Genomic DNA, 69,179 nt, shown 5'->3' on the forward strand with positions numbered 1-69,179 from the left:
CCCGACCCATCATCCCCGGCCGCGCGCCGACCCGGGCCGGTCCCGCAGCCCATCCCTTCGCTCCCGTCCGGCCCGGCGCCCCCGAGACGCCCCGGGGGAATCCCCCGCCGTTTGGGGAGGGACCGAGGTGCTCGGTGGCCCCCAGATGGAGCACCCCAGCCCGATCCAACGCCCTTCTTCCTGGGTTCGACCCTCCAGAGGGGAGACTGCGGCACCACGGGATTGTTGGGGTGCCTTCTCGGAAGTTCCCAGTCAGTGCCCCTCCCACCCCCCACTCAGGCTTCCCAGTGTCCCAGCCTGATGTGTGGCCACCAGGGCCCGGGATCTGCTTCACTGGTATCCCAACAACGCGCAGAAGCTTCTTGGACCCCAGAAAAAGTTGGGAGTTTGTAGAAGGTGGTGAGGTGGAGAAAGGGGCTGCGTTGCGCCGGGCGAGTGGTGAGACTGAAGCCGCATGCAGCTAGCTTGTCTTCCTTAGGCATACAGGACTCGAAAAGGGGGGCAAGTGGGATCCAGCAAGCCTTTAGCAGTCTTGCCTATATAATTAGACGCCTTCTTAGGGCATCAAGTAAGTCTTTTAGTTCTGGTCAGCATATGCATAGATCCCAAAAAGGGTGGTTTAAAAAAAAAAAAAAGCATATTTAAGTAATAGTAAATGCTACAGTGTATTCTAGTTTGCTTTATTTCTCTGGGTCCTGAGTGTTTTAGCTTCATCCACAGCATACAGAGAAGGTGACAGAGAAGTATCTGGATGGCTCTGGGTTATGGGAGGGAGACATCAGAACTCATGAATGAGCAAGAGGTTTATTTAGGGACTGGAAGGACGGAGCCTTGATAAGAAAATAAAAGAACAAACTTATCTTGCCCTCAGCAGCTAATGGAACTTTGCTAATGGTGTTCAAGTGCCGATATGGCATTTGGCATTGCAAGAGAAGTGAATGTACACAGTGAGATAGGAAAGCTTGTTTGGGGGAAGAAATTAGGAGATTAATGTGAGCCCGCCGTGTGGTGATGAAGTGAAGGATTGTGTCCGAGAGGTTGCCTCTGGCTTGGCGCTAAAGCACTAGCTTCTGTCCAGCCAGGCCTGCCACCTCTCTTACTGAGTCTTACAAACGGCCCTATCAGGTTTTTCTCAATACTTTCGGGTTTCGTTGTGAGGACTCTGTCTTTGGGAATATGCAGGGAGAGAGGTCACCGTCCCATCATTTGTCCTTGCCCCCGGCAGCTTGGAGCAGCTCCCCCTGTCCCTGGGCTCCTGCTCCCCACCCAGGGCTTCGAAACACTCAGACTGGCGGTGTTTTCTTCTGTACGGCTCCTCGCTTGCAGGAATGTGTTTGGCCATCCATCTCTTCCTTTTACCGTCCACAGATGAACCGTGCTGATACAGAGGCAACTTCGTAGGAGCTGCTAAGATGGGCATGAGGATCAAACTGCAAAGCACCAACCACCCCAACAACCTGCTGAAGGAACTCAACAAGTGCCGGCTCTCAGAGACCATGTGCGATGTCACCATCGTGGTGGGGAGCCGCTCGTTCCCGGCCCACAAAGCCGTGCTGGCCTGCGCGGCTGGCTACTTCCAGAACCTCTTCCTGAATACCGGGCTGGATGCTGCCAGGACCTACGTGGTGGACTTCATCACCCCCGCCAACTTTGAGAAGATTCTGAGCTTTGTCTATACTTCAGAGCTCTTCACAGACCTGATCAATGTTGGGGTCATCTATGAGGTAGCCGAGCGCCTGGGCATGGAGGATCTCCTTCGGGCCTGTCACTCCACCTTTCCTGACTTGGAGACCAGTGCCGTGGCCAAGCCCCTGGCCAGCGGCGGGGAGAGCCACTCGGGTACCCAGAGCTGTAGCTCAGCAGAGCCTGCCTATCCCCTCGGAGACCTCCGGGGGGGTGGGGAGCACTTTGGTCCCGAGAGGAACTATGTATTACCTAGTGATGCTGGAGGAAGCTGTAAAGAGGAAGAGAGAAATGTCACCGGTGACACTAATCATAGCCTGTCTTCCCTGCCACCAAAGGCGGAAGACCATGATGCCCCTCCTCCTTTCACCTCCGTTCCTAGTATGGTGACTCAGCCGGTCCTCGGCACCGTCAGCATGGGCATCCAAACCAGCACGAGCTCCTGCCAGCCGTACAAAGTTCAGAGCAACGGAGACTTCAGTAAAAGCAGCTTCTTCCCCCCTGACCATGCAATTGACATTACCACTGGGACCAACTCCTGTCTGAGCAATAGCGACCACTCCAAAGATCCGGGCTTTGGGCAGATGGATGAGCTCCAGCTGGACGACCTGGGGGATGATGACTTGCAGTTTGAAGACCCCACCGAGGAGATCGGCACAGCCGAGGAGGTGATTGAGTTGAGTGATGACAGCGAGGATGAGCTGACTTTTGGAGAGAATGACAACCGAGAGAATAAGGCCATGCCCTGCCAGGTGTGCAAGAAAGTTCTAGAGCCCAACATTCAGCTCATCCGACAGCATGCTCGGGACCACGTGGACCTGCTGACGGGCAACTGCAAGGTCTGCGAGACCCACTTCCAGGACCGAAACTCCCGGGTGACCCATGTTCTGTCCCACATTGGCATTTTCCTCTTCTCCTGCGACATGTGTGAAACTAAGTTCTTTACCCAGTGGCAGCTGACCCTCCACCGACGGGATGGGATATTTGAGAACAACATCATTGTCCACCCCAACGATCCCCTTTCGGGGAAGCTGGGTTTGTTTTCCGGGGCAGCCTCCCCAGAGTTGAAATGCGCTGCCTGTGGGAAGGCCCTGGCCAAAGATTTCCATGTGGTCCGGGGGCACATCCTTGACCATCTGAACCTGAAGGGCCAGGCGTGCAGCGTCTGCGACCAGCGCCACCTCAACCTGTGCAGCCTCATGTGGCACACGCTGTCCCACCTGGGCATTTCGGTCTTCTCGTGCTCCGTCTGCGCCAGCAGCTTTGTGGACTGGCACCTCCTAGAGAAGCACATGGCCGTGCACCAGAGCCTGGAGGACGCGCTCTTCCGCTGCCATGTGTGCAGCCAGGGCTTCAGGTCGGAGGCCGCCTACCGCTACCACGTCAGCCAGCCCCGGTGCGCCCGTGGCCCTGACGGCCGGCCCGCTTCGGGGCCGCGGCACCCCGCCCTCCAGAAGCGGAAGCTGCCCGCGGAGGAGTTCCTGAGCGACGAGCTGGCTCTGCAGGGCCAGCCCGGGAACAGCAAGTACAGCTGCAAGGTCTGCGGCAAAAGGTTTGCCCACACGAGCGAGTTCAACTACCACCGGCGGATCCACACGGGCGAGAAGCCGTACCAGTGTAAGGTGTGCCACAAGTTCTTCCGAGGCCGCTCAACCATCAAGTGCCACCTGAAGACACACTCGGGGGCCCTCATGTACCGCTGCACGGTCTGTGGCCACTACAGCTCCACGCTCAACCTCATGAGCAAGCACGTGGGCGTGCACAAAGGCAGCCTCCCGCCCGACTTCACCATCGAGCAGACCTTCATGTACATTATCCATTCCAAAGAGGCGGAAAAGACCCCGGACAGCTGACTGGGTCCCGGCAGAGCTACGGGGAGCTCCCAGGCGGCAGCCAGGACGTTGCTTTTCTAATGGCTCTTGGTCCCTCTCCAGCCGAAGTTTCAATTTGGCCTTGCTAGGAATTCCGTTCTGTCTTGCGGTTAAAGAAGAGAAAAGAAGAAAGAGCACACGAGCTGTTACTGTTTTGGAGAAGCAACGGCCCTATCACGTTTACCTCCTTCCCTGTTCTTGCCCACGAAGGGCTGCGGTTTTGATCCTTCGGAGGCTGGTCTTGGAATCTGGTCAGGCAGGCGGTGTCGACTAGATCCCCTTTCCGAGCCTCTCAAGTTTTAGTTTACGGATAGGTTTTTATGCTGCTAAGAATCCAACCAACAGCCTCACTGAATAGAGGAGGTGGAGAGAGGTTTTCACCGTGGGTATTGTTGCCAGCTTGCCAACTGGGACACCCGGCTGTGAGAGAGATTTGGGGAATGTGGCCGCTCAGAAAAGACTGGTCCGCAGGGCAGCTCACCACAGGTGCCAGGCCTGGCCCTCAGCAGGGCAAAGGCCGATGGGATGGGGGCGCCTGCCCGTTTCCACGCTCTGATCTGCCGATGGGACAGTAGACTCTCTTGGCAGCTAGATCCAGACTGGGGGCAGAGCTTTCTGTGTAGGTCAGAAAGCTTTGGGATGGATCCTTGCCGGTCGGAAGAGGTGTCCGACCGGCAGTGCCACCAGGAGGGGCGGCCCGGATGGACAGCAAGGGAGGCCCCTCTTTTCTCCTCGATTCCAAAGAAATACGATTTTATGGAGTTGTAGCCCAGGTGGCCAGGTAGGCCTTCTCTGTGGGGCAGAGAGGACAGGGAGCCGCTGTGATATAGTCATCTGTCACCTGGCTACCTCCGTCGACCTTGAGTGTCCTGGTGGAGAGGTGGGGATGTCTCAGACAGCAGCAGCCTTGCCTTAATTTACATCCAGTCTCCCACCTAGAAGCGTGTTTGACCTGTGGTGTAGATGAGAAGACCCCGTGGGGTGGCGGAGTGATGGACTGTGAGCCCTTCAGGATCGAAGGGACCCGAGTAACTGGTGGTGTGTAGCGGGATGTGCGGTCTGTCTGTCCCAGTCGGGTAACCTTTTGTTTACTTTGGGGTAACTGGCCAGGAGCTTTGGCAGCTCGCTTTTGACCTGCTGGAATTTATCCTGATCTGTCATTGCATCGCCACCAGGGGGCGCAATTGGAGGGCAGCTGATGCAGACCCACCCTAGGTGGCTGGGATGGAGTCTGCCCAGTCCTTGGGGCCGGTTGGCTCCGTTCTTAGTGGCTTTTGAGGGGCTTCTTGCCCAAAGAAGGCTTGAGGGAGAGGGCCCTCGGATCTCGCATACTCACAAGGTAGCCCCTCAGTAAGCTCCTACTACCTCACCCTGCTCAGGCGAGCTCTGGGAGTCCCTGGCCTCGGCCCTGACACTGCGCCTGGTGGGACTCAGCAGCACCCCGGGCTGTTTCACAAGCGAGTGGTTTTAATGAACTCACAGAGCCTTTTCGGACATTGATATTTATTTATTTTTGCTTTTATATACATACTACCCAGCATCTCTTTTGGATAAGTGACTTCAGGAAAATGAGTTTCTCCCCAGCAAGTAGCCATGTTCCAGGGGACAGTCCTGGCCAGAGATTTGAGAAACGGGGGCTAGGACGAGGGAAGGTGTCAGGCCTTTAAACAAACAAGTCCTTTTCTTTCTCTCCAGAGAGTCTCTTGCAGAATAAGCCCAGGGAACCTTTAGGTAATGAATGTGAGTTCTAGAAAGTTGGGGCTTATTAAATTCCTAGGCCTTTCCTGCCTGCGCTTGAGTAGACTGGGGACTGGGTTGAGGGGAACAAGTTAAATGAAGGACCTTTTTGCACATTTTCTCATCCTTCCTAAACTTGGAAAGCTATATTAAGATATACAGGCAAGCCAAAGCTCCATCCCTGTTGGACTTGCTGCCTCTCTCCCTAGCCCTAAATTGATAAAGCCTCCCAGTTGGGGTGCCTGGCTCTCCGGTAGGGTGGCTGTTACATGAAGGGATTTGTACAAGTGGCCATTTTTCGCCATCTAAACTCAAACTTGTTACATGTTCCCTCAGGTCATTCTTGTCAGGAAAGCAGTGCTGAGACTTTTCATCCCTGACTGGCTTCCCCCTTTCTTTCCCACAACTGACCGTTGGAAATTTAAGAAGGAAAATGTGTAAAAAAACGCAGTCGAGTATCTGCTAAGCTTTTCAAGGCTGAGTGATCCCTCCCAGTCTGTTGATGAGGACTGATTTTGGAATGGGCAGATTTGAGAGAGGTGGTACTTACTAGAAGCCAGCCAAGGTGGCCGAGCATGGATCAGTGTGCTGGAGAAACCCTTTTCCTTAACGGAGGCCATCACGGATGCTGGGTAGTCTGTATACTTAACCTGAAACTGTGAAGTTTTCCCTTTTTTGCCAGTAAACCAAAAAGCAAATCCTTGAACCTTTGCCCCTGAAACACTAAACAAAAAACTGCACCCCCTGATCCTCCTGAGGCCAAGTGGTTGATCGGGGTGGCCTGGTTGGTTGCAGTCAGACATGTAGCAGGGTCAATAGCTCATGAGGCTTATTGACCAAACCCTGTTCCTCTGCTTGTCCCCATATTTGCCCCCCCCCCCGCCCCGTTTAGAGTCATGTTTGCTGTCTCTGCCTCCAGCCCCCCCTTTTCCGAACTGTTTTACTTGAAACTCTTGTGTTGTGGCAAAGGGCACTCTGGGATACCTGGTTGAAGGTATTCATTTTATTTTGAGTTTTTAAAAATTCTTTTTCAGCCTTCTGTTCTGTTGCCCGCTCTGCCTTGGAGCCCAGGTTAGCAGTCTGCTGTATTGTTCTGAGGTTCTGTCTGACCCCTGAATGTCTTTTCTCCTCCCTTCCTCCTCTTTCTTGTTCTGTACTCAGGACCAGCTACATAATCTGCAGAGCCCTTTGTTTAACAATGAAGAATTTCAAGATGGCGACTGTAGAGCATTAAACCAAGCACGAGGCTATTCCCAACCTGTTTCTTAAGGGAAAAAAGTAATACTTGTATGGCACATTGGAATAAACAGCCCAGGCTGCTTATGGCCACAGGAGGGGCTCCGTCTCCCGCTTCTCCTGTGACCCGCTGCTGGCCCACTGATGCCACAGTGCCCGCTGGGAAGCTCTGCTGGGTTGTGGTATTTGGTCCTACGTTTTAAGACCCCAGCGAGTCTCTATAATTCATGGCTAGGTGGAAAGAACGGAGGTGGGGGTTGGGCCCGGGTGACCCCTAAGAACCAGGAAGTGGGTAAAAGTTCTTTTTGACTGTCTTCCCTTCTGATCCATCAGCACCCCTTTGTCTCCAGGACAAATCTTTGGGCCTAAATACCTTCTCCCCAGTCAAGTTTAGCTACTGATGAATTTTCTTCGTCTTCTGGCCTCTTGCTGTGCCCTATTCCAGAGACTACTCAACTTTGGAAGTGAATTTAAATCCCTTTCTAGGTGGACACTGATTTTGTGGGCGTGGGAGTGGGCTGTGTGGAGAAGTCTGCCCATCTGGAGGTCCCCACACATCCTTTGGCCTCAGTCCTGCCCTGAGTGAGTCGGGAAGCACAGTGCACACAGCATTCATTTCACTGTGATCACTCATTGTCAAGCTTAACATCAGAATGAAAATGAAACTTTTGATTTCGATGTTTCTTTAACACCCTTCCCCTGTCCAGTCCAACCTCCCCTCCCACCTCCGCTAGCGAAAGTCTCTTATGAAACCGAGAAGAGTTGTTGACGTCTAACTTCCTTGCATTAAATTAATAAGTACTGACCTCCTAATATTTAAGTGTTTACTATCTATTGCTGTAAAGTTTTGTATATTTTGTAAACTTCTTTTCCCAAATAGTAGATGTCTAAAATCGTTGTACATCTGATTCTTTTATATTCCATTGTTCGGCACAAAGTGTGGTTTTTATTTAGAATAAAAAAAGGAAACTTGAAACGGGAATTCTTTTCCTATTGACTGGGGTTGCGCTGTCCCTTGAGTTCAGAAGATCGGGGCCCAACACTCGGTAGTAGAAGCATTCTGCTCAGCAGATGCCAGGATTCCTTTTTTTTTTTTTTTTTAAGGTTTTAGTTATTTTAGAAGAGAGAGAGTAAGCGAGAGAGAGAGCACAAGCTGGGGGAGAGGCCGAGGGAGATTTTATTTTTAAGATTTTTTAAAGATTTTATTCATTTATTTGAGAGAGGGAGAGCAAGCATGAGCGGGGGAAGGGAGAGGCAGAGGGAGAAGCAGGCTCCCCTCCAAGCCCGACCCGGGGCTCCATCCCAGGACCCTGGGATCATGACCTGAGCCGAAGCCAGACACTTAACCAACTGAGCCACCCAGACGCCCCCATAGTTTCCTTTCCTGTAGCTGGAATTCCCCGGGGTTAACCTGCTGACCTGTTTTTAGTGGCAAATTAAGTCAATAACCCACCCTTTCCAGGGGAAACCTCCCTGAGGGGATCTGTCGTGCCAGCGCCATCTGATTCACTGATGTGGTATGTCGGAGAGGAGAGAGGCGGTTCAGGGAGGAGGTGGAGGTTTGGCACGGTCTCATGGGGTTGCTGACAAATGTACCTGCACAGAGAAGGAGGTAGACCTCAGAGGTTGGGGCGCAATGTGGTCCATGTGGTCTTAGCACACAGGCCAGGCGTGGCGCCCGTCGTGCTCAGTGAATGCTGAGCGGAGCAGCCTTGCTGCGGTCGGCATAGCCGGGGCTCTGTCCTCCCCGGGCCCCAAGGAGGTGTTCATGCTGCTCAGGGTGATAACTGGTTGCCAGAGAAATCCGTGAGAAGAGTGAGCTCCTGGGGGGCTGGTCTCTGAGGTCACCCACGATGTGACAGCTGTGACGCTGGGTTCCCTTCAGGAAACTTCTGGAGCCTAAGTCAGCAGAGGCAGTGATAAGGGCATCAGACTTTGGCTTGGTTTTTATGTGGGCACAAAAGAGGAAAGTCTTTTTAATGCACTTTCTGTATTGCTGGGTTAAGCCCTTACTGCAACCCAAGTCACAGCCTGGACTCTCCTGGTTGGAAAAGCCTTCAGCTCTGTGCCACGGAGCATCTGTCTGTCGCTTCAGACCCTTTCAGATTTGGGTCCGGCGAGCAGGATTGTCAGGGCATTTCCCTCTGGGCTCCGAACAAACAGGGGTACATACACTGTTGGAGCACGTGTTTAATGCATCTGATGAATAAAAGTTCAGATTTCTAAGAACAGAGGGGATGGTGCTCCAGGTCAGTAAATGGTGATTCCAAGTTAAACATTCCAGAAATACTGAGCACTCGAGCAGGACAGAGGCTCTCAGTGATTTAAGTTCACAAGCCCTTCATTCTGCCCAGGCAGGATTAGGATGCCAAGGATTTGGAACTAGTGGGCCGGGACCGGTTCTTAGGCTTTTTCTTCATGGACATGGTCCTAGATTCCCAAACTGATAAATTTATGAGTCTTTTCCAGGAGACCTACTTGTTAACAAGAAGGCTTCTTTTCCTATTTATAGGGCAAGCGTGAATAGAAGTAAGTTGCTGGACAGGAAAATTAAGGAAGAGACCCGGCCAGGGAGAAGGAAGTTTAAGGGCGAGGACCGACTTAGAACACCCGAGTTCTGCCCTGTGACGGAATCGGAAATTGGGGGACAAGGGCTGAGGGACAGCCTTTGGGAGTGTCTGCCGCTGCCTGTCCCAAGGTCTGCTCTCAGAATGGATGTCCCTTGATATTTTCCCATGATCTAGAGAGAAAGGGAGGGATGGCGGTGGGTTTCTGATAGCATCTCTTCCTAGAAGTCTGGAAATGTCCTAGACCTGAAGGGGGGAGCGGGTGGGCTCTGAGGAGCATTGACTCTGGGATGGCTGCTCTGCCTCGTGGGGAGGGAAGCGGGATGGATGAGGGGAGCGTATCAGCAAGGAAATGGAGCCACTTCCTGGATGGTGGGGGGCGGCAGCAGACCTCTGCTTCACCCCCTCCATCTATCATATCACCGAGGATGCTAGGAAACGTCCTGCTGAGGCCTCCTGGTTCCTTGGCCTCTGACCTCTTGTCCTCACAGCCTGCACAGCGTGCGGGGGGGATCAGCAAGCACACAAGCACAAAAGGAAAGTTGTGTGAGGTCCCTGCGGAGCACACTCTTTCCGGCCAGGGTGATTGTTGAAATGAGTGTGTCAAGTTTCTGCTGAGCATCTCTTTAGCCCATCCCAGCTGGAAGTACGGATTTTGGAAAGAGCCAGAGTCATGGCTGCCTCTGTTATTTATTTCACCATTTTTCCTGAGTGTCTTCTTTAGTCCTGAGGACCGAGACAAACAGGACAACACCAAAGACCTGTTCTCTGCTCCTCCCTGCCCCCTCTCCTCCTCCCCATCTCCGTTTTTTAAGACATACTCAAAATTGACCGTGCGTGTTTTGACCCTTTCTCCCTACTCCCCCCAGAATCTCTCACCTACACCTGCAGCTTTCTACTTCACCGATGGAGAGTGGGATCTACCTCAGCCTCCTAGGAGACACTGAGGGGCGGAGATGGGTGAGGTAGTGGCGCCTGAAAGTTCAGGCTTGGTGGTTCTGGGGGCCTGCTGCAGCGGGCTGGGTGCCCTCCTTGGTGATGATGATGGAATGCTGAGTGGAGGAGGACGAAGACGAGGAAGCACGTCTGTCCGCCCTGGCCCGGGCCTTGGGAAGGTAATGGACCACAGCACTCAGCAGCTGGTCCCGGAATCTCGGGCTGAGAAAGTTGTAAAGGAGAGGGTTGACGACACAGTGGAGCATGGCAAAGCAGTCGATGACGTCGTAGAAGAAGTACAGCAGGTGGACCAGGTAGCAGTGGAGGGAGATGTGGGTCCCGTGCAGTGTGAGCAGGAGCAGGGTCACGTGGTAGGGCAGCCAGCAGACGGCGAAGATGACGACATAGGCACACACCAGAAGGCAGTGGCGCCGGCCCTCGGGCCAGCCTGCCTGCCGAAGGCGGCAGGCCGTCAGCACGTTGAAGACCACCATGAGTGGGAAGGGCAGCAGGAAGCCCAGGACGGTGGTGGACAGGGCCACCGCCAGGGCCCACGTGCTGTAGGTTTCAAAGGGCGCCATGAAGAGGCACATGGGCTCGGAGCTCTCCACCAGCTGGATGTGCACCACCTCGGGCAGTGGGATGATGGCCGAGAGGACCCAGACGCCTGCACACACGGCCCGCCGCATTCGGTGCTGCTGGCGCTGCCAGGAGGGCGACGTGTTGGTGAGGGTGATGTAGCGGTCGACGCTGAGGCACACCAGGAAGAAGATGCTGCTGTACATGTTGGCAAAGTAGAAGTAGTGAGTGAAGCGGCAGGAGAAGCTGCCCCAGAGCCAGGTGTAGTCCAGCATGACCTCCAGCATCCACACGGGCAGAGACAGGACGATGCCCAGGTCTGCGATGGCCATGTTGAGGATGTAGAGGTTTAGCAGCCCCGCCCGGCCCAAGCAGCGCCAGTTGACGCAGATCACCAGGAGGTTCTCCACCAGCCCCAGCACAAAGATGGCCAGGTAGAGGACAAAGAGGACCACCTGCTTGGTGTCCTCTCTGAGCTCCATGTGGCACTCGGGCAGAGTGTGGTTGAAGAAGTAGAGCAGTTCGTTCCAGTTGTGGATCTCTCCGAAGTCGCTGGCAGGTGCCGTGGTGAAGCCTTGTGTGGGCGCAGGCCCCATGTTGTCCTCGACTGACATTAGGACCAGCGAACGCCTAGTGGGGAGAAGAGAGGGTTGGAAGAGAACGGAGACCTTGAGAGCAGCCTTACGTCTCAAGTTAGCGGGCCCCAGGGACCAGGAGGCTTTGGGAAAGGACTCTGGGTCTGAAGAGGCAAGAGAGAGAGTTTAAACACTCAAACTGTGGAGAACTAGTACACAGCTCACTTGCCGGCCTTGACCTGAGAGCAGAGACATTTTGTTAGGGCTCAGGGGCGCGAGAGAACCTAACTGTGCCCAAACAGACTCCTTCCCAGCCTGGGGGCTGGGGTCCCACCGTAGCTCCGGCCACAGGCTGCCTCCGACCTCCATTTCTCTTCTGGCACCTCACCCCTTGGCCCTTTCACGTGGGAAGTCTTACTCTGTCTCGCCTTTGGGCTATGGATGTGGGACACACACGCACACGCACACACACCCCCCCCCCACTTATCCCCAGGGACATCTGTGGATCATGCATGAAAGCCAGTTTGTCTTCTCGCCCTGATTCCTTTCTTTCCTGAAACGGAGACACCCACCTGCGTTTGTGTCAGGAGCGCTTCTAGCCCTGGAGGACCGGTGGGTCTGGGCTGTTGCGGAGCCACAAGGAGACTGGAGGGACGGTGGCCGTGGGGCTGGCTTCGCTGTGGGCTTCAGGGCCGTCCTTCTCATCCGGGAAGCAGTATCACTGGCTGAGGCTCTGTGGGAGAGGGTCAGGGTTTTTCCTGCCTTCCCCCAATCCAGATAGAGGGGAAGTCACAACAGATGACCCAGTGTGCCAGTGGCAGGGAGGAGTCAGGCTGGAAGAGTGAAGATCCCGACTCGACTCACTAGCTGTGTGAAGTTACCTCTTTACGCCTCAGTTCTCTCCTCTGCAAAATGGGACAATACTATTTACTGTTAGGGGTGTTGTGAGAATTAAGTGAGCCCACAGGGTGAAGTGCTTAGCACAGGGCCAGGCCTGTGGTAAATGCTTTCCACAGGTATGTGTTTTCCGCTCTACGTGGGCTTGGAATCCCACTCTCCCGTGTCTGTCGATTCCTACTAGAGCAGAACTGGATGGGGGTGGGCAGGCTAAAATAAATCCGAAAACCAGCCAGACTTTCAGGCATGCTGCCCTTCCCCACTGGCTCGCACTCACCCTGCATTTTGGCTCTGAGGGGAGAATCTGGAGAGAGAGGGAAGACTGGGGGGCGGTATGGAAAGGGGGCTGTGTTGAGCTCCAGGGAGTTTCCTGGATGGGGAGGGGGAGAACAGCATCCTTCCCCTCCTGCTTCATACTTCTCATGAAGTGTGGCCAAGGGTGGCCCAGAGAGAGACAGGCAGACACCAAGCTTCTCTCTCCTTTCAAGCCCTAGGCTAAGGCTCAGAGCCCGTGGATTTGTGTCGTCCCGTGACAGCAGAGCTTCCAGCTTCTCAGAGCACTTTCGCCGCAGTTAATCATTTGATCCCTGAGATATCCTGTGGGGACAAAGGATGGGCTTTCTTATCCTCTGTTAAGCCCAGAGAGGTCACCCGTCTCACACAGGCCACCCGGTGCCGATGGCAGAGCCACCTGGAGCCGGGCCCATGTTCTGTGGGCTGTAGGGCCGAGGGGGTGTTGGCCGGAGGGGACTAGGAATGCCTATTTAATCAAAGTGAAGGTCCCATACCAGTATCAACCAGTCTGAAGTGTCCAGGTCAGTGACATTTAGCACATTCAGGTTGTTGGGTAGCCACCACCTCGATGCAGAGCCTCACATGTTCATCACCCCAAAAGAAAACTCCATATCCATCAAGTACTCCCTATTTCCCTCTTCCCCCAGCCCCTGGCAACAACCATTCTGCTTTCTGTTTCTGTGGATTTACCTGTTACGGATATTGAATATAAATGTGTGACCTTTGTGTCTGTTTTCTTTTTCACTTTTTCATCCACACTGTAGCACATATCTGTACTTCATTACTCTTTAAGGCTGAGTAATATTCCACTGCGAGGCTATGCCACATTTTGTTTATCCATTCAAGGAGGGGAATTCTTTTTAAGTTTGCTAATTGATTTTTTTATTGTGGTGAAATAAACATAACATCAAATTTACCATTTTAGCTATTTTTTTTTAAGATTTTATTTATTTATTTGAGAGAGAGAACACGAGTGGGAAGCAGACTCTCCGCTGAGCAGGGAGCCCAACGTGGGGCTTGATCCCAGGACCCTGGGATCATGACCTGAGCTGAAGGCAGATGCTTACCCGATTGAGCTCCCCAGGCACCCCCCCCATTTTAGCTATTTTTAATTACACAGTTCAGTAACATTAAGTAAGGGGTGCCTGGCTGGCTCATTCGGTAGAACATGCAACTTTTGATCTTGGGGTGTGATGAACTCGAGCCCCATGCTGGGCATAGAGATTACTTAAATAAATAGTAAAATAAGTATGTTCACATTGTTGTGCAAACATCACCACCAATCGTCTCCATGAGAGGGGATATTTTTAATTTTGCAGTTTTCTTAAGCCTCCTATAGAAAAACCGGTTCTCTACTCACACTTCTGACACCAAACATGTAGGTGTTTTTTCCCCCATACTAACCAATCTTCCAACCCCCCAGACACCAAGTGGGTGTCCTAAAATCTATCATTTCTTTTTTTTTTTAAGATTTTTTTTTTTTTGACAGAGAGAGAGATAGCAAGAGAGGGAACACAAGCAGGGGGAGTGGGAGAGGGAGAAGCAGGCTTCCCGCGGAGCAGGGAGCCCGATGCGGGGCTCGATCCCAGGACCCTGGGATCATGACCTGAGCTGAAGGCAGACGCTTAACGACTGAGCCACCCAGGTGCCCCTAAAATCTATCATTTCTGACACCAACCTGAAATTAGTGTCAGACTCCCCAGGTTTAAGGGCTCAGTCCCACAGGACTGTTTTCACTTTAGACACTGGTCACAAATAATGGTTCCCCAAGATACCCACACTTCTGTCCAACACGGTTACAAAGCTCCCACAATCCCACCACCTCAGTTTCAATAATTTGCCGGAGTGGTTCACAAAACTCAGGTTACAGTCACTTTCGTTACTGGTTTATTATAAAGGATACAAATGAACAGCCAGATAAAGAGGTATATAATGTGAGGTTGGGAAGGGTCCTGAGTTTTGTCCCCATGGAGTTGGGGTACAGTGCCCTCCTGGCATGTAGATATGTTCACCAACCCAGAAGCTCTCTGAACCTCATAGTTTAGGAATTTTTATGGCTGCTGAAACACATAGGCATGATCTATTATTAGTTTTATCTCTAGTCTCTGACCTATCCCCAGAGGATGGGAGGTGAGGTTGGAAGTTCCAAGCTTCTAATCAAGGCTTGGTATTTCTGGGAACCAGTCCCCATCCTGAAGCTATCTAGGAAATTTTCTAAGGGATTTAGGAGCTCAGGAATTGGGGACTGATATCTTTCTTATTATGTCACATTTCTACTCACACATCAGACCTCCCTTAGATCAAGAAATCTGTCATGAAAAAAAAAAGAAATCTGTCATGATGAGCTGTGACAATGTAAAATGTGGTTTACTTTGATTTTTTTCCAGACTCTTCTACTCTCTCTCTCTCTTTAGGATCTCAGTTTCTATCCTATGGATATCGTTTTTCAATAGGGAGCCTTCTGAGAATTCTCACTTCCTCCCTTGTACTTTTGACCCATGCAGACGGAGGCTCTACTAGACCATCCCTCCAGGAAGACCCTAGTTCTGGTCTCTGTTCTCTCTACACATTCTGACTCATTGCCATTTCCATTCCTCTCAAGACTGCATTTTAGTGGCTCACGTCTCCTGGGTCTCCGATTCTTTCATTGAGGACCTTCCCCCTGCCATGTGGAGACATCATCCCCTGCAGCCTCGCCTCCACCTGCCCCCGGGCCCCCTGCCCCCACATCACTGAATGTGTATTTGCAGCAGGAGGAAATGCTGGTGGTGCCTTCTGGCTGAGGCACAGAGGGAAAGCTGCTCCCTCAGGAAGAAATAAGCGACAGCTCTGCAGTTTTCATGTGGCTGTTTTTCTTCGGAGGGAGGAGGTGTGCAGTTGGAAAGAGAGAGATTGGAGGGAAGGGAAAGGCAGAGGGGGCAGGACCCAGGCTTCTTGCCAGCCTGAGCGGGGCGGGAAGGGGGGGGGGGCAAAGAGCTTTGCTCCAAGTAACAGAAACCATCAGCAGCAAAACAATTCCTGGAAATTTGCTCTTTCTCCTTCCTACTCCCCCCAACTTTTTTTCCAAAAAATGTAGACAAGACATTGTAATCAACAATCAGAAAGGAAGGAAGGTACCAGGGAGGAGTTATTGGAGACACAGATAAAAGCAGGCAGCTTCCCAGGGTCAGGTGGGGGCCAAGGGCTCGTGCCTGGACCCTGGAGGAAGGGGCTGCACAGGCCAGCCCAGGAATCCCCCCATTTGGCTGGCCTGTGTGACCGAGGACCCTACATCATGTGTGGAGGGCAGATGGACTGTGGACCTGTCCAGGCTGAGGACTTTGACAACGATCGTATTTCCATCACCAGCCTAGCTTCCAGGAGGTCACTGAGGGCAGAAGCCAAGCCCAGCCACAGAAGTCATTCTGCCCTGCTGCCACAGCTTCTCCATGCCAGGGAGGCGGACTTGTCTGCCCAACAGCACCAGATAAGGAGCTCCCCAAGGCTCCCCAAAGAAGGAGGTGGTCCAGCGACCCTGTCCTTGATTCTGCTCAGGTCTTTCCTGCTTCCTCACTTGTCACTGAGACACAGTGGAGATAACACTAGTCTGGGGACCAGACCTGGCTTTGACACCTGGTTCTCCCACTTAGTAGCCATGTGACTTTGCACAACCCCTTTATCTTTCTGAGTCTCAGTTTCTTTATATGTGAAGTGAGGATAAGGGTTATTGTATGGGATGCAAGAGATGAGATATGTACAGTGCTTGGCATAAGCATGTCTCTTTCCCACTTTTTGGGAGTGAGGAAGAAGAGATCCCTTCTTGTGGAATTACCTTGAGATACCTCTCCTTAGTCCCACCACTATGAGCCATTCTTCTCTGAATTGGATCAACACCAGCTTCCTCTTTTATTTAGTTGTCTGGTGTTGTGTTTCTTACACAGAAGGTCAAGAACATCCCCAATGCCACTATGAAGTACCACAAAAGAGAAGTAGTAAGAGTAACAGTTAACATTTATTGAATACTTACCATTTACTAGGCATAATTGCAAGGTGCTCGACATTGCCAGGTGCCTCATTTAATCCCCACAATGACTGGACGAGGTGGCTACTACCGTAGACAAGGCTTCTATCATATCGTGAGGCAAAGGGATTTTAAACAACTTGCCTGAGTCCCAAAGCTAGTATTTCAGTAAACCCTTATTACAGGGATTCTTGACCTGGATTCCTGGCACCTAGTGGCTTTAGGTGGTCTGTGAACCCCCTAAAAAGTATATTCAAAATCCTGTATGGTATGTTAAGTCATTTTATGGGGCTTAGAGTCTCAAAAGGGTCCATGATGTCCAAAATGTTAAAAATGACTGCCCTCGAAGCACCTCTCATGGATGCAGCTAGGATAAAAAAAAGTGGGGTATGGCCTATGCTTCTGTGGAGGTGACTCAGCCCTTGGAATTCTGGGAAATTTCTTGAGTGAGGGCAAAGTCCCTTTCACGGGATGACCTGGGGAGGGGTTGAGAAAGGGAAGGTGAATGGTCTTTGCTTCCACAAGATGAAGGACAACCGTTTCCTCCCTGTGATTTCCCAAGGGAGTGTATGTGGAGGTGTGTAAGTTTAGTGCAAAGAAGAGGAGGCTTGGAAAGACTGAAGACTGGAAGGCCCCCGGGGAAACGGGCGCCACCCAGCAGTCTTCCGGCATGCCTCAGCTCTTCGCTACTCTGTAATTTCCTATCCGTCTCCTGGCTTCTGTTCCTCCCTCAGAATCCCCACACTTCCTGATCTCCAGCACATCCCACCCCCCGGGCGGGGGGGGCGGTTCTGTAGATGAGCTGACAGTCCCTTGCTGATTCCAGATTTATTCAGTTTCCACTAACTTTGGTTGAGCACCTGATGTGTGCTGGGCAGAAATGCCCCTTGAGTTCTTCAGTGTTTCTGGAGGCCTCAACTTCCTAGGGTTCCACCTTGATGACAACATAGGGATTCTTTTTTTAAAGATTTTATTTATTTATTTGAGACAGAGAGAATGAGAGACAGAGAGCATGAGAGGGAGGAGGGTCAGAGGGAGAAGCAGGCTCCCCGCTGAGCAGGGAGCCCGATGCGGGACTCGATCCCGGGACTCCAGGATCATGACCTGAGCCGAAGGCAGTCGCTTAACCAACTGAGCCACCCAGGCGCCCCCAACATAGGGATTCTTAAACTCCCCAAGAGTTGGAATTGATAGGACTCATGCGATCCTCCTGATCCTCCTCCCTCATTATAAGGAAGAAGGAATGGAGGCTTTGGGGACTCTCATGTGGTCGGACAACGTGAGAAATGCAGGTGAAAATGGAGAGCGAAGTGGGGTGCAGCAGAGTCATCTACCTCTGCATGCATTCATCTTGCAGGATGCGGGGTGCTGCCAGGTGCTGGACCTGTCCCTGCCCCCGAGGGGCTGCAGTGTTCAATGCTCTAGGTGTTCAGCACAATGGGGTGCGCCCCATATTGCTTCATTCACATGAAAGCATTGCTTCAGGCTTCACCTGGAGCTTCTGGATTTCTACCATTTTTCTTCCCCCCAAGCAATGATGATCCAGCCATTTTGTGGCCCCTTGGGGAAAGGTGTGCAAGAGGTTTGGGACCACATCTAGAGGTCCTTTCTGGAGTGTCAGGGAGCTGTGCACCAGTTAGGTGTCTGATTTCGGCTAGTGCTTCCTGTAGGACACAAACGCTGAAGCTTGCTGAAGGGCCCTGCCCAGGGCTACAGCGCAAGGGCCCGCCATGAGGGCAGGAGAGCCGTGTGGACGAAGAGGCCCAATATGAGCCAGCCTCAGTATTCCTCTGAGCTTCTGCATGACTCACCTCCGTCCCAGGCCTCTTTCCTGGGGAAGGTGGCTGGTGTAGTCCAGTGGATATAGGCAGGGACTAGAGCCCAATCCTGTCAGAGGCCACTGGGCTGCCCTGAGGAAGCTGCCCCAGCCCCATCTCTGTCCACTCTCCTTTTGCCGAAGCGGTGTCCTCTGCCTCACCCTGAAGCCCCTCCGTGCACAGCTCTTCTGTCCGGTCCCTAGTCCTTTTTTGTGTGTGCTGAGGGGGCAGCTCCTGCCTCCTCCCCACCATCACCCAGACACACAGCCCTGCCTGCTTCGGTGGGGTTTAGGACACCCCCTCCCTTGGCCCCTGTGCAAACTGGTCTTTTCTGCCTTTGGAGTCTGTGTCTGGTCTGGATTCTGGCTGTGGGAGGGCAGAGGGCAATGCAAGCAGGCCCCCCGGGCTGGGGATGGCGCATCTCCACGGAGCGAGACCCGCTTTGCCAAAGTGCTTGCTTTCAACCCTCCCAGCGACTGGGAGCGACTGGGAATGAGCGGTCTCTCTCCTGCGTGTGCCCGCCCGCATTCCCTTCTCCCATCTCTTCGCCTATGAGGTCAGATTCCCCTTCAGGCTCCTGAACATCTGTCTGCCTCAGAGAACTACTACAGCAGGAGGGGACCTTCGACTCTTTGCCTTCTTATAACCCCTAGAGAGGCCAACAGTGACTTAGATTTCTGAGGAGTGATGTGTACCCTGAGCCCGAGGAGGAAACCCAGGCTCAGGGAACATGTTGAAGGCAAATATGTCTTGAATCAAAGTGTAGCTTCCTAGTAAGAACCTTCCTGAGCTGGGGAATCTCCAGGTCCAGCATGTCAGCAGACAAGTGAAACAGTTCTAAAGCTGGAAGCCAGAAGAGAGTGGCCTGTGTCACTCAGTGTGGCCACATGGATGCAGAGAGCAGAGTGCAGTTAAAGGGTGAGGGGGCACTGTTGTCACCATGTTTCCTTTCTGGGCAGGATTTGGGCTTTTCAAGGGCATATGTCAGCACTTATAAAAGTAGCCCAAAGAGCAGAGAGGTTGGGGATAGGAAAAAAATGTTCCAGAAAGACCGTGATCAGGAGGGAAATGAAAGACTTTATGCCAGAGAACCTGGAGGCCAGACTGCCTTCATAGCTATCCGGATTGAGGAGGCCAGACTATTTTCTGATCAGAGCCTATCCATCTGTTCCCTGCAAAGCCATGTGGCTGTACCTGGCAGCCCTCGTGGGCCTGTCCTACCTCCTGGGCTTATACCTCCGAGACAAGTTCATTTTCATCACGGGCTGCGACTCAGGCTTCGGGAACCTGCTGGCCAGGCAGCTGGACCTGCGAGGCTTGAGGGTGCTGGCCACGTGTCTGACGGAGGAGGGGGCCCAGCAGCTGAGAGGCCAGACGTCAGACAGGCTGGAGATGGTGATCCTGGACGTCACCAAGACAGAGAGCATCTCTGCAGCCGCCCAGTGGGTGAAGGAACGTGTGAGGGACAGAGGTACCACCCAGATTCATTTGTGTCTCTTCATTGCTTCTCTCTGTGCAAGGGAGACCTCTCTTCTGCTAGCTGGGAAGATTTCCAGGATGTTTTCCAGAACTTGAAGTCATACTAACTTTCTTCACCTCACCCAGCTAATCAGCAGAGCCTCTTCTCTCTCAGCTGCCCCCCCCCCACCTCGAGACCTTGGAGCTCTGGAGTTTTGGGGAGAATGTGCCCTGATGAGGATTTGCCCTCCCAGAATTCCTCTTTATGGTGCCCTCTCTCTCTCAGCAGAAGTTCTGGATTTCTTGATGCTGAGTGCCTAGGGAGGCTCCCTCTCTGGAGGAGGAGCTGAGACAGGGGACCTGGCCTGAAGGCTTGCACTGGTGGCTGGGGACATTGCTGGAGCTGGGTCCTGCTCTCAGCACTTCAGCAACGCCTCGCAGTATGCTGGGAAATTGTTTCCTACATTTCATTCATCACATTCAATATAAATAATGTCTCGGCAAACTTCTTTGTCGTGTTTGTTCCCAAGGCCTCCCAAGTCCTTGCCCCTCTGCCTGTCTGCCTTGCAGGAGGGAGCTCTCCTACTTTGGAGTGAAGGTAGCTGTGATCGAGCCTGGTTACTTCAACACTGATGTCACCAACCCTGAGAAGATTTCTAGGTCCACCCAGGAGGCATGGGACCGGCTCAGCCCGGAGGTGAAGGAGCTCTATGGGGAGAAGTTCCTGGCATCTGGTGAGTGAGCTGTGGGCTGGAGAGAAGGAAACAAACCTTTGTGTGGCCGCCCTGGGCCCATCTCTAGCGCCTCCTACAGACCCAGGTCCCTCCTGCAGGCTCGAGTCCCCCACACAGTGGGGACATTTTGTTCCATCCCCGTGGTCCCATGTGGTCACCTGGTGACCTCAGGGAAGATCCAGGCTTGTCAGACCTGGGGACCGCTGTTTCCTCTGATGCCCTCGTTGTTTGGGGAGGACCCTGAAGCCAGGGGGGGGAAGAAGACAGGCGTGGATTCCTGGCAAGCTGGCATGAGAACGGCTGGTTTTCTGGTGCTTAGAAGTCTAGTGTTTGTAGAGACCTCGGTTCTGCAGAGCACATATTCCCAGGAATGGAGCCAGAGGGGGCTTAGTGTGGAGAGCCTTCCTGTGGTAGGAGGTGGGACACACTCGGCAGAAATCCATGTACCAGATCCTCACACTGAAGGCAGGGTTGTGTCTCCACAGTTTTGGGCTCCCACTCCGGTGGCAGAGGCTGCATACCCGTAGCGCTGGAAACAAGCTTGCATAATCAGTACTCACTCCCTGCCCTCTCCAGCTCCCTTTCCCATCACCTATGGCTCCCCTCTTCAGATGAGCCATGGTGGGTGAAGAGGCAGTGGGTGGGGGGTGGGGCCGCCTGGGAGGTGGTCCTGCCGAGCCTCCAGCAGGGCACCACCAGGGGGCGTGCGCCTCCGCCCCTCCGCGCACTTGGCTTACAGGTGCAGTCCCGGAACCTGGCAGAGCAGCCTCGCCCTCCGCAGGTCGCCTGTCTCACTGTCCAGACGTCCTGTGCAGGATCTCAGTGCAGAGATTCGTGGCAACTAGTCTCCATCCCCCTGGGGCCGCTGCAGGGTTTCTCGTTCTGGCCCCCACAGCTCCCAGGTAAGTGAGGGGCACCCCGCCTCCTTTTCTCTTACTGCCCTCTCTGAACTTCCTGTGACTGTTCCCACCTGAAATGGACTCTGAAGCTCCTGGCACCCCGGCAAGTGGTCACATTGCTTTGAGGATTTACAAGAGTGCAGCAGCACGCGTTGAGGGCTGGGAGATGTCTCTGCTGCGTGGCTCCTTGAAAATTGACGGTGAAGGAATTTGTGGTCACTGAGGAAGAAACCCTCCAGTTGCTTGCAAGTAAAGAAACATGGTCTGATCCCTTCGTGGGGTTTGGTGTCCAGTTAGGATGTGCATGTTGCCTTGTACCCCTGAGAGTTTCCAGGGCTCCTTCCTTCCTCCTTGCTTTCTTCCTCCCCAACCCTTTGGGAAGCCCATGTAGGAGGGTCCCGGCGGTGACCCCAGGAAGCAGGAACAGGCTCATTTCTGCAGCACCAGGCATGGCCATGCTGCTACCACCTCCCACCTTAAGAGACAAACACTTTCAGGACTACTGTCGGCTCCTGGCACAGAACAGTTTCAACTAAAGCCTTGATCGGTGCCCCTTTCTGTCTTTTTCACCTGCTGGGGGAGAGCCAGGGGCAAGCTCGCCTCTGGTTCCTGCGGGGAAGCCTCTCTGCCCCTCCCAGTGCCTCTCCTAATTCTCATTTACCTGCCAGAGCTATATAAATGTGGACAGGGAGGGAGAAGCCCAGAGCAGTCCAACTGGCTTCTGGTCTTGACCCGGCCCCAGCTCTGTCCACTCTCCCTTTGCTGAAGTGGTGTCCTCTGCCTCACCCTGAAGCCCCTCCACTGGCAGCGCCAGGCCACACGGCTGGTTGGTTGGTAGCAGAGCTGGGTTTCGAAACCACGTGCGTCTTGATTCACAGCGTATCTATCACCTTTATAAGAATCTCCAGTAAGTCAGGGAGACCAGGGTTCCAGACTTGACCAAGAATGAAGTAGACAGTTCTGAACCTGAGATCTAGGACATAGGGGACTCCAGTGTGTGTGCCTGTGTGTGTGTGTGTGTGTGAGAGAGAGAGAGAGAGAGAGAGAGGGAGTAGGTGGGCAGAGGGAAATGGAGGAGTGGGAGGAGAGGTGACTGGGAAAAGTGTCTCCATGTCAAAAGATTCTTTGTGAAATCCAATGGCATCTAGTAGAAAGGGCATAAGTGTACCAGAGAGCCTGCAAGTTGGCCCCCGAATCAGTAAGACTCACTAAAGATGACGGCCAGGAACAACCTGAAGACCCTATGTCAGACAGCCTGGAGGCTGGCCAGCTGCTCACACCCTGTGTGTTCTTAAGTCGTCCTGCCCGAACACTGGCCACACTCGTTTCATTTCAGCTTGTGTGCTCCCCTCACCATGTGGCTGTCCATGGTGGCCCTCGTGGGCCTCTACTATCTCCTGCGCTGGTACTGGGAGAGGCAGGTGGTGAGCCACCTCCAGGACAAGTACGTCTTCATCACGGGCTGCGACTCGGGCTTCGGGAACCTGCTGGCCAGGCAGCTGGACCTGCGAGGCTTGAGGGTGCTGGCCGCGTGTCTGACGGAGGAGGGGGCCCAGCAGCTGAGAGGCCAGACGTCAGACAGGCTGGAGACGGTGATCCTGGACGTCACCAAGACAGAGAGCATCTCTGCGGCCGCCCAGTGGGTGAAGGAGCGTGTGGGGGACAGAGGTACGGCCCAGATTCCTGTTTGTGTCTCTTTGTTTCTTCTCTCTGTGCAAGGGAGACCTCTCTGTGCAAGGGAAGATACCCTAGATGTTTTGATTTTCAAAGCCTCAAGCTCTGGAGTTTCCTAAGGAGAAGGCCTGGAGTGCCAAGGTCTGAGCCCAGGGTTAGACAAGCCCAGGCCAAGTTTAGGACCAATAGTCTGGAGGAGGCGTTGGGCCCTCAAGGCTTGTGGTGGGGCAGCATGGGGCTGGGCCAAGCTCCACCCAGGCTCCTGATCTCAGCAGGTGCACAGTTTCTTGATGGGGCCTTCACACCCAGCCCTCTGTAGGGCTTTAAGATCAGCCCCACTTGACTTATGAGGACACTGAGGCTCAGGGAGCTGGAGGGACTTTTAGTCAAATATGGGTGAGGGGGTCCTGTTCTTTCTCCTCCATTATGCTGCCTGCCCTTTTCAGGAAAGAGGACATCACTGATGTCTTTTTTTGTGATTAAAAGTATAAAACACACTCGTAGAAAACGTAGAAGAGGATAAAGATAAAAGGACATTTCCCAAAGCCCAGTTTCCAGAGTCAGTCACTCTCTACATTATTACGTATCCTCTGATCAACATTTTCATCATCAAATCTTTTCCAAACGTTATATTCAATGTCTGTATATCCAAGTATGCTGAGAGACCACCATTCACTGAAGCCATCCTATATCGTTGTCTCCTGACGTTTGTTTTCCACTTTTGCTGGTATAAACCACATCTCAGGGAAGATTTCTATAATAAAGCTTTGTTTCCATTCTCAGGAATGTTAAGTAAAATACAATAATTGGATCAGAGAGCATGCATTTCTTTAAGGCCAGGGAAGGTTTCTGAGCAGGGGAGGGATGAGTTTTGCAGGGGGCCTTCTTCCCTTTCCAGTATTCCCAGGGCCAAACCCTGTCCCTCCCTTCCCCCCCCCCCCCACCTCTCCCTACCACCAGCCCCTTGTCACTGAGGACCAGAACCTGCTGACTTGAGGACTATTTCAAATCCTTTGTTGTATCTTTTCTCCCCATCTCTTCGGGGGAGCTTTCCTGAAGGCTGAGTGGGCTGGGGACCTAGGAGGAGGGGACTAGAGTGAACTTTTGGGAGGGTGAAGGAGAGGGTGACACTTCTTGGGGCTAAGGATGCAGTCTGCACTAGTGTGTGGCATGAGGCCTCGTCACCTCCTCCCCGAAGCCTGCCCGGACGTCCACTGCAGGGTGAGCTTTGGCATTGCCCACAGCACAGAGGCCGGGCTTGGCTTCCCGAGCAGGCGCCCCCTGGGAGTCGGCACAGGTTGCTGCAAAGCCTGCCCCGTGGGGCCCAGCACAGGCCTGGTCTCTAGATTACCCTGATGTGGGAATTTCATGTCTGTCTTTCCCAACGGAGTGTGGGCAGTCCGTTTTCATGTTTTTTCTCCCTTTCATTTATTTTTAAATTTTCTCTTTCCTTTTTCTTCTCCAGTTTCCCCTTCATTTTTGTCACTTAACCATCCCTGTCTACCTCTCGCTGTCTCTTTTCTGTGAGAGTTGTGAACACTATGCTCTTATCTGGAACTCTGGGCACGCTCTTCGCAAAAATGGGCTTATTGCCTCCTGCACGCCAGGCACCTAGGAGCAGCAAGATGAGAAGGAGCAGTCCTTCTAGCTCAGTGAGCATCCAGTAGCTCAGTGTGCGGGCAGACCCTGGCCCCCCGTAGCCACCTTGTCCCTAGTTCCTTTCCTGCGCTCTTTTCCTTTATACCATGTAGGCATTGTTGTTGGTTTTGTAAAAAAGTGGGTTGGAAGGTGACTTGGACCACAACTGTGTCTCACTCATGCACACAGACAATGTTGCTCTCTCCCTACCCTGTGCCCAGGACTCTGGGGCCTGGTGAATAATGCTGGCATCTCTGTGCCCACGGCACCCAATGAGTGGCTGACCAAGCATGACTTCATGAAGATACTTGACGTGAACCTGTTGGGGTTGTTGGAGGTGACGCTGAGCCTGCTGTCCCTAGTGAGGAAGGCGAGGGGCCGCGTGGTCAATGTCTCCAGCATCATGGGCCGGCTGTCCCTTTTTGGTGGGGGCTACTGCATCTCCAAGTATGGCGTCGAGGCCTTCTCGGACTCCCTCAGGTATTGAACTGGGACAGAGGCCCTCCCTCAGTCCGCCTGCGTCTATACTTCTGGGGGAGATTTTTCTAGGGGGTTCATTTCCTCACAGCCTCAGAGGCTCTTCCTTCCAGATGCCTCTCTCTTGCTTTGTGCCAGACATTCATTGGGAAGCACCATCCTATGTTCTGGGTGTTGGAATAGGCCCCAGGCATATAGAACTGGTTTCACCCATCGCTGCCCTGGGGGAGGGCCCACAGTAGGGAAGTGTCTGAGGCAGCACTGGACCTGAGATCATTTGGCTACAGAGCTCATGTCCATAATTCCTATAATATTCAGCTTCAGGGGGCCCTTCACGTGGGGGTCCAGCATTTGACTCCATTCAATAGTTACTTCTCGGCATTTCTGTGAGTATACAACATAAGTGTCTGACCTAAAAATTCTGACAGCTGAGGGGCGCCTGGGTGGCTCAGTAGGTTAAGTGTCTGCCTTCAGCTCAGGTCATGATCTCAGGGTCCTGGGATGGAGTCCCATGTCGGGCTCCCTGCTCAATGAGAAGTCTGCTTCTCCCTCTCCTTCTGCCCCTCCCCACTCCTCGTGCTCTCTCTCTCTCTCAAATAAATAAATAAAATCTTTAAAAAAAAAAGTCTGACAGCTGAGAAAGGGACAAGTGAGACACAAATGTCGTGACCATCTCTCATGATGGTTGTGACCAAGCCAGTTAGCCATGGTGGTGGGGGTGGCCAGCAGAATGAGGGGAGCGTCCTGGAGAAGGGCCTGAGCTGAGGATTGAAGAAATGAACTTGGCAACCTGGCAAAGTTGAGTGGGAAGGCCTCCTGCGGGAGGGAACCACTCAAGCCCAAGCCCAAGCCCAAGCCCAAGGTGAGTCATGGCCTATGCGGCATAGTCCTCTAGGCTACCGGACAAGGCCTGGCTGGACAGGGGTCATGCTGGGCAGGTGGGCATGGGCGGGCAGTGGAGATGGGGTGGGGGTAGGGGGTGGGGGACCGGACAGGCTGCAAACCTTCATGCTGTTGGCAACAGGACCCCGTGGAAGGGGTTTACTCAGGGGAACTTTGTCAAATCAACCTCTGGGGAGCCCACGAGCTGCAGGGCAGAAGTTGGCTCTGGGTATGAGGCAGGAGGTAAAATGGGCAAAGTCTGGAGATGGATTGGATGTGAGGAGAAATAGGAGGAGATGGCGCGTGAGGGGGGCCCTGCAGCAGGCTAGGCAGGATGTGGGCTCAGCAGCGCGCGGACCATACTGGGAAACACACGCACATTATACATGGACTATTCCTCATCACTATTTTCTCCCCCTGGCCGCTGCTCTTGGAACCTTCCCAAGCTTTTGAGTTGATCCTACCCCAATCCCGAGTTAGGTTTATATCAAGTTTGTTTGTTTGTCATGTTTGTCCCCGAAGCCTCCCACGTCCTTGCCCCTCTGCCTGTCTGCCTTGCAGGAGGGAGCTCTCCTACTTTGGAGTGAAGGTAGCTATGATTGAGCCTGGTTACTTCAACACTGATGTCACCAACCCTGAGAAGATTTCTAGGGCTACCCAAGAGGCATGGGACCGGCTCAGCCCGGAGGTGAAGGAGCTCTATGGGGAGAAGTTCCTGGCATCTGGTGAGTGAGCTGTGGGCTGGAGAGAAGGAAGCAAACCTTTGTGTGGCCGCCCTGGGCCCATCTCTAGCGCCTCCTACAGACCCAGGCCCCTCCTGCAGTCTCGGAGTCCCCCACACAGTGGGGACATTTTGTTCCATCCCCGTGGTCCCATGTGGTCACCTGGTGACCTCAGGGAAGATCCAGGCTTGTCAGACCTGGGGACCGCTGTTTCCTCTGATGCCCTCGTTGTTTGGGGAGGACCCTGAAGCCAGAGGGGGAAGAAGACAGGCGTGGATTCCTGGCAAGCTGGCATGAGAATGGCTGGTTTTCTGGTGCTTAGAAGTCTAGTGTTTGTAGAGACCTCGGTTCTGCAGAGCACATATTCCCAGGAATGGAGCCAGAGGGGGCTTAGTGTGGAGAGCCTTCCTGTGGTAGGAGGTGGGACACACTCCGGTGAAATCCATGGATTCCCCCTGGAGATGACCTGGGAGCGGTGGAGAGGTGGGGTGCTTTTAGAAACTCTTCTCTTCAGTTGATCCCAAAGCAAGATTGGAGTGTGAGACTATGTCATTCCTTTTGGACAGTCAAGAAATCAGTTGAAAAGCTGAAGCCAACATGTTGCAACAATCTGTACTTGGTGACGAACTGCATGGAACATGCCCTGACAGCCTGCCACCCCCGCACCCGATACTCCCCAGGCTGGGATGCTAAGCTCTTCTACATCCCCATGAGCTACATGCCCACCTTGCTGGTGGACGCCATGATCTACTGGAGTTCTCCGAGACCCGATAAGGCTCTGTAACCCAAGCCTGGGGTGCATGGTAGGAGGGAGTTGTGTCCTATGTGAGGGTGGGGATGCCTCAGGGGGGAGAGAGAGGTGGAAAGAGGGGGATCTCATGTCACCAAGGACACCCATCTCACCTTCCTCCCCACCTCCTCCTCAGGCTTTCCTGGGATATGCCTCAGGATTCTGGAGATATCAGGAGGAAAGAACCAAGTTTCATGGCTGAGGAACAGGGACCCAATAGCACACACACATGCCCTGTTCCTTGAATGGCTTCTAAAGGCTCTGAGCTTTTTTGGCACTCCTGCCACCTTGAGGAATCCATACTCTTGGCAGAGTGTCAGCAGCAGGGAGGTCTCAGCCCCCACCTGCTCTACCTCTGTCCCCCTACTCAGGGTGTCCCCCTCCCACAGGATGGACATAGCCTGGGGGAGTTAATGCCCCTCTCCACTGAAGATACCTAATGCCAGAACAGATGTGAATGGGGACGACCAGCCAGACCCATTAGCCTGAGGAGCCAACTCACAGACCTTGGTTAAAAGGACATGTCTATAATCAGACACAGAGGACACAGAAACCAGCTACTGGGGCGCCTGGGTGGCTCAATCGGTTAAGCGTCTGCCTTCAGCTCAGGTCATGATCTCAGGGTCCTGGGATCAAGCCCCTGTGTCGGGCTCCCTGCTCAGTGGGCAGTCTGATTCTCCCTCTCCCTCTGTGCCTCCCCCCTACTTGTGTGCTCTCTGTGTCAAATAAATAAAACCTAAAAAAAGAAAGAAAGAAAGAAAAACCAGTTGTTGAGTTGTCTTGAAACCTTGAAGTCCATTGATTATTTCTGCCTCAAAATAAAAGTTGGAAAGTTTACTTAGGTCTGGTGGTTGGAACCGTGGCCTTGGGGAGCAGTGGGGTGTGAGTCCATGAGAGGAGTCGTCAGGTGCCTTCACAGAGATCAAGGGAGCAATGGGATAACCTGGGTGGGATTTCAAGAGGGGAGTGAGATCACCCCCTTCCTTCCACAGAAGTGGGGGCTAATGTTTCCTTTCCAGGATTTATCAAGCAATGTGGGGTCACAGGAAACCCAAGGATGGACAGACAGGAGAAGTTGCAGGCCCTAGTCCTTTCCCAGGGACATCAAGCCTGCCCCCTCAGCAGCAACCTCTCTGCAGCCCTCTGTTCTCCCCTCCTCTAGATTTATGTCCCCAACTGCGGCCATCCCCAACTTCCCCAGCCCAGATCCCCCTTCCCACATCCTCCAGTGGAGGAAAGTAAGAGTCATTTCTGGACCCCAGTCTTCTGTCCTCTGCTAACCTTTGTTGAGCACCTACTGTGTGCCAGGCAGGAATTCCCTTAATTGCCCAGTGCTTCCTGAGACCGTGACTCTCTATGTCTCCACTATTCTGATGATGTTCTGAGCATGGACTGAACAGAGGAAGCATTTGCAGAGAGTGATGCAGATTCCTGGGCTGAGGACCCACTGCGAGCTGCCTCATCAGGTATCTTAGTTTTCTTCCCTCACTTTCAAACCGAGGCTATGGAGCCTTTAGGGGGATCTGATACTGTAGAATGACACCAATGTTCTTGGTGAAAACAACGAGGTCAGATGTTGCTGTGTCATTCATTCTCACCCATGTAGTAGGTGCTGGAAATGGCCTGGAGGAGTTGATGGCCCCTCTCTGCTGAAGATATTGGTGAATAGAGGTGTGGATGGTGTTCAACCACCAGCCCAACCCTTCAGCCTCAGGTACTCAGCAGGGAGACTTGTCATCTGAGAGTGGGGCATTTCTAGCCCTAGGAAAAGAGCCCTTCTCTGTGGTTCCCATTCCCCACTGCATAACCTGCTTTTTGTAGCTGTTGGGAGTTTGAACCCAGGGGAACACTGCCTTGACCATCAGTCAGCAGAGAGGCCCATGAAATGGTGAGTCAGGCCCAGTCCTGTGTTGGGGTAGTTCCAAGTGATCCTTTTCTAAATCCAGAGACAACCCCTGGATGTCACCTGTCTTCTCAAGGACTGGGATACTCCTGGGACTGCTCAGCACTTGAGTGACATTGTCTGACTTCCCCTAGACAAGATTTCCCTATTCACTTACCCAGGAGGCAGAGTTTGGACATACCTCCCAGACTGAGTGTAGGTGTTGTGCCTTGGGCTGGGTGGGCCGTAGGTAAGGTTTGCCTCCGCCACTCCCCACCTCTCTCTCACACAAGGTTTGGATCTGCACCCCAGGGGTGTGCCCATGATCTGACCTCTCACTCCCACCACCCTTGTCAGAGAATGGCCAAGCTCTCTGGTCTTTCCTGAGGCAACACCTGCGTTATTTGATTCTGAAGCTTACCAACCTTGGTAGATAGTGGAACATAGAGATGCATCCTTGTCTCTTCACCTTAGGAAATCTGTGGCTTCATTTCTATCAGACCCTTTGGACAGGGAAGGTGTGGGTGGCTGGCCCGCAGTCCCTCAGGATGAGCTGGTGACCAGGCTCATCTTGGGGAATGGTGTCTCTAGAGGTTTATTCCAAGAGCCACCATAGACCCCAACATCCTTCTGTCCCTGCATCTGAGGGTCCTAGGTATGGCTCCTCTGTCTCATCTCTTTACTTCTTTTGCTTTACCAGCTTCCCTCCTAACTTCTCTGAGTTCTTTGCCCCATTTCCTGGAATCTCTCCCTCCTCTCCACGTCCTGACTCTGAGAATTTTCCAAGTCTCTGACTCTAGTCTTTTGCTTTTCCCATATGTCATCCCTTCTCAGAACCAAGATTTGGCCCCAGGCCCTTCCTGCAGCTGCCCAGGGAACTCATGACCAGTCCTCATCATCTGGCTGGCCCTCATCTCAGTAACGTTCATATCACAACTCTCTATCTCTTGCCTTCCTTCCCTATGCCCAAAGCGTCCTCACCCCTGACTTCTCTTGCCACTTGTGGTTCTACCTGTTATCAGCCCCATACGCTAGAATCCCCTTGACTGGCGCATGCAGGAAGATGGCAGGCTTGGAGTCCTGAGAGCCGTGGGTCACCCTGCTCTCCTCCCATCTGTGTTGTAGCTCCCGAGATCATGGGGCAGTGGCGCGTTCGTTCACAGGCCGGCCTAGGCAGCGGCGCCACCAAGCAGGCTGTGGGCCCAGGTCGTGCTCAGCCTCCAGGACCCGGCGCACTGGGGACGGCACCTGGCCCGAGCGGGAGAAGGCAGGAGAGCTCGCGGGGTGCGAGGCGAGGGACCGCCAGCTGGGCAGCATGAGTCAGCAGTGGTCTGTATGTGTCCATGAGAAAAGCTCTCAAAGTGAAGAGACCTCGTTTTGATGTATCTCTGGTTTATTTAACTCGAAAATTTATGGATCTTGTCAGATCTGCTCCTGGGGGTATTCTCGACTTAAACAAGGTTGCCACAAAACTGGGAGTGCGGAAATGAAGAGTGTATGACATCACCAATGTCTTAGATGGAATCGATCTGGTTGAAAAAAAGTCTAAGAACCATATTCGATGGATAGGATCTGATCTTAGCAATTTTGGAGCAGTGCCCCAACAGAAGAAGCTGCAGGAGGAACTTTCTGACTTATCAGCAATGGAAGATACTTTGGATGAGTTGGATTGTGCTCAGCAGTTGTTTGAGTTAACAGATGACAAAGAAAATAAAAGCTATCCTTTAACTCTGTCCTTTTTTTAAAAATGTTTTATTTAAATTCAATTTAATTGACTTATACTGTATCATTAGTTTCAGAGGTAGAATTTAGTGATTCATCGGTTGCATACAACACCCAGTGCTCATTATATCAAGTGCCTCCTTAATGCCCATCCCCCAATTTCCCCATTCCCCCTACCCACTTCCTCTCCAGCAACCCTCTTTGTTAACTCTGTCCTTTTCTTTAAAAAATTTCTCCTTCCAAAGCAGGTTATTTTAAATAGTAGGGTCAGCTTGGGGATTTAATTAATATATTCAAAATACAAAATCAGACCTTTAGAAGTTTTAAAAGCAAGTAAAGGTTTAATCGTGTAACCTCAGACGTACACAAATAATTGCCTTTTGCTCGTTTGTTTGCTGTTTGTTCAAGTTAAATGCTGCCTCGTGACCATATACCAACATCCATGTTTGCATTTAAAATAAAAATAGTGCCCCCTCCAAAAAAAGAATCCCTTTGACTCCTGGTCTCCCCTACCTCTGTACATCCAATTAGCCACTGTGTCAGTTGACTTCATAATCCCTTCCTCCCACTGTTACACACCCCCTCCAGGCTTCTCAGCTCACCAGATTACCTAGTGTGTGCCTAGTCGTAGAGGTGGAAGGAAATGCCCACTGGGGTGCCCTGCCCGGGGGGAGCTGATATGTCTTCTGTCCTTAACTTTGTGCATTTGCCTGGTCACTGAGTGAAGAGAGCTCGGCCTGCCTGGAGTACAGTGGGGCTCTTCGTTGGTATCACCTCCCAAGGACCCAGGCCTGGAGCCTCTCCTCTCTCCATTTTCAGAAACAGCCTCCCTGCAGGAGGGCCCTGCTGTCTCTGGCCTCAGGACCTTGGAGGCACATCTACCCTCGGGGAGACCCTTTGTTTTTCTTCATCTCTCATAATGGAGATTCACCTAAGGGCAGAGAATTCCAAAGAGCTAGTAACCTGAAACACTTCTTTTGGGGTTGGGGGGCGGGGCACAAAACCAATTTTGTTTGTTTTACTTTAATGAATGTGTCTTAATTTTTTCCCCTGAAAATAAAAATTCAGTTTATTGACATGTCGGCTCTCATGACAAATGATTTTGATCCCCGGGCCAGAGGTGGGAATTTCCAGGGAGGCTCTCTGGGCTGAGTCCTTTCTCACCTGCACTGCTCAGACCACACAAGATGAGCCACCTCTCAGCATCGACATCACCAACAAGGTCTTTCCCATCCTTGGCAGCTTCACCCATCAGGGCTGGCGGAGAGCAAGAGGCAGCCACCAGGACTGTCTGAGATCACAAAGCTTCAGGTTGGACTTGAATTTCTTGCATCTAGGCTAATTGGTGTGTTGATGTATCCACCTATAGAAATTATAAAGTGGCTCACCCAGGAGCCCTGGGTCTGTTGCCAGCGGTGGAACAGAGGAGAGCGCTTCTCAGTGGGTTCCAACAGACTGCCAGGTGGGGCTCAGAGGACCAGCCTCTCCCACTGTCTCCTGAGCCCAATCTTCTTGGCCATCACCTTCCCCCTGCTCTATGGCGGCTATCACCGATCTCTCCTTTATGTATCGCTGGTTCAAGAACTGCAATCTGGTCCGCAACCTCTCAGACAAGTACGTCTTCATCACGGGCTGTGACTCGGGCTTCGGGAACCTGCTGGCCAGGCAACTGGTTGATCGGGGCATGCGGGTGCTGGCTGCTTGCTTCACTGAGGAGGGGGCTCAGAAGCTTCGGCAGGATACCTCTTATCGGCTGCAGACCACCCTGTTGGATGTCACCAAGACTGAGAGCATACAGGCAGCGACCCAGTGGGTGAGGGACCAAGTGGGAGAGCAAGGTGGGGCAAATTGCATTCTTTGGCTTTCTCAGTGTCTCCTTCTCTCTTTCTCCCCCAGGCATCTGACAGTGATCAGGAACACTGTTGTTCAGATGCGGTGGGAGAGGTGATGGAGAGAAGGGGGCTGGGGCTCTGGCTCAGTGGGATTGGAAGCCATTGCGTGGTTTGGTCTATTCACATGAAGGCGTGATTTCCCAAGGAAGTTTTCTCTGCCAGAAACTCAGAGGGGTGGGGGGAGACTGCCATAGGATGCGGGAGAAGGAAGATGTGTTCTGTATGTACAAAACCTCTAAAGATGGAGTTGCCTCTCTGGGACTTGGGTAGTCCTAACCATCAACTCCTATAGAAATGTAAGCACATTTCTTATTGGGATCGGGCTGGGGGGAGGGGAAAGGGAACACGAGGTTGGACTCCCTGAGTGGGGATGTTTGCTCTCCTTGACTGTGTCAGGCTAGAAGGCAGGGGAGAGAGAGATCTGTCCTCTTCCTCACATCATGGAGGATATTGGGTTGACCTCAGGTTAAGTGCTGACATCAGAGTGACCACTCCTTTTGGGAAAAGAGACTGTGTGCTGACTGGGCTGGGCTGCCCAGGAAGCTTCCTGCATGCAGGGCATGGGCACAGGAACAGGAGGAACGGGATGGTTCTGTTGTGGAACAGCAGGCTGAGGGAAGTCCTGACTCCTAAGGGGACTAGTCTGGGGGCCCCACAACAGGTGGGGGCCAGACAGCCCTGGGGCCCAGGAGGAGCCAAACAGTAACGCCCTGCTTTATTTCTCTCCTTAGCATTTACCACTATCCAATATACAATATGTTTTACTTATTTTTCTTATTTATTGTCTGTTTTCCCTTGCTAGAATAAAGCTTCCAGGGCGGGGCCGGGGCGGGGAGGGGCTTTTTGTCTCTTTTCCTTATATATCCTTAGTACCCAGGCCGTGTCTGGCATCTAGTAAGGTGCTCAGTAAATTTTTGTTGAATGAACTAATTGATGAATAATTCAGTGAGAGTCAGTCTCTCTTCAATAGGCTGCCTTGCCCAGTGCCCTACATTCAGCCTTGAGCCACTTGTGTTCATGAGTCACTGGATGTATTAGGTTCCCGTTCCTGCTGTAATAAATTAAAGCAGTAACTTAGTGGCTTAAAACAACACAAATTTAGGGGTGCTTGGATGGTTCAGTCAGTTAAGCGTCTGCCTTTGGCTCAGGTCGTGATCCCGGGGCCCTAGACAGCCCTCCTAGATCAAGCCCCCCAGTCGGGCTCCCTGCTCAACAAGGAGCCTGCTTCTCCCTCTGCCTCTCCCTCCCGCTGCTCATGCTTGCTCTCTCTCTCTCAAATAAATAAATAAAATCTTTAAAAAAAAATAAAACAACACAAATTTATTATCTTATAGTTCTGGAGGTCAGAAGTCCAAAATGGGTCTCACTGAGCTAAAATCAAGGTGTCAACAGAGCTGTGTTGTTTCTGGAGGCTCTAGGGGACAATCCCTTTTATTGCCTCTCCCAGTTTCTAGAGGTTTCCTGCATTTCTTAGCTCATGACCCGGTTCCTCCATCTTCAAGACCAACAAGGTAGGGCCAAGTCCTTTTCACACTGCTGTCTCTCTGGTTCTGTCTTCTGCCTTCTTCTACCACTTAAAAAACCGCTATGAGGGCGCCTGGGTGGCTCAGTTGGTTAAGCGACTGCCTTCGGCTCAGGTCATGATCCTGGAGTCCCGGGATCGAGTCCCGCATCGGGCTCCCTGCTCGGCAGGGAGTCTGCTTCTCCCTCTGACCCTCCTCCCTCTCATTCTCTCTCTCTCTCAAATAAATAAATAAAATCTTTAAAAAAAAAACACGCTATGATTATATTGGGCTCACCAGGCTAGTCCAGGGTAATCTTCCCATTTTAGGGTCAGCTGATTAACAATTTGAATTCCATCTGCTATCTTAATTCCTTTTTCCCACGTAACCCACCGTGTTCACAGGTTCTGGGGATTAGTATGGGGCCATCTTTAGGGGGCCATTATTCTGCCTACCGCATTGGGCAACATCCTTGGTCTAAGAAGCACTGGGAAGGTGGGGGGCAGGGTTCCTGGCATGCTTTCTTGTTGCCCCTGAGAGACTCTGGACATGACAGGTTGGCACGGCCTTAAAGCTATTCACACTGCTCTGACGGTTCTCTAGTTGCTCTGTGCAGGAAAAAAAAATGAAGGTAGTCCTGGTTTGCCAGCAGGCAGAGCTGTTTGCCAGGGTGATCACAGGTCGTGGCGAGTGTGTGTCCCTTCTCCACAGACAGAGACCACTTGAGTTTTATAGTCTTTGGGTGTCAGGAGCCTCATTTCCTCCTCTGGAAGACAATAGAGTCTCCTCTGGCTGGGAAGGTTCGAGTCCTGCCAGCCAGCTGGTCTCTGGGGTCTCTCTAGTTGGAGGAAGGCAGAAAGGTATGGTGGGGGCATGGCCTGTGTGTGGACCCCAGACCTAGGAGGAGGGGTGGACCAAGAGTGGTGTTTACACCCAGACCTGCCATCGGAAGAGAGTGGAATTGTGCTGGGAGGAGTATCTTGTGGCTGCAGGGGTCAAGGTGAGCTGGTGGGATGAGGGGAGCGGAAGGGAAGGGAAGGAGCCAGGACAGTGGGGTTTATGGAGTCTTTGAATGAAAGAGCTGGAAAGTGTCCTTAGGTATCATTTCGAGACAGAACATGTTTTTAGCATCAAACATCCTCCTCCAAGTGGAATTTCACTTGGAAGCGCAACATGTAAAACAAATGAAAGTCAAGCCTCCCCTGCATCTTCCTCCCTGAGCGGGTGCTGGGGTTCAGCCTGAAAGAGTCTCAGGATTGCAAACCACAGGCTGGAAGCAACTGTTCTGTCCAGTTGATGAAAGACCTAAGTCTCAGAGATAGGAAATGACTTGTCCAAAGCTGGATGTAGAACTAGAATTGAACTAGAGGCTAGAACTTGAGGCTCTTCAAGCATGGGCCCCTGCAGAGCTGAATGACAATACTTGGCATTATTTCTCTCCATTTATACCAACTCAAATTAAATATCTGAAAGAGAGCCCCTATTACATTTTTTTCAGGATTGCTTTACTTAAATGTGTTACATATTTACTTATGGATATCATTAAAGTCCTCTCTGGTTTGTGAGCTCCTTGAGGGATAAGTCTCTGTCTTGTTCATTTTATGTCTCTAGCACCTTCCTCTGTAACTGACAGAGAATAGATAGTGGATGGATGAATGGATGAACGTGCGAATGAATGGACTGAGTTTGGTAATGTGCAAAATGGAGTTGGTTTCTTACACTTAGGTGAATAGAGAGGGGGACGCATGAGAGATGAAGGACTTCAACCATTATTTCATTGGTATGAAAATGATATCTCTTCTCCCAGAGCTAACAGCTTAGGTGCTATTAGCTAAGGCCTGGGTTGTAGCTGGTACAGGGTCCCAGCTAGCTCAGTGACAGACTTAGTGAGTCAGAAAAGGGCCCCTTTAGGAAAACTAATTAGTAAAAGGCATATCTTCCTCTGGGCCGTCATAGCTCCCCGCCTCCCGCCACCAGCCGGGCCATCTTGTGCCTTGGCAGCCCTGGGCTGGTGGGTGGTGGACTCTGACACTTTTCCAGAGATGCTAATGATTTCTGTGTGGTTCCCTCTCCCTCCATCACACCCCTAGGCCTCTGGGCCCTGGTGAACAATGCTGGTGTAGGCCTGCCCAGTGGACCCAATGAATGGCTGACGAAGGAGGACTTCATGAAGGTGATCAATGTGAACCTGGTGGGACTGATTGAAGTGACCCTCCATATGCTGCCCCTGGTCAAAAAAGCTCGGGGCAGGGTCGTCAACATGTCCAGCTCTGGTGGTCGTGTGGCTGTCATCGGTGGTGGCTACTGCGTCTCCAAGTTTGGTGTCGAGGCCTTCTCTGACAGCATCAGGTGACTGGGTCCCCGTGCCAAACCGCTCTGGGTGGGAGTCCTGCGGGTTTCACCTCAGGAAGAGAGGGCTAGGGAGGACGGCATGTGGGCAGGGGCGTTCCAGAGGCGGGGAGCTAACACAGCAGCAGGAAGAAGGCTAGTCCTTGGGGGCCTTCCCCAAGGACCAGGAGAAGAAGGGTGGCGATAGGAGGCTGTCTTCCTGCCTTCCCTTGAGCTGTCCCAAAGTGAGCGAAACTGTGTTTGGGCTTACGGGAGTAAGAGGGAGAGTCTCTCAAGCAGACAGAGAAGTCTGGGGGCAGACATGCCCATGGGAGACCCTCAGAGGAGGATTCAGGCCTTGCCCTGAATCTTTGCCACTCTCTTTGTTGTTGGGTGTGGGGCTGAGTGAAAGGAACCTGGTAGGAGGCAGGCTTTGGTCTAGATTCTCTGGTGACTTCTTTCCTGCTGGGTTTGCCTAATGCAAATTGCTTGGGAAAGGGCTGAGGCCCTTCTTTGCATGAAGGCGGTGCCAATCTGCTACAGGCCTTGGGGAGCACCTCTAGGTCCCTGGGGAGATAAGCTCCTGTAGGGGGGTCAGAAGTGACTCTCCCTGATGCTGCTTCGTCATCTCGGGGCCCCAGACTGAGTCTTTCTTCTTTCCCAGGCGTGAGCTCCACTACTTTGGGGTGAAAGTCAGCATCATTGAGCCGGGGAACTATCGAACATCCATCCTGGGCAAGGAGAGCACGGTGTCCCGCATGCGAAGGCTGTGGGAGCGGCTGCCTCAGGAGACCCGGGACAGCTATGGGGAGGAGTACTTCTGCAACTGTGAGTTCTCTGGGAGGGAGAGGGGCTCTCTGAGAGGAACAGCGAGATCTTGGGGATCACTGACTCGTTTTCATTGCAGAGATAATGGGATGGAGGCTCAGAGGGGTTATGGACCCAAGGCCACACAACTAGTGGCAGGGCTGGGATCTGAGAATAGAGACCAAGGGGGCAACTGCTCAGAGTGGCAGAATGACAGCCTTTGTGGGGAGAGGAGTGTTAGGGGAGATGCTGCCCACTCCTGGCACCTGGCATACATTATTCTGTAGGCAAACAGGTGAAGATGTACTGACATGAGTACAGAGAAGTTATTTGGAGCACAGCTGCTTCACTGCAGTAGGAAACAAACAGGGGGTTCATTGGAGTTGGGGGTGAAGGGTACTTAAACTACGCTGTCCTGCCCTCATCAACTGCTCACCAGGGTCTTGCCCAGAGGAGGTGAATTCCTTGTCTTCCTAGACCATCCCCGAAGTTGGGCCAGCTATTGTTCTTCTGTTTTTCAAGTTTCAATCCCTTATTGACAAGTCTGACTCTCAGGCACCATTTCCTCCAGAGCTCTTATGGCTCTCATCGAAGTAGGGGTCCTAGTGACCTGCCAGAGTCCTGGGGCAAAGGTGCACATCAGGGCCCCATAAGTGTACCATGTGGCTTGTCTCCTATTTGTGTGCTGAGCTTCGGCAGACTTGGACCACTCAGATGTCTTGCACCCATCCTCATATCCTCATACCTGTGCACACGACGTGAACAGAATAGCCCCTCACATTTGTTAGAGCCTTACAACATACCTGTCTGTGCCTTAGATCATTTGACGCCCCACAGTGGCCTCATGACCAAGGCAAGAGCCTTTTTTTAAAAAAAAGTATCGGGGCACCTGGGTGGCTCAGTCATTAAGCGTCTGCCTTCAGCTCAGGTATGATCCCGGGGTCCTGGGATCAAGCCCTGCATCAGGCTCCCTGCTCAGCAAGGAGCCTGCTTCTCCCTCTCCCACTCCCCCTGCTTGTGTTCCCTCTCTCGCTGTGTCTCTCTCTGTCAAATAAATAAATAAAATCCTTTTTTTAAAGGTCTTATTTATTTATTTATTTCAGAGAGAGAGAGAGTGTGTGTGTGCACATGCAAGCATGGGGGGCAGGGGCAGAGGGAGACGCAGACACCCCGCTGGGCAGGGAGCTCCATCCCAGGATTCCAAGATCATGATCATGACGTGAGCCGAAGGCAGATGCTTAACCGACTGAGCCACCTAGGTGCCCCTGTTACTATTTTTTAATAACATCTTTTTTTTCTTGCATGCTTTTGTAGAAAATTTGAGAACTCTAGGACCTATCTAGGAGAAAAAAAGAGCCTCCAGTGACTAGGAATCCCACCAACCAGATAGTATTTTTACTTATTTTCTTCCCATTTTCCCCATGCACTTATATACACTTGTTTTCTATTATGTCTTCCCCACTGTCTACCCTGCTATTATTCATCTTTATTATTCTCCAGAGCAGGTATTATTATCCTCATTTCACAGATGATGGAAGTTTAAGCTCAAAGTCACACAACTAATAAGTGGCAGAACTGGGCACAGTTCTTCTAATTGCTAATTCAACACCAATTGTTGAATTCGGGAAGAGAAATAAGATTATTTACAGGGTGTTTGCCTAAGGGACAACCTGGAGGGTGTGGTAGATCTGCCTGAAATGTTGGATCAGGGATCTGATGGAAAGGGAGTTTGGATAGAATTCAGAAGAAACCATCTCTTACGAAGAGTAACAGAGCCTTTGACTTTACTTCCCTCTTGTACCTTCAAACAGATACTGACAAGTTAAAAAACATAATGCAATTGGCAGAGCCAAGGATCAGCGAGGTCACCAACAGCATGGAGCATGCCATTGTTTCCCGGAGCCCCCGAATCCGTTATAACCCTGGCCTGGATGCCAAACTCCTCTACATTCCATTGGCTAAGTTGCCCACCCCTGTGACAGATTTCATCCTGAGCCGGTACCTTCCAAAGCCAGCAGACAGTGTCTGAGCTGGGGAAGTCTAGGGTGGTCAGTGGAGTGTGGAGGAGGGAGGGGGGTGGGAAAAGAGACTGTAGGGTCACAAGAGGTGGTATCAGACATTCTGGGGGACACTTTGCTTGGCTGACACCCACTGCCAGAGAATTTATGGATAACTTCTAGCAGAAGACAAGTGCCTCTTCCCACTCACTGAGGACTCACAGAAACCTGAAGTGGCCTTTGCAGGTGCAAAGACCTACAGCATGGCCCCAAGAACATCTGTCACTCATTCAGGATATGGCTTTTTCTGGACCTGGAAATGTCAATGGGAGGAAACCGAGCTTCTGCTGAACCATGAGCCTCTCTCAGTGATCACTACCACTGGGAAATACTGCAGGATAATCGGGCCCACAGAAGCATCTCAACCACTTTCCTACTGGGTCTCTAAATATGCATTAACCTCGTTCCCACAACCCATTATTTGAAATATGTAGTAGAGCAGACAGGGAGTGCAAGATTATATCAGGTAAAAGTTTATGATATTTTCTTTCTACATAAATCCCTTTGTTCATAGGTGATTGGGATCCACATAAAATAACATTCATTTATTTCATCACCATTGATTAATCTTTTTCAAATATTTATTGAGTGTCTACAACATACCGGGCACTATGTAAGTACTGGAAGGATATAAAGATGATTAAATCATGGTCTTGGGTTTTTTTTATTGTTTATTTTGTGGTTCTGTTTCTTAGCATAATATCTAGTAGCAGAGATAGGACAAACAGTGATACAAGAAACAGAAAGCAGAAAATCACATTTTTAGAGCTAGGTGGAACCCAGAGGTCATCCAATCCAGTAGTTCCCAAACTGTACATTGTAATCGCCTGGTTAATTAAAAACATAGATTCCTGGCCTCAATGTTAGATTATCTGATTCAGTGGCTTGAGATGGGGCCCAGAAATCTGTGCTTGTAACAAGGTGATGAGTCCGATGTCTGTGGGTGCTTGAGAACCACTGATAGCTCCACAGTAGTACTGAGCTCTCAGAGGGGTAAGTGACCTGCCCAAGGCCTCCCAGCGTGATGGCCAAGACAAAACTCAGGTGTTCAGATTCCCAGAGTTAATAGTTATAGAGAATACATTTTTGACATTTGTAACATTGTCAAATAAGCCATGAAACTAAATTAAAAAAAAAAAAAACCTTAAATTTCTAAGTCATGTGAAGTTCTATTGAAAAGACTTTTTTTTTTTTTGATCTTGAGGAATGGTTATGTAATAAAGGTCAAATGTGAATTTTTAAAATTAAGATGTCTTTATTTGTATCTCTTCAACATCCGACTGAACTTGAAAATAGCCAAAATGAACACTTAATTACCTCTGCAAAGACCCCTTTTCCAAATAAGGTCACATTCACAGGTTCCAGGAATTAGGATGTAGACATATCTTTTGGGGGGCTACTGTACAACCCACTAAGTCTGTTATTTGCAGCGCTTTTATTCCTGACACCAAATTGTGTATCAGGTAGGATGCATTGAATAGCAAGTGACAGAAAAGCCAATCACATTGGCTTTAACAATAAAGAAAGAGGACAGGACTCAATGGCTGAATAATGGCATCGAGGCTGCAGGTTCTTTCTACTTTGCTCTGCCATCTAGTTTTGGCTTTATCCCACTTATCTTTATTGTTTCTTCCTCCAACCTTCATATTTTTAGAGAAATTACTGGAATTGGGGAAAGAAACAAAAGGGAATGTGACTTGTGGGTGCACATAGTGTCTCAGAGAAGCAGGCCCTTTTCCCCAAGACAAGGAGATTCACTCTGGCTGATAAGAGAAGAGAATGAGGTTTGGCTCTTCCAGAGGAGGAAGGACCATTCACTTTGTGGAAGCACCTAGGGGAGGTGGCAAGACTCAAAAGAGTGCCAGCTGCATTGTGTGTTTAGGTAGATGAGACCCTGGGTGACTTCATATAAGACACCTGTGTCCCACCATAGCAGGAAGCCAGTAGAGATTCACCAGATATAAAGAGCATGTAGACTGGAATGGCAGACATTGAAGAGGTAACCTGTGCAGATAGAAGACTTGATTTTTTGCCCTAAGGGCTATCCCCCTATCACCACCCTATCATTAACAGTTAAGGTGTTTGTTTGCTTTTTTTAAATTTGTGGACGGAGATTCAAATCTGCTCCAGTATTACAGTTTAGTTTCTTTCATATTAGGATTATAACTTTTCTTGTATAGCTTTTGTACTTTCCTGAAGTTTTAAATTGCCTTTTCTTATTCACTTACTCAGCCTCTTAATCAAATTATGTCCACACGTTTTTTTGTTTTGTTTTGTTTTGATTTCAAGCAGGGAAGTAATATGATCTGATTTAAATTTTGAAAAGGGGCTCTGCGGAGACTGAAATGAGGGAGCAATGGTGGAAGCAAGGGACCATTGCATAATCCAAGCAAGAAATAATGGAACTTTAGGTTAAAGTGGTGGTAGTGGGGATGATGAGAGTGGATGAAATCAGTATGTAATTTGGAGACAGAACCATTGAAGGATTTTAACCAGTTACTCTGTCAAAAAAAGACTTTATTGTGCTCCTACTATGTGCCAGGTGTAGTTCTAGATGCTGGAGTTAGAGTAGTAGACAAGACTCCTCCAAGCAGTTTATATTCTGATGGGGTGGAGGTGTTGGGCAATAGACAAACAAAAAAAAAATTAATGAAATAATTTTATATACTGATAAATGCCATTAAGCAGAGAAAATTTAGTAATGTAATAGAAGACCAGGGAGGTTGTTTACCTTTTTTTTCTAAACCAATGTTATTGAGGTAAAATTTATATTAAACAAAATGCATCTTTTAACTATAAAGTTTGATGAGTTTTGACTTATAAATATACCTGTGCAACCATCATTAGTCAAGATATAGGACATTTCTCTCATCCCAAAAAGCTACCTGGTGCATCTTTGCAGTTGATCTTCCCTCTTTTCAATAACATTGGTTTCTGCCCAGGTTCCAGACAACCACTGATGTGCTTGGTGTCTCTACAGATCTGTTTTGAGGCTACTTATTTTTTTTTCATTTCTTTTTTAAAAATTTTTATTTATATTCATTTTAGTTAACATATGCTGTATTATTAGTTTTAGGGGTAGAATTTAGTGATTCATCAGTTGCATATAACACCCAGTGCTCATTACATCAAGTGTCCTCCTGAATAATGCCCATCACCATGGTGCCTGGGTGGCTCAGTTGGTTAAGCGTCTGCCTTCAGCTCAGGTTGTGATCTTGGAGTCCTCGGATGGAGGACTCCCTGCTCAGGCGGGAGTCTGCTTCTCCCTCTCCCTCTTCTCCTCCCCCAGCTCATGTTTTCTCTCTTGCTCATTCTCCTTCTCAAATAAATAAATTAAATCTTAAAAAAAAAATAATGTCCATCACCCAGTTACCGCATCCCCCACCCACCCCCCTCCCCTCAATTTCCTTCCTATAGTTAAGAGTCTCTTATGGTGTGCCTCCCTCTGTTTTTATATTTTATTTTTCTTTCCCTTCCTGTATGTTCATCTGTTTTGTTTCTTAAATTCCACATACGAGTGAAATCTTATTGTATTTGTCTTTCTCTGACTTCTTTCTCTTTTTTTTTGAGAGAGAGAGTATGAGAGAGAGAGCACGAGAGGGGGGAGGGTCAGAGAGAGATGCAGACTCTGTGCTGAGCAGGGAGCCCAATGTGAGGCTCGATCCTGGGACTCCAGTATCATGACCTGAGCCAAAGGCAGATGCTCAACCAACTGAGCCACCCAGGCTCCCCTTCTCTGGCTTATTTCACTTAGCATAATATCCTCTAGTTCCATTCACATCATTGCAAATGGTAAGATTTATTTTTTTTTAAGATTTTATTTATTTATTTGAGAGGGGGGGAGGCATGAGAGAGAGAGCACAAGCAGGAAGAGGGGCAGAGGGAAAAACAGACTTCCTGCTGAGCAGGGAATCCTATTCAGGGCTCTATCCCAGGACCCCGGCATCATGATCTGAACTGAAGGGAGACACTTAACTGACTGAGCCACTGCAAATGGCAAAAATTTTTTTTTTTTTTAGAATAACAAAAAATATTTTACTAAAACATAAGATTTACAGAAGTTTCCAGACAAGCCATACAAAATAGTCACAAGCTTTTTCTTGAAGGAAGGATTCTACACTTGACAACAAAGTCACAATGTTATTAGTGAGGGCTGTGATGTTTGTTTAATGTTCCCATTTTGGTTCAAACAATCAAGTTTGTCCATCTACAGCATCTAAATAAAGTTAGACTTGGCTAGAGAGCATATTCTAAAGAACGGGTTAGCTGCTTTTAACCAATTCAATTAGATCACCATAAAAAGGGGGAAAGGAGCCCACAAAATTAAAATAAAACTACCTCTCCCCCTCAAAAAAAGAAATAAAGAAAAACACACACACCTCTGCAGCTAACCCTGACAACTACCTTCATTCACAGTGCTTTATACTCAAACCATGATGGGGGAAATGAATAAAAGCAGAGAAGGGCCACTGCTTTTAAACGTTTCACAACAATCCAGATGTACGTCTAGCTTCTGCTCATGCTTTACAACAGTGAATCAGGACAAGACATAGATTTGCTAATGTGCATTTAATCACCAAAGGACTGAAGATGTCTGGGCTTTTATTCTATGATGTTTCTAAGACTGTGTCCATTAAATGCAAACAAAAAAGCAAGAAGTCTTGGCAGAACAGAAGTGTTGCACAATTGATGATCAGATCGATTTTAAATATTATTCATGGCATATAGCATAGTCCATGCTCTAGCTGTTTCTATGGCTTGGGCTTCGTTGGTCTTCCACTGCTCCGCTACATCATTTGCTAATGGATCATCTGGATTGGGAGCACTTAAAAAGGCCTGGATCCATAGCAGAACTGTGTGGATCTGCAGTGCTGGGGACCACTTATCTTTCAAAATATCTAAACATATTCTTCCCAACTTGTCTACGTTAGGATGATAAATTTTGGTCATGAAACATACTTTAGGGGTTGCCATCGGGTATTCTTCTGGTAGGAAAAGTTCGGGGGAATCCTGGGGGCCAGCAATGACCACATGAAAATAACGGGCGTTGCTCTCATCTGGTTCTGCTTTACTGCCAGGAACTGGTTCTGCCAGCAAATGCTGGGTTTCCTTGATAATCCTGTGGGGAAGCCCGGCCATCTTGTCAGATCCCGAGTTCGGCCTCTGGTCTCCACTCTGGCTCTGCTCGCCTCACACACGAGTGGAAGTCCAGGGCTCCACTTCCGGGGGACCAAGATTTCATTTTTTTTTTGATGGCTGAGTAATATTCCATTGTGTATATATACACCACATCTTATTTATCCATTCATCTGTTGATGGACATCTAGGCTCTTTCTATATTTTGGCTATTGTGGACATTGCTGCTATAAACATTGGGGTGCAGGTGCCCCTCCAAATCACTATTTTTGTGTCCTTTGGATAAATACCCGGTAGTGCAATTGCTGGGTCGTGGGGCAGCTCTATTTTTAACTTTGTGAGGAACCTCCATACTGTTTTCCACAGTGACTGCACCAGTTGGCATTCCCACCAACCGTGTAAGAGGGTTCCCCTTGAAGCTACTTATTTTTAAAGAAGATCACTTTTGCTGCCATTGAGGAATTAGTTGGAATGAACCTGGTTGGAGGGATACAGGAGGAGCAAGAGTAGAGATGATGAGAGAAATGTACCAATAAAATAATAGAAATAGAAATAATTAGCATTTATCAGACATTACTCAGTCCCAAGGACTGTTTTAAGTGTTCAGTGTTTTAATTTTAATGTAATCTCTATAACAAGCCCTGTGAGGTTGCCCCTATTTTATAGAGGAGGAAACTAAGGTTCGGAGAGGTTAAGTCATTTGCACAAGATTACATAGCTAATAAGTGGCAGTCAAGATTCCAGCCCCCACACAAAAGCACACACTTACATAGTGCTTCCTACCTGCCAGGCACTGTTGTAAGCACTTTAATCTTCACTAGAACCTTCATAGGTATTATTCCAGCTTTAATGAGGAGGAAACTAGAGGCCCAGAGAGAATAATTACATACCCTATAAGCAACTGGCAGAGCAGGTCCTTCTAGTTCTAAAATCCTATCTTTGAATGTGTCATTGCTTGTTTCCTCCCAGGGAACATCTCTGTACACACACATTTGCAGCAGGGTTTTCTAGCCAGCAGTTGTGATGTGGCTTGCTTCTATTCCCATGGGCCTTCAGAAACCTCTCCTAACCAGCCTTGCTTGGGCCTCTCTTCCAGCTCTTTCCCTCTGAAGGCTGAGGGGCCTCTGTCATCCATAGGCCTCCTCTTCTATGGGAGGTGCCTGCTTTTCCCCTGAGGCTTGGCAAGCTCTCTGATCTCCAGTGAACCTCAACCCAGAAACTGGGGGAGAGGGGAGGAGAGAGAGCAATCTGGAGCATCATGGGGCGGGCTGGTCACTGAACTATAGCCTGGCCAGACCATTTGAGACATTTTGAACAACAAAAGTGTAAATACTGCATCTGGACCAGAACAAATGGATACAGAGAATTCTAATGCCAAAACTTGGAATAACAAACAAAATGTTCCTTTGGGAATGTCTGACAGAGGAGCAGGAAGTATAAAGATTTTTTAAATTGTTTGTGTGTGTGTTTTTGTTTTAATAGTCAGGGACAAGTTTCAACCAGGATATGAAAATGAACTGGAAGCAAACAACTTCAAAGGCAGAATTGAGACTCTCCTTAGAAATCTTGTGTAATCCACTATCTTGTGTAATTTTAAGAGGCTTTCAAAATAAGGACAGAAATGCCAACTCTTCTAAGTTTGCCAGGAAAGGAGAAGTCTGAATTTCTCCTTCTACTGAAGAATGAGGAGCGCCTTCCCCCTGCCGCCTCCCCCCTCCCCCCGCCCCGGGGCGGGGGGTTCTACCATCTTCTGCACCAGTACCAGGAAAGGCAGGTGATGGGTTGGCCACCTCCAAGACAATAATGACGTAATTACGATGTGTGACTCGGGCTTAGGGAACCTGCTGGCCAGGCAGCTGGACCTGCAAGGCTTGAGGGTGCTGGCCACGCGTCAGAAGGAGAAGGCCTAGCAGCTGAGAGGCCAGAAGTCAGACAGGCTGGAGACAGTGATCCTGGATGTCACCAAGACAGAGAGCATCTCTGTGGCCACCCAGTGGGTGAAGGAGTATGTGAGGACGGAGGTATGACATAGATATATTTCTCTTCATCTAGATGTCCTCTTCCAAGTACTGGTCCCATGAGAAGATGATACCAGCCTACTAAATAAGAGAGAAGCACTATTCAATTATAAAATTTGCTCTTAATTATCTACTTTGACAGAAAAGAACAATGATCTGGATCCAAGACAGCATCTAATTCTACTTAGTCGTACTCTATGGTATGTAGCCATAGGTATATAAAGATGCTTCATATAAGTAAAAACTATTTAATAATAAGTAATCTTTGTATAGCACTTCATAATTTTATAAAATTATTTTATATACCCCATGTCTTGTTTAAAGAAGTTTGCTTTCACCCCAGGTCAATGGAACATTTTTGAATGGGTCTTGCTTGTCCACATTCAAGGTCTTCGCCCATAGCTCCTACACATGCTGGTGCAATGGAGCATTTGGGAGTTGGAGTCTGGAAACCTGCAAAACATTCTGGCTCCATTTTGTGTGACCTTAGCTAGGTCATCTAACCCCTCAGTGATCCAATATTTTTCCCAGTAAAGTAGGGCTGTGATAAAGCATCCCTGAGGTAATGTACATGAAAAATTTTGAAATGGAGAGATAGAGTCAGATAATGGACCTGGTGAGGAGTCACAGGCCAAGCTAGAGAATGAGTACTCTGTCTTCTGTGCAATGGGAAGCCGTAGCAGTTTCTGGGAAAAGGTGGTTCTTTTCCTAGTCTTTCCCACATTTCATGTGTCCCTTCTGAATCCACCTAATTTCTTGGACTTTGGACCTCTGTCTACTGGCAGTGTCCAGCAGAGTCTTACTGTGAACTAGAAAAAGAAGGAAACCGTTGACAAGCAGCTGCAGGAATAGGCACCTGGGAAAACAAGGAGAGAGGATAAGTTACCAAAAGACAGATGAGGAGGACCTAAGGTGCCTCTTTAGAGGGGCTTTTCATGAGCTTTGGGCTCCCATCTGGAACCAGGAGCCTGAAAGAACCTCCACTCCCATGGCAGAATGGCTTCAGTAGTTCCTGGGATTTCTCACATTGGCTTCCGTTCTCCTTCACATGAAGAAAGAGAAGTTTGCCAATCATAACCGTCCTCCCTAGGTATATACTGGTCTCCTTGTTGCTCAGCAAGAGAATGCTCCAGATAGCAATGTTGGATAGAAATCTCTCCCCCACCCCCACTCTCTCTTCCCTTTCCCTCCTCCCTCCCTCCCATTCTTCGTTACTTCTGACTGGTTAATGGATACATTTGGAAATAACTGTCACACTCTATAGCTTCTGGATTGTATACAACAGATCATATTCTTATTGCAGGATATAGTTTTGGCTACATGTGATAGACACCCAAATTAACAGTGGATTACACAAGACAGGTATTTCTTTCTTCCCTCGTGGAAAAACCTGGCATGGTATGGTATCTCCTCTCTATTGATTTGTCAGGGGCTCATATTTTTTCAGTTTTCCTGCTCTGCTATCCTACAGTCCAAGATGGCTCTAGTCAGCTGGAATGGGGAAAAGGACAGGGCTCTATCCTGTAAGGGCAAAGCACAGATGTTTTGCACATCTTGCTTGTGCTCACATACATTGGCCAGAACTTAGTCACATTGTCAGACCCAGCTGCAAGGCAGGCCGAAACTGTGGTTCTCGTTTTGAGTAGCCATGGATTCAGCTAAAAATCCAGTTATTGTGGACAAAGGGGAGAATGTATATTGTGAGAAAACTGACAGTCTCTGCCACACAGAATAAGTCAATTCTTTTGGGGGCTCTTCAGCAACCGCTTCTTCCTTTATAGTCTTTGGTGTTTGACAGGTATAATAATTACACTTCTGAATCTATGGGTCAAATGATTGGGATGTCTCTAGGAAGACTCCAGGAATTCTCCTTTTCTTAGGTACCCAGGCATCTCTTAACAGCAGAGAATTGAGAAGAGTTTGGAGACATTTCTTAGAATCAATCAGCTTTGGTCTTCGGGTTATTTCCTTTGCAGGATGGAGATACTTACCTTTGTTTTAAAATAGTTTTGTTGAGATATAATTTACAGAGTTCACTTATTGAATTTTATGTAAGTGTACAGTTCAATAATGTTTTTACATTATCACAAAATCCAGTAATGAAAAAATTATCACATTATCACGCAATCCAGTAATGAAAAACTTCTTCATCCAAAATGTTCCCTTGTGCCTGAACTCAGTTCCCACTTCCACTGATTTACTTTCTGTCTCTATAGATTTATCTTTTCTAGAGATTCTATATAAATAGAATCATACAACATGTAGTTCTTTGTGTCTGGCTTTTTTTTTACTTAGAATAATGTTTTTGGGCTTATCCATGTTGCTGCATAACTCAAGAGTTCATTCTTTTTTATTGCAGAATTGTATTCTATAATATGGTTATACCACATTTTATCCATTCACCAGTGATGGACATTTGGATTGCCTCCAGTTTGGAACTAATATAGATAATGCTACTGTGAAATTCAAGTAGTCTTCATGTGAACACATGCTTTCATTTCTCTTAAGTAGATACCTGGAAGTGGAGCTGCTGTATCATATGATATGTTTAACTTTTTATGAAACTGCCAAACTGTTCTCCAAAGACGTTATATCATTATACACTCCCACCGGCAATGTATGAGAGTTCTGTTTTCTCCATACCTTCACCGACCCTTAGCATTGTCAGTCTTTTGGATTATAGCCATACCATTATGCATGCAGTGGTACCCCTTTATGTTTTTAATTTGCATTTTCCTGATGATTAATGATATTGAGCACATGAAAAGCTATAAAACTCCCTCTAAGCACAACTTTAGCTGCATCCTACAAATTTTGTTTTCATTTTATTTGACTCAAGATCTTTTCTAATTTCCCACGTGATTTTTTCCTTTGACCTAAGCATTATTCAGATATGTCTTGTTTAATTTCCAAATATTTGGGGTACTTTCAAATTTTTGTTGTTGTTGTTGAATTCCAATTTAATTCCTCTCATAGTAGAACAATCTTTGTATGACTTCAATCTTTTAAATTTTACTGAGATTTGTTTATGGCCTAGTATATTGTTTATTCTAGAGAATGTTTCATGTGTGCGTGAAAAGAAAGTTATTCTGGGGACGCCTGGGTGGCTCAGTTGGTTAAGCATCTGCTTTCAGCTCAGGTCACGATCCCAGGTACTGAGATTGAGCCCCATTTAAGGCTCCTTGCTCAGTGGGGAACCTGCTTCTCCATCTTCCTGCCACTTCCCCTGCTTGTGCTCTCTCTCTGACCAATAAATAAATAATTTTTTTTTTTTTAAGGAAGTTATTCTGTTTGTTGAGTAGAGTGTTCTATACCTCTCAGGTCAAGTTGGTTGATAATGTTCAAGTGTACTTATCTTACTAATCTTCTGTTTTATCAATACTCAAGAGAGGAACAATCCAGCTATAATTCTTGAGTGGTCTATTTTTCCTTTCAGTTCTGTTCATTTTGCTTCCTGTTATTTTGGGGGTCAGTTGTTAGGTGCATGTACATAATAAATTTTATACCTTCTAAAGATGTAATGACATTATAAAATGTCTCTATTTGTCTCTAGTAATATTTGTATTCTTAAAGTCGATTAATATAGCTATTTAAGTTCTCTTACAATTACTATTTGTATGGCATATCTTTTTTGATCTTTTTACTTTCAATCTGTTTATGTTTTGAAACCTAAAATATGTCTCTTATAGGGGCACCTGGCTTGCTCAGTCAGTAGAGCATGCAACTCTTGATGTCGGGGTGGTGAGCTTAAGCCCCACATTGGGTGTAGAGCTTATTAAAAATAAATAAATAAATAAATAAATAAATAAATAAATAAATAAATAAAACATGTCTCTTACAGGCTGTGTATAGTTAGGTCTTGTTTTTGTATACATTCCCACAATTTCTACCTTTGATTGGAAAGTTTAGTTCGTTTACAGTAATGTAATTATTAATGTCATTGGTTTTTTGTTTTTGTTTTTTTTTGAGAGAGAGAGAGCAAGCATGAGCGCATGAGTGGGGGGGAGGGGTAGAGGGAGAGGGAGTGAATCTTAAGCTGACTCTGTGCTGAGCCCAACATGGGGCTCAATCCCGTGACCCTGAGATCATGAGTCAGATGTTTAACCGACTGAGCCACCCAGGTGCCCCTTAATGTCATTGGACTCGTATCTCTCATTTTGCTATTTATTTTCTTTAGGTCTTATGTCATTTTTCCTCTGTTCCTCATTTACTGCCATCTCTTATGTTAAAAAGTTTCTAGTATACCATTTTAATTCCACTCTTAATTTTTAAAGACTTAAAAAAAATGTTATTTCCTTAATAATTGGAGCAGTGGTTCTCCACTGTGAGTAATATTGCTCCCCCATTCCTGCTAAAGGATATCTGGACATGCCTGGAGACATTTTTCATTGTCACAGACTGGCAGAGCATTCAGAGTTCAATCAGTTCTAATTAGCCTGGGCTTTAGTTTCAGCTGGGCTCCCACCATTCTCCTCGTGCATGTGAGTAGTGCTCCAGGCAGCTGCCTATGTATGGAGAGCTTATTATTCCAGCCTTTCAATGGCTCTCTTATTTCCAGGACCTCACATCTAAATTTCTGGCTGGTCTGCTGCTTGCCCCAACCAGGGCCATAAACGGAGGCTGGAAGAGCTATGAGTTTTCCCCTGTTCCTGTCCTACTGATGAGGAAGCAGGAGGCAAGCTGAGGACAAAGCACAAGCTGACACCTTGCACCCCCCTCTCCTCCTGGGTGGGACATGGGTGACATTCCTCCCTTCCTCCCTCCTGGAAGCTAACAACTCTCTTAATGTTAATGCCTTACTAGGGAAAAACAACCTTAACAATGGCAAGGCCTCGGGTATCCTGTGAGTCTTTTAACATATGAAAATCCTTTTAAAACCCCCTTTTCCTTACCTCCCCCAACTCCCAAGTGTATAATCAGTGTCCTGTCACAACCCTGGTGCAGCAGCTCTTTCTGCCCTGCGGGTCCTGTCCCCGGGCTTTAAGAAAACCACCATTTTGTGCCAGACACGTCTCAAGAATTCTTTCTTGGTCGTTGGCTCTGGACCTCATCCCACCAAATCTCAGCAGCTCTACCCTTCTGGCCTGTTAACCCTGGGGGGGGCGGGTGCGATGGGGGAATGGCCCCAGGCAAGGAGATCACAATTTCCCGCTGGTCTCATTTGAAGAGCTAGCAGTTTTTCATGAATAAATGATTCTCAATTTGTTGTTTACCTTTAGTTAATTTCCAGAGACCTTAAACCATTGTTTCTGACAGTTTTGTCCAATTTTATACTTGCTTTTGGAGGAAAGGATTTACTGATCTCTTCCATCGCTGGAAGTTCCCTCACTACTTTGGAGTTAAAGTTTGCATCATAAAACCTGGCAACCTTAGGGCAGCCCTTTCACCCCCAAAAGGGTAAACAGCATCCCTGGGGGGGGGGGGGATCTGGGTGCATATTTCTCTGGAAAGCAGAGAAAACTAAAGGTAGAAGTTCTTTGAAAACTGTAGACCCTCTCCGACCAGCAATCAAGGTTTTTTTGTTTTGTTTTGTTTTTTAGACGTGGGGAGGGGCGAAAGGAGAGGGAGAGAGAACCTTAAGGGTGGTTCAATCTCACAACCCTAAGATCAGGACCTGAGCTGAAATCCAGCTGGGACACTTAAGTGACTGAGCCACCCAGGTGCCCCACGCAAGTATTTTTGACCTCTGGTTTGAAACACAGTTGTTTCTGAGCCCCAACTAGGACTCTGATCCATGGGATGTGTTTTTTTCAGAGTAGAGTTGTTAGGGTCCAGAGCCAACTTGAGATGTCTTTGTTGCAAAAAGGTGGTTTTGTTAAAGCATGGGGACAGGACCCATGGACAGGAAGAGCTACTGATGCCCCCCAGATTGTGAGGAGCAACTGATTATATACTTTGGGGTTGGGGGAAAGTAAAGATAAGGGAAGTTCCAAAAAGATTTTCATATGCTAAACAAGACTCACAGGATACTGGAGGCCTTGCTATTGTCAAAGCTAAGGTTGTGTTTCCCTCTAGCAAAGCATTAACTTTAAGACAGTTGTGAGCTTCCTGGAGGAACTATAGTCTGACTGCCTCAAGTATTTATCAGTGGGCTGCAGGTTACATGGACATTTAATTTTCTATATTTCCTTCTGCCTTTGTTTCTCACACCACAGATAGCATAAGTCCCTCCACCGGCTGGTTTAATCTCCAGAGAACTAGCTTCCTAAGGCCTTACACTCTGGTAGCTGCTCTCCTTAACGTCCTGGTTTCCCCCATTGGCCCATTTTTCTCACAAGATAACAGAAGGGTGCAGGACATTAACGAACCAAACGCAAGGTCATTCTGTGCGCGCAGGTGAGAAAAGGCCTTGGGCTGGTCCTGGTCAGCTCTTGGCACTGACTGCTTCTGATGTTCAAGCAGCAAAGGATCTCGGTTCTGTTCAGAGATCCACTGGGCAGAGCCTTCTTGGGTGGCAGTTGCCTTTTTTAAGTGGTTAGACAAGGGGTCAGGTCTGAAGAGTCTGACAGTTTGCTAGCCAAATCCTTCCCTTTTTAAAGGAATTTCATCAGTTTGGGGTCTCTGCAGACCTCCTCTTGTTCTGCTCGTTATCCGTTCTGGGGTGTTGGCTGACCTTGGTCCCGGCGATCTCTCCTAGCTGCAGTACCTGAATTGCTTACGTCATTGCTTGACACAGGCTCCTGCTTAACATGAGAGACTCCAGTTTGCTCTCTACACTGAACCAAGTCTAAAGACTGAGTCAGTTAGGCAGGCAGCTAGTTGACACTGTATTATTCACAAATGTTCAGACCAAGTCAAGTTTAACTCAACCTCCCACCCACTCATCTTACTTCTAGATCACCCTCTTCCTCCTTGCTTCACCCTATCTATGTAATTTGCTTTGTGATCTTCCAGGAATGCCAACTTACTTTAATATTTATTCAAGCCAGATAGATTTGGAAAGATCAGTATGCAGCAGTTACAACAATCTTTGACCTGATGATTGAGAAACAAAATCCCAAATTTCCTGGCAGCCCCTGAGATGTTATGTAAAACCAATTAACTGAGCATCTAAGGAAGAGATTCATGCCCTTGATGGGGGTTGGACAAGATAACCCTGAAATTCTAGTTCTGGTCTACTACTGATTAACTGGGTGATGTTGGGCAAGTTTCTTAACATCTCTAGGCTCCCTTGGCTTTTTTTTTTTTTTTTTTTAGTAAAAAGAGAGGGGTAAGTCAGTCCCCAATTGCTTTCCTCTTCTAATATGAAGTGAATCAGGTAATTTGGCAAAGCTAACTAGAAATAATCTAGAATGGGTGGTGTCATTAAAAGCAAGCTGAGGTCCCTACTCAAAGGAGAAAGTGTCTGCCTACAGTGCCAGACTAGGGTTTAGGAATGGAACTCAAGTGCTTAAAATCTATCCCAGCAACTCTCAGGCTTACCCCACACTTTTCCCAGAGGTCTCTTTCCTGCATGTTGTTGAAGAAGGCTTCCACTGTGTCCCTGTAGATTGTACCTATTTATAAATGTTATTGATTGAAGCAAATCTGTCTGTAGGGACAGATGGCAAGGGGCACATATTGACTGTTTCATATCCCCACCCTCACTATTCTACCAAATTATGTTACATCACTCTCTTACTAGCTTTCTCGGAAAAACCCCTGTGTCCAACTGGAACTGGGAAAAAACTATAGTAAAGTGAGGTAGACCCACTCTATTGTCCCTCTGGGGGTGCAGATGCTATATGGAAGTTTATGCTAAAGGTACTGGTGACCACTAATTCTAGTATAATGTCAAGTCCTGACAAATCCCACAACAGACAGGATTCAGAAAACTGGCTGAATATGAAGGTCTTAAATAAGCTTGAAGACTCAACCCAACATTTCCAGTTTCCAATTTCTAGTTTTGGAATTCAGTGGTTTCCCTTTTAACACTCCAGCTGGGAGTGGAAAATGGTAGACAACCTTTTCATTCAGTGTAAGCTCAGAGTTCTGATGTTATCCAGGGAGCCGAGGAAGGGAAGCCCAAGGATGTGAGACGTCCATAGTCTATAGTGTATGTTTGGGGGTAGAGGGAATGGACAGGCAATGTCAGGTTGGTTTTCCTATCATTTGGGGAAAATTAAATGTGAATGACTGAGCTGTTCATAAGTGACAAAGGTACAAGGGAAATGTTTACCACAGAGGCATTCTAACCTGCCAATGGGGGTGTCTTTTTGACTCTCCAGTAGAAAAGAAGGACACCTTAAAGTTAGTGTCAGGTCACTAGCTCTTTCAAAGTAGGAGTCTCCTACTGTCCTAGGTTTGAAAGCCTTCAATAAGATTGGAGAAACAGAAAATAATACTAGCAGCCAACATTTGTTGAGCCGTTTCTATGTGCCAACTGCTGGGGTAAGCATTTACATACATATGTTTACATACATTATCACCTTTAGACTTAGGAAGATTTATTTCTCCTGTTTTGTAGGAGAGGAAACAGACTCAGAGAGGTTACATAACTCGTTCAGAGTCACACAGATAATAGCCCTGATCGGAGCCAAGTTTGTCTGGATGGCACTCTGCCCTTTGATGGTGAGCAAATACAGGGGTCACTGTCCTCTCAGGGCTGGAACACCACATTGTTCAAGCGGTCACTACTGCCTTTTATGAGGGCTCATGACACCTCTTCTCTGATCATCGTGTCCCACATGTCACTGTGAGTACAATGAGGATAATTATATCTTGCTTCTCAGAGTTGTTTTGAGGATGAAGAGAGATCATGTTAGCACAGAGTTTTCCTCAGAGCAGAGCATCATGATAAGCTTGGGCTAAACGGTAGGGTTTTTTTGTTTTTTGTTTTTTTGTGTGTGGATACAACGTTAAAATTATTTTTAGTTTTACAGATGCAGAACCTGAAACTTAGATTAACTGGGTGGGGTTTTTTTTTGTTTTGTTTTGTTTTTAGTGTTCCATGATTCATTGTTTGCATATAACACCCAGTGCTCCATGCAGAACATGCCCTCCTTAATACCCATCACCAGGCTAACCCATCCTCCCACCCCCCTCCCCTCTAGAACCCTCAGTTTGTTTTTCATACTCCATAGTCCCTCATGGTTCTAAATGGTAGTTTTAAACACAGCCATATTCCTGATTCCTCAGGGCCTCTGCGACCTGTGTTTATTTCTGTCTCTACCTCTTTTCTCTAAGCCAATTCCCCATGAAAGTTAGGATCTCATAATTTTTTTTTTTAAGAGAGGGAGAGTGGGGGCGCCTGGGTGGCTCAGCCGTTAAGTGTCTGCCTTCGGCTCAGGTCATGATCCCAGGGTCCTGGGATCGAGCCCCACATTGGGCTCCCTGCTTGGCGGGAAGCCTGCTTCTCCCTCTCCCACTCCTCCTGCTTGTGTTCCCTCTCTCGCTGTGTCTCTCTCTGTCAAATAAATAAATAAAATCTTTAAAAAAAAAAAAGAGAGAGGGGGAGTGGGCAGAGGGAGAGGGAGAGAGAGAATCTTAAGCAGGCACCACACCCAGCTCGGAGCTCAATCTCACAACCCTGAGATCATGGCCTGAGCCAAAATCAAGAGTGGAACTCTTCACTGACTGAGTCACCTAGGCACCCCCCCCCCCCCCCCCATAATTTTTTTTTTTAATTGGTCTTTGGAGCAGGCTTTTAAAAGTCCAGTTGTCTAGGGGCACCTGGCTGGCTCAGTTGGTGGAGCATGTGGCTCTTGATCTCTGGGTCATGAGTTCAAACCCCATGTTGAGCACAGAGATTACTTTAAAAAATCCAATTGTCTAACCACTCACTGCACTCCTCTCATTCCCATTTAACCAAAATAGTTTGCAAATGCGCAAATATGATAGGATCTTCATTGCCCCTGTATTGTTCATTTGTTTTTAGAAAGGTTGTCGATTGGAACCTGGGGAGACTAAGAGTTCTATTTCCATAAGAGGGGTCTGCAGATCAGGTTAGAATCAAGCTCACCTTTCAGTCTCTATTCTGGAGATTGAAAACTATTCTAGACAACATTTCTAGAAGGGAAAAGCATGTCTCGGAATGTCTTCTACACCCAAGCAATTCCCACTAGTCATTCAAGAGTCCTTTTAAGCATCATCTCCTCTGGGAAGCCTTCCCCAAATTCCTCCCATTAAGGTGACTATTCTCTCAACTCCCACAGCCTGCATGCTTGTCATCCTTTATTGATATGCCTGAAGCTCTTCCTCCATAGACTGTGTGCTCCTTGAGGTCAGGGACATTGTTTTCATTTCTGTACTCCACCCTCAGCACCATGCCCCACTCAGAGGAAGTTTTCAATCATGTTTGTGGGATAAATGTCACATTTAATTTGCTTTCTGAGGGAAAGGTGCATTTGTCAGGTGTATTTCCCCCTTACAGCAATGTTTGTGTTGTTCTTGAGCAGATTTCAAAGTGAGTGCTCAATTATACATATAGTAACCCTTCCCTGTGCTGTAGATCCTGATGTCTCATCTGTTTTTCCGTTTTTAATTTAAGGTTTGCTCATACCTTGACACAAATGAACAAAAACAAGCAAAGCATACACACAGCTTTATTGTTTTCCCTTATTAATATAAACAATATATGCTCGTTGTAAGACATTATAACACAAGAATAACAAAAAAGGAGGAAATGATAATGAATGTAATTCTACCACTGAGAGATAACAACTATTAATTTTTTTTGGACCACACATGCGGACTTTTCTTTATGCATGTATATGCTTTTAAAATGGGTCATAGTGTTTATATGATACTTTTTTCTTTTAATATATATTTAAGTACTATATGTATATTTTTAAAAGATTTTATTTATTTATTTGCCAGAGAAAGAAAGAGAGCGTACAAGAAAGGGGGAACAGCAGGCTCCCCGCTGAGCAAGGAGCCCGAGGCAGGACTCGATCCCAGGACCCTGGGATCATGACCCGAGCTGAAGGCAGACGCTCAACTGACTGAGTCACCCAGGCATCCCTAAGTACTATATATGTTTTATGTCATATTTAGATCACATCACTTTTATTGGGTTAATATGCCACATTTTATTTATTCTTGGCTGGCTGGGTTCTCTCCAATTCTTAGCAATTATCCAAAGCACTGCAAGGTAGTTAAATATGTAAGTTGTTATTTTATTATTGCCTTAAGATAAATTTTTGAGAATAAAAATACTGGTCCAATGGGCATACATAATTTATGTGGGTTTTAAATTTTTTTAATGAGCTACCAAATTCCCTTTAGGCCTCAGTGCCTAAGTACCCAGGTAACCTGAGTTCTTGTTAACCTTGCCACTTACATTAAAAATAAAACAAAGCAAACAAGACACTTGGTCATTGCAAAGTCATTTTTGTTTTACTTGGCATTTCTTTAACCATGGGGGAGGTTATATTTCTTTTCATGTTAATTGATGCTTTCCTGATTTGTAAAGTGAGTATTCTCATCTTGTTTTTCTATTGAGTAATTTGAATGCCTTATTTCACGTAGGAGTTAGATCAGTACCCAGGATCCCTTGGACTCAAAGCCCATTTTGTAATGATAGCTGTTATATGAGGTTTTGCAGAAAAGACTTTTCTGGGATTATTTTTGATGCAGGCAGGTTGGGTCCGAGGACCCAGAGGGGGGTCCCACAGGACCAGCCAAGAGGGTCCTTGGCTTCTCCCAGGATAGAAATCCAATGCGAGCTGGAGAAGTGAAAGCAGAGTTTATTGAATAACGTGAGTGACAGAGAACAGCAGACGGAGTGTCTGAGAGACTCAGAAAGGAAAGGAGAATGAGTCTCGTCATCACTTGGGGTTAGGGGTTTATATTGGAAAGGGGTCTAGGGTCTGTGTTCCTTTAGGAATCCAGGGTAGGGTCCAATCAAAGGCAAGTGTCAAGTGTCAGATAGGTGTTATCTCATGAATCACTGAAGGTAGGGGGTGTTGATGCTAGCATCAGCCAAGGTTTATTCAAAGCTAATGTCCTGGAACATTTCTGGGATCCGGCTCTTCTTGGATGTTATCAAGTGTTTGGGGCCTGGGACAAAACTCAGAGAATGATGAACTTTCTTGCTCCCCCCTTGAAGTGGGAACATAGCTTCTTTGGCTTCTTCAGAGACAAAGTATAGAACATGAGTAAATGGGGCCTAGCAGAAAACCAGCAGGGACAGAGCCTTTCTAAAATGGAGTCCTGGGCGCTTGGGTGGCTCAGTTGGTTAAGCGATTGCCTTCGGTTCAGGTCATGATCCCGGGGTCCTGGGATGGAGTCCCACATCAGGTTCCCCCTGCTCTGCAGGGAGTCTGATTCTCCCTCTGCCTCTGCCTGCCACTCCCCCTGCTTGTGCTCTCTCTCTGTCAAAAATAAATAAATAAAATATTTAAAATAAATAAATAATAAATAAATAAATAAATGAAATGGAGTCCCTTCAGCTTCCCTACTTCACTTTGATTATTAAAATCAATGTCTGATTTATTAAATTTATAATTAAAGACATTTTTCTTTAATAATTTGCTCAACCTATAGACCTTATTTTATACATATAATTTAGCAGATTTTATCAGTTTTTAAGGGGGAGTTTGATTAATATTTGGTTCTGCTATTTAAACTCCTATAATTTCTGTACTCCACCCTCAGCACCACGTGAGAAACTTAGACTACATTCATAAATTTAACATATTTAGGGCCACCTGGGTGGCTCGGTCAATTGAATGTCCAACTCTTGATCTCAGCTCAGGTCTTAATCTCAGGGTCATGAATTGAAGCTTGGCATTGGGCTCCACACTGGGCATAGGGCCTACTTTAAAAAAAAAATTAACATATTTAATTTTCTTTAAAGTATGTCAATTGTGTGACTGATAAACCTTAAATAAGTCTTATAAATCAAATAGCAGCATATAAATATGGCAAAGTCAAATTATATTAATTTTCTCACGTGTTTTAAGTACTTTAAACACTGTATAGCTTTGGAGTATTTACAGAGTATTATTGTTCAGAATAGTAATAACTCAGGGTTTGGTTTACTTGACCATCTCTATACTTAATTCTAAGTCTCTTCAGACATTTACCCATGAAGGAGGAAATTATTTCCTCCCAAGTAATTTGACATTGCCCTTTTGGGTAGCTGAGGTTGCATATGGATCTGAGACTTTGGTTGGGATAAGAATATTTATGGCTGTAGACATTGTCAAATGACAAAACTAACAAGTTCAATGTTCTTTCTTCAAGGGAAGACAATCCACAGACTGAGGGAGCACAGTGCCTCACAAGCAGTGAAGCCCTCTTACAAGACATCCTGGGCAATAGGGAGCTTTGTAGAGGATTAAAATTTCCAACTCCGAAACAGGGCCTGGCTGGCTGAGGTTGCATATCTGACCTGATTTAGAAAGATCAAGGGACAAAGAAATAAGTATAGAGTCCAGAGTTGGCCTGGCATTTGGACATTGGCTGACTGGATACATTGCTTTTCTGGTAAAGCAGAGCATTTATAGGAGCACGGAAGTGGGGTTTGATGATGGGGCCGCCTGGGCAGGAGCAGCTCCATCTTGGGCCTACAAGTTTATTTCAACATGTAAAATGAGTTTTCTCACAATGATGGACGACAAGTACTACTAGAAGTCTCTTTCCATAGCTCTATGCCAGATAAGGGGATCTCATAACATCCACTAATCCTGTACTAGAAGTTGCAACCCCTAATTTTCACATTTGACTTAAGCCTGCCTCCCCACCCAAGTTGATTCACCAACTGACTGGATCCAATAGATCATTGCCCTATATTCTAAGCTGTATTATTTTCATATTTTTCCTATCTGTAGTGCTACAAATCTTACAGATATTCAAATGACATCTGCCTTATTCAAGGGTAACAATTCCAAGGTCATTCTTGTAACAACAGAGCAACAAATTACATTTTGTTGTTTTGTTTTTGCAAGGCAGATAAAACAAGATAAATACAAAGCTTTAAAGTTAGTCAACTAATCAGTGGCAACTACACAGGTTTAACTCAACCACAGTCTTTCCTGCTTTTCCTCTCTCTTGGGCAAATCACCACAATCACATATTATCACTTAACTTACAAACGTTGAATCCCCAGTTGATGCACAAGGAAGTCATTAGCTCTAAGATTTCTCAGAAAGAAATAATGTCACTCTGGATGTGAGGCAAGTCATTTTAGATGTAACCCTACCCAAGAGATGGTTTGATAATGTCATGCTGAATAGTCATGAGAACATCCTGAGTTTCACTGGGGTGAGACAGGTCACCAGAAAAGCCTGGACTGTGTTGTGTGCACATTACATGCATTCACTTGACATACTGCAACAAGTGTGAGTATGGTAGGGCTCTGACAGAGGGGTGGTGGGTTACACGGAGCCTTGGAGAAGGTAGCCAAAGGGGAGAGCCATACCAGATGGTCTGCTGTCCTGCCCAGGAGAGAGGCTATTCTGGACCTGAGAACTCTGCTAAGCCCCAAGACCCCATACTTCTAGAATGGACAGAAGGCAGTTCACTCATGGTACTAACTTGTTGGAAATATTCTTTAAAAGCATCTCATTTCTTGGCTTGAAATGCGTCTTCACTAAACAATAGCTTGATCTATGATCCAGGTGTTTTCAATCTCACCCAGTTAGTCTTCCCTTTTGTCTCATAAGTCCTCATAAGGTAGTGTCCTATGAAAATGCCCTAGACAGGTTTTACGTTCAGAAGTAGCTACCCCTTTAAATTGGGTTCTTGGTTTGTTAAATCAACCTCTTCCCAGAGTTTGATCTTCTTGGGTAATGGCTGGAACTGGATGTAAGGACTTGCAGAACTGAAATGCAGAATTGGCTGAGGGATCTTTACCATAAGGACCCACTACAGTCCCCTTGCAAGACCCCTAGTGGCCGCCTGAAACCACGGATAGTGTCAAACTCTATATATACTGTTTTTTTTTCCTGTACATACATACCTGTGATAAAGTTTAACTTATAAATTAGGCACAGTAAGATTTTATCAGCAATAACTAATAATAAAACAGAACAATTAAATCAACATACTGTAATAAAAATTATGTCAACGTGGTCCTTCTCTCTCAAAGTATCTTATTGTATTGTACTCACCCTTCTCGTGATGATGTGAGATGATAAAATGCCTATGTGATGAAATGAATTGAGGTGAGTGACATAGGCATTGTCATGTAGTGCTAGGCTACCCTGACCTTCTGATGATGCTCAAAAGGAGGACCATCTGCTTCCAGACAGAGGTTGACCAGGGGTAACTGAAACCACAGAAAATGAGGGGCACCTGGGTGGCTCAGTTGGTTAAGCATCTGCCTTCGGCTCAGGTCGTGATCCTGGGGGCCTGGGATAGAGTCCCACGTCAGGTTCCCTGCTCAGCAGGGGAGTCCACTTCTCTCTCTCCCTCTACCCTTTCCCCTGCTTGAGCTTTCTCTCTCTCTCACTCACTCTCTTTCTCTCAAATAAATAAATAAATAAAATCTTAAAAAAAGAAAAAGAAAAAGAAAGAAACCACAGAAAGTGAAACCTTGGGTAAGAGGGGACTACTATAATGGGATTCCCTCTGAGGCAAGTGGCCAGTTGACCTGCTGACTTATCTTTACCTACACTTGGACTATGACTATAGCCAATATAGAATTCAGAATCAGTAGGTTCTGATATTTCTGCGGAATAACATTAGTTTTGATGGAGGTGGAAAGAAAAATTGAGATAGGGAAGAAGCCGGGTGGTCATGTGGCCAGCGGAAACACCATCACATCAGGAACTGGTGAGCCTGGTTGAGGCTTGGGGAATAATTGGTTTCTATCAATAGCAGAGACAAAAGGGAGGACCAGGAGCATTTCAAATTGCACTTTATTCCCAGCAGAACATGCTCTCTGAGGGGCAGCCCAATGTCACGGTGAAGCTCACAGTCCCTGGAGACAGCTTTTCGAGGACTGAATGCTGACTCCACCACTTACCAACTACGTGAGCTTAGGCACAGAACTTAACCTTTCTGTGCTTTGGTTTTATTAAATGGAAAGATTAAATGAGATGATGTACACAAAATGCTTAAAGCTGTGCCTGACATTTGCTAAGATACACTATCATCATCTAATACTTATTGTGGAATGGCTTACTTCTCATGACATAGATGGGAAAGAAAACCAACTGGCAGCTTGATAAGAAGCTGGCCTAAAAAATGGAAGAAATTGTTACCTGGCTCTTACGTCTGTGATCTTTTGTGAGTAGTAAAGGGGGTCAACTTTTTTTGAGCCCATTCAGACAGGGTTTATTTCCAAACATCAGGAAATGCTTACATAGCACCCATCAGGTGCCGGACAAATACTAATTCATTTAATCTTTGCTGACAACCCTTTGCTGTTATTAACATATGCCCATTCTACAGATGAGGAACCACAGCAGTCAGGCTCCAGAGACCCGTGCGGCACCACTGTGGGATGCTGCCCACCTCCCCCTTCAGACAGGACTGCAACTGCCAAGCAAGTGACCTACACAGGCTGGAGCCCAGCACCAACCAACAGCGCGGGGCCAAACATTTTCTCACCGCCTTGCCCGGTTTAATTTTTCCCCCCATCAATTGGGCATAAGAGAAGTGACACCTTCTTTGCCTGAATTGGGTTTAAAGTGCACAGAAGTTGATTTTCTTCTTAGGATTAGAAAGCTGGGGGGCACCTGGGTGGCTCAGTTATCGAGCGTCTGCCTTCGGCTCACGTCATGATCCCAGGGTCCCAGGATCGAGCCCCGCATTGGGCTCCCTGCTCAGAGGGAAGCCTGCTTCTCCCTCTCCCACTCCCCCTACTTGTGTTCCCTCTCTTACTGTCTCTCTCTGTCAAATAAATAAATAAAATCTTTAAAAAAAAAAAAGAGGATTAGAAAGCTGAGAGAAAGAAAGCACCAGGGGCCACCAGGACACTATGTCACTCTTAGTTACATTGGCCAAAGTAAGGTATGTAAACATTGTAAACATTGACATACTTGACACTTCTTTTCTTTTTCTGGTAGCAAATGTAGAGTAAGAATTAAATTTGGTAAATTCCTGATTAGCCCGTAGTGTGTTTCATTTTGAATGTATATTACCCACCTTGGCAAAGTTTCTCCTCTTTCTGGAACTTCTGGAGCTACAAAGATTAAGTTTAATAAGTGCAGTGTTGGTTTATTAATGAGAAAGGAAGGAGAGGGACTTCCCCAGGCAATTAAAACCCCATGTTGCTTTTTTTTTTTTTAAGATTTTATTTATTTATTTGAGAGAGAGAGAATGAGAGACAGAGAGCATGAGAGGGAGGAGGGTCAGAGGGAGAAGCAGACTCCCTGCTGAGCAGGGAGCCCGATACAGAACTCGATCCTGGGACTCCAGGATCATGACCTGAGCCGAAGGCAGTCGCTTAACCAACTGAGCCACCCAGGCGCCCCCCCCCATGTTGCTTTTGACTCTATTGGAGTAACTCTAACCCATAACAGAATTGAAGCGCAGGGACTGTGTCTTTGTCTGTACTTTCTCAGCATCTTACACAGAGTAGGTGCTCAGCTTGTGCTTGTTCCATTCAATTAAACCCACACGGTAAACAGAAATGTGCTAGGTCAAATCCTCAACTGGGAAGAAATACACAGAATCTTATAGCGGAACTCTTAACAGCAGTTATCTTTGGGAGGTGAGATTCGAGTGCTTTTTATTTTCTTCTGTATGCTTTTGATATTTCCTCCAAATCACAGCTTGAGTCTTTGCAACGGATGATTGCTTATAGAAATGAGAACCCTTCTACCTCATTCCTTTTTAAATTGTGGTTTTCATTTTTACAAAAATTATATGGACACATAGACAATCAAATAGTTGCTATGAAAACCAAAAGGACTCCCTTCCCCCTCTCTCCTATTTCCCAATCCACTGAGGACACCACTTTGGATTTTTTTAGTCAATTATTTTGGTATTTATCTCCATATGTGTCAATAACATGCTTATGTTGCTTGAATTTGATTTGAATATTTTCTATTCATTCTCACTGTGGAATCTCACTACAGGGGATAAGACTTTAACCCATTTAGCCACCACTCCCCCCCCACCCAGGTGCATTCCAATTGGGCCCCATCCTTCCAGCTTAATTATTTGGAAATTTGGTCAGATTGATGCTCAGGGTTGACCTACGCTGACTATGTAAACAATTGCTTTTGATGCCCCGCACAACATTTTATTTTCTCTAGAGTTAATTATCTTTTTTTACTTGCTCAGTTTCTTATGTCTTTACCATTAAATTGACCCCTCCTTCTCCCCCCAGTTTTGTAAATCACCTCTCGGTATGTTCAAACACCTTAGGTGTTCTGTAATTTCACCTTCTAGGATGATTTCTTGGGGCCTCTGGACTTGCTCCAAACTGGACTGATTTCTCTAGTAGGTCTGGCTACCCAACTGCCATCTTGGGATTTCCCTTCACTGCTCTCCTAGAGATTTCTTTTGTCTTTCTCCTGTTTTGGATCCTTTGTTGCCGGGATCCTCATGTCTTCCTCTTTTTTAGTGAATTCCCTCATTCTGGAGTACCTGCCTAACAAACGGTGCTTGGGAGATAATTTGAGAGTTTTCATGTCTGAAAATCTCTTTATTTTATGTTCATATTTAATTGATCTTGGCTGGATGTGGAACCCCAGCATGGAAATCCCCTTCTTTCAGAAATTTTCAGGCATAGCTCCCCTCTCCTTGCCTCCATCATTGCTGGTGAGGAATCTGACACCATTCTGACTCTCAACCCTTTACACGAATCATGTTTTCTTCTCTGGAAGTCTGCAGGATCTTCTCTTTGTCCCCACTGCTCTTGACTTTCACTCTGACATGCCCCATTGCCATAGTGCGGGTCTGCTTGCACCATTATGCTGGGTGCCTCGTGGGCCCTATCAATCTGGAAACACATGTCCTTCATTTCTAGAAAATCCTGCTGAATATTTCTTTGAAAATTTTATCTCCTCCATTATTTCTGTGCTCTCTTTCTAGAATTTCTATTATTTGGAGGCCTTGCTCCTTTAATTTTCTCTTCTGCACTCCATGTCTTTGCCTTTCTATTTAAAGAGAAATTGCCTCCTGCTTAATATTCTGGCCCTTCCATTGTATTTTCATTTAAGCTCTTCTAATTTCCAGGAACTTTTTTTTGTTCTCTGAATGTTCCTTTTTTAATAGCATCCTCTTCTTGTTTCATGTATGGAATATTTTTCTCTTAGCTCTCGAAGATATGGAGAGTGTTTTGTGTCTGTTTCCCCCTTGCCTTTTCTGCTTCCTGCAGGCGACTTTATTCTGTCAGCTCATTTGGGTCTCTATCTTTCACACTAGATGTTTTCTTCTAATGTCTGTTGATCCTTAGCTAGTTGTTCACATTTAAGAGCAGCAGGGAGCTAGAGAACAGCAAATTGGTAGCACTTATAATCAATGATGATCTTCACTGTTTTGTTGTCACTGGCTTATTTCGGTGGATCCCTGATATCAGCGTCCTAGAACATTTGTTTCTCTTGGATTTGTCCGATTCCCCAGAGAAGCTTTTCCAGTCTTCCAGCTGGAGGGCATATGTCTGTCTGTCTCCATTTTGGTTGCCAAATGTAGAAAGAAGACTGAGCTCAGGGTTTCAGCACTCACTATGTACATTTTCACTTCATTGCATTTCCAGAACAATACCCGTGCCCCCCACTTTTATCTAGATACTCATTGTTTTTACCCCCTCTTCCCAGATCTGAGAGGGACAGTCGCTATACTTATCTGGGAGAGGGTCTGATGGTCTGTTCCTTTTTTTTTTTAAGATTTTATTTATTTATTTGACAGAGAGAGAGACAGCGAGAGAGGGAACACAAGCAAGGGGAGTGGCAGAGGGAGGGGGAGAAGCAGGCTTCCCGAGGAGCAGGGAGCCCGACGCGGGGCTCGATCCCAGGACCCTGGGATCATGACCTGAGCTGAAGGCAGGCACTTAACCATCTGAGCCACCCAGGCGCCCCTGATGGTCTGTTTCTTAAATAAGTTTTCAAGCAATCCTTCTTTTCTCAAGCCCTCCTCTACCCCCACTTCTAGAGACGTCTAGGGCCCCAATTCTTCGGCCCTATGGGAGTTCTTCAATTAAATTGAGTTGCTTGTTATGTTCCCCATTGCTGGTGTGTTATTCAGTATTTTCTTTTTTTTAAAAAAAGATTTTATTTATTTATTTGAGAGAGAGAGAGCACAAGCAGGGAGAGTGGCAGGCAGAGGGAGAAGCAGACTCCCCGCTGAGCAGGGACCCCGACATGGGACTCAATCCCAGGACCCTGGGATCATGACCTGAGCCAAAGGCAGACACTTAACTGACTGAGCCACCCAGGCACCCCTGTTATTCAGTATTTTCAATTCTGCTAAATCATTTACCACTGGTCTGCTTGCTTTCTCCTAAAATTTCATTGCTGTGAGTCTTCTCTTCTTCCTTGTGGATTTATTGTCTTTATTTTAAAAAGTATTTTACTATCATCTTAGGGGATTTTCGGTGGAGAACAGATACAAATCAGTGTGTTAAAGCTGCCAATATTTATTGTTTTTCTTACTACCTGATGACAAAAGTCACAACGTGTACACAAACAAGTTCTGGCAAACGGCTTTTGAAGGTGTTTGTGACACCTACCCTGAATAGGCTGAAAAGCAGGGAGAGGCTGCTTATCACAGAGTCTAGAACCTTACTGTTCAAAAACATATTGTGTAGATCAGCTTTATTGTCATTACCTGGGAATTTATCTTAAAATGCAAAATCCCAGACTCTGCATCAGACTTCCTAAATCAAAATCCATATTTTTTTTAAAGATTTTATTTATTTATTTGACAGAGAGAGACACAGCGAGAGAGGGAACACAAGCAGGGGGAGTGGGAGAGGGAGAAGCAGGCTTCCTGCAGAACAGGGAGTCTGATGCAGGGCTCGATCCCAGGACCCTGGGATCATGACCTGAGCCGAAGGCAGATGCTTAACAACTGAGCCACCCAGGTGCCCTCAAAATCCATATTTTAACAAGATCCCCAGTTAATTCATAGCCAAATGAAAAGTTGAGAAGCACTGGACCATTATAATAACCCTGATCGTTCCATTCAACAGTATTAGATTATGTTTTGAAAATCAATTGGCCAGAATCTTTCCACTTAAACTCACACAACTATCCTTAGGGATATGACCTAAGGGAAACAATGGTTCGTCACAAAAATTGAATGATGATCCAGAACTGGTCTAGGGATTTCAAGATCTGACCATAATTATGCCAATTAGCAGGGTAAAGACTGTCTAGGTTACTCAAAAAGAATCCCAAACACAGACACAGTTTACTTTAGCAGAAAAAGTGTAAAGGCATATATGTCTTATCCATCTTATTGGGAATCAAATTTTAAAAAGAAAGAATAGGTTCTTATTATAAGAGACTGGTAAGTAAGTGATATTGATAAAAGATTAAAAAAGTCAATTCTCGGGCGCCTGGGTGGCTCAGTTGGTTAAGCGACTGCCTTCGGCTCAGGTCATGATTCTGGAGTCCCTGGATCGAGTCCCGCATCGGGCTCCCTGCTCGGCAGGGAGTCTGCTTCTCCCTCTGACCCTCCCTCTCTCATGTGCTCTCTCTCATTCTCTCTCAAATAAATAAACAAAATCTTAAAAAAAAAAGTCAATTCTCCCTTGCCTTTGCCAACACTTTGACTTCTAAGAATTAGAAGGAAGCACCTGCTGCCTTGAAAATAAATTCGTCTATTCTCTCAAATCCAGGTCCCGTCCAGATCCAAGAGATTAAACATCAGAAGAGAAGCTCACAGACTGGAATTTGGTCATTCAGGGCAAGGAGGGGAAGGAAGTATGCTCCAGGAAATCTCCTAGAGCTGGAAGAATGCAGCTATTAGCTCTATACCATTTAGGAATAAAGGATAATAGCTACAAATTGAGTGCATTGACCTTAGATGAGCAAGGCCGGCTCCAGTGAGCTAATGGCTAGTAAGATTAGCCAATTCTCTGGGATAAGGGAGACTGTCAGGTTTGCAGGACAAGTTAATGCCATGGGGAACAGAATTCATAAGAGTCAACTGGCTGAGATGAATTACTGCCAACCATGGCTGCAGTAGAGAGTAAAGCACTTGCGTAGAATTGGTCTGGAAAATGTAAGCAGGGAGAGCGTGTGGCTGGAAGTCTCACTGGGAAGCTACGTAGGGACATGGCCAGTGCCCAAACCTGCTGCATCCGCTGGAAGAGTCCTGGGCTGAGCTCTGCAAGAGGGGCTTTTCCTTGTGCAGGCAGAGAGTCTGTGAACAGAAAGAGAACCATGTCATTTGCAGAAGTCATTTGCCAAGGCTGGTTCAGTCAAAACCATGACTCCAGGGTGCCGCCGAGTAGCTGATCAAAGGACAGCAACAGCGGCAGCTCGTGTGCAAAGAATGACAGAGGCGTGCTGGACCAGGTGTGAGGAGATGGAGGAGAGCGGCA

General features: G+C 47.9%; 6 protein-coding genes across 8 annotated transcripts; 4 read left to right on the forward strand and 2 right to left on the reverse strand.

Annotated features, from left to right (window-relative positions):
- Window positions 1–1,412: 1,412 nt before the first annotated feature.
- ZBTB39 (zinc finger and BTB domain containing 39) lies at window positions 1,413–3,787 on the forward strand. Its single transcript, XM_021687274.1, has one exon. It carries the CDS (start codon window positions 1,413–1,415, stop codon window positions 3,534–3,536), a length of 2,124 nt encoding a protein of 707 aa, XP_021542949.1. The 3' UTR covers window positions 3,537–3,787.
- A 5,988-nt stretch (window positions 3,788–9,775) lies between these two features.
- GPR182 (G protein-coupled receptor 182) lies at window positions 9,776–11,223 on the reverse strand. Its single transcript, XM_021687273.1, has one exon. It carries the CDS (start codon window positions 11,221–11,223, stop codon window positions 10,078–10,080), a length of 1,146 nt encoding a protein of 381 aa, XP_021542948.1. The 3' UTR covers window positions 9,776–10,077.
- An 8,151-nt stretch (window positions 11,224–19,374) lies between these two features.
- On the forward strand, window positions 19,375–20,392 carry LOC110577792 (retinol dehydrogenase 16-like). The gene is made up of 3 exons (XM_021687224.1): window positions 19,375–19,398; window positions 19,491–19,663; window positions 20,221–20,392. The coding sequence occupies exons 1-3, from the start codon at window positions 19,375–19,377 to the stop codon at window positions 20,390–20,392; spliced, it is 369 nt and encodes a 122-aa protein (XP_021542899.1).
- Window positions 20,393–21,123: 731 nt separating this feature from the next.
- Window positions 21,124–28,112, forward strand: LOC110577834 (retinol dehydrogenase 16). Of its 3 annotated transcripts, none has more exons than XM_021687271.1 (6): window positions 21,124–21,286; window positions 22,620–22,951; window positions 24,817–25,075; window positions 26,516–26,679; window positions 27,243–27,479; window positions 27,603–28,092. In XM_021687271.1, exons 2-5 carry the CDS (start codon window positions 22,639–22,641, stop codon window positions 27,458–27,460), a joined length of 954 nt encoding a protein of 317 aa, XP_021542946.1. In that variant the 5' UTR covers window positions 21,124–21,286; window positions 22,620–22,638; the 3' UTR covers window positions 27,461–27,479; window positions 27,603–28,092. The 3 variants fall into 3 exon arrangements, with proteins under 3 accessions (XP_021542946.1, XP_021542947.1, XP_021542945.1); XM_021687272.1 differs by having other exon boundaries at window positions 27,856–28,092; XM_021687270.1 differs by having other exon boundaries at window positions 27,243–28,112.
- A 4,374-nt stretch (window positions 28,113–32,486) lies between these two features.
- SDR9C7 (short chain dehydrogenase/reductase family 9C member 7) lies at window positions 32,487–40,904 on the forward strand. The gene is made up of 4 exons (XM_021687268.2): window positions 32,487–32,908; window positions 36,555–36,813; window positions 37,457–37,620; window positions 39,411–40,904. The coding sequence occupies exons 1-4, from the start codon at window positions 32,608–32,610 to the stop codon at window positions 39,626–39,628; spliced, it is 942 nt and encodes a 313-aa protein (XP_021542943.1). The 5' UTR covers window positions 32,487–32,607; the 3' UTR covers window positions 39,629–40,904.
- Window positions 40,905–44,360: 3,456 nt separating this feature from the next.
- Window positions 44,361–44,795, reverse strand: LOC110577833 (ubiquitin-conjugating enzyme E2 N-like). Its single transcript, XM_021687269.2, has one exon. It carries the CDS (start codon window positions 44,793–44,795, stop codon window positions 44,361–44,363), a length of 435 nt encoding a protein of 144 aa, XP_021542944.1.
- Window positions 44,796–69,179: the final 24,384 nt, after the last annotated feature.

The sequence above is a fragment of the Neomonachus schauinslandi genome, chromosome 5 (genome assembly GCF_002201575.2).
Source record: "Neomonachus schauinslandi chromosome 5, ASM220157v2, whole genome shotgun sequence".
Taxonomy (NCBI): Eukaryota; Metazoa; Chordata; class Mammalia; order Carnivora; family Phocidae; genus Neomonachus; species Neomonachus schauinslandi.

Coding starts and splice junctions, on each gene's coding strand:
- SDR9C7 (XM_021687268.2), top strand. CDS start 32,608: ATGGCGGCTATCACCGATCTCTCCTTTATGTATCGCTGGTTCAAGAAC. Junction 32,909..36,554: donor GGACCAAGTGGGAGAGCAAG/GTGGGGCAAATT, acceptor TCACACCCCTAG/GCCTCTGGGCCCTGGTGAAC. Junction 36,814..37,456: donor GCCTTCTCTGACAGCATCAG/GTGACTGGGTCC, acceptor CTTCTTTCCCAG/GCGTGAGCTCCACTACTTTG.
- LOC110577792 (XM_021687224.1), top strand. CDS start 19,375: ATGTGGCTGTACCTGGCAGCCCTC. Junction 19,399..19,490: donor GGCTGTACCTGGCAGCCCTC/GTGGGCCTGTCC, acceptor CCTGCTGGCCAG/GCAGCTGGACCTGCGAGGCT. Junction 19,664..20,220: donor GGAACGTGTGAGGGACAGAG/GTACCACCCAGA, acceptor TCTGCCTTGCAG/GAGGGAGCTCTCCTACTTTG.
- LOC110577834 (XM_021687270.1), top strand. CDS start 22,639: ATGTGGCTGTCCATGGTGGCCCTCGTGGGCCTCTACTATCTCCTGCGC. Junction 22,952..24,816: donor GGAGCGTGTGGGGGACAGAG/GTACGGCCCAGA, acceptor CCCTGTGCCCAG/GACTCTGGGGCCTGGTGAAT. Junction 26,680..27,242: donor GGAGAAGTTCCTGGCATCTG/GTGAGTGAGCTG, acceptor CCTTTTGGACAG/TCAAGAAATCAGTTGAAAAG.
- ZBTB39 (XM_021687274.1), top strand. CDS start 1,413: ATGGGCATGAGGATCAAACTGCAAAGCACCAACCACCCCAACAACCTG.
- GPR182 (XM_021687273.1), bottom strand. CDS start 11,223: ATGTCAGTCGAGGACAACATGGGGCCTGCGCCCACACAAGGCTTCACC.
- LOC110577833 (XM_021687269.2), bottom strand. CDS start 44,795: ATGGCCGGGCTTCCCCACAGGATTATCAAGGAAACCCAGCATTTGCTG.